The sequence below is a fragment of the Oncorhynchus nerka genome, linkage group LG13 (genome assembly GCF_034236695.1).
Source record: "Oncorhynchus nerka isolate Pitt River linkage group LG13, Oner_Uvic_2.0, whole genome shotgun sequence".
Lineage (NCBI taxonomy): Eukaryota > Metazoa > Chordata > Actinopteri > Salmoniformes > Salmonidae > Oncorhynchus > Oncorhynchus nerka.
In genome coordinates, this window is record NC_088408.1 from 52,394,434 (window position 1) to 52,449,420 (window position 54,987).

At 42.0% G+C, this 54,987-nt stretch overlaps 1 protein-coding gene across 3 annotated transcripts; it reads right to left on the reverse strand.

The window, feature by feature from the left end:
• Positions 1-8,860: 8,860 nt before the first annotated feature.
• Positions 8,861-35,846, reverse strand: LOC115139681 (lysosomal-associated transmembrane protein 4A-like). Of its 3 annotated transcripts, none has more exons than XM_029677312.2 (7): positions 35,553-35,836; positions 23,332-23,470; positions 18,941-19,017; positions 16,693-16,815; positions 15,117-15,230; positions 14,761-14,859; positions 8,861-10,516 (listed from the first exon to the last, which is right to left on the reverse strand). In XM_029677312.2, the coding sequence occupies exons 1-7, from the start codon at positions 35,679-35,681 to the stop codon at positions 10,442-10,444; spliced, it is 756 nt and encodes a 251-aa protein (XP_029533172.1). In that variant the 5' UTR covers positions 35,682-35,836; the 3' UTR covers positions 8,861-10,441. The 3 variants fall into 3 exon arrangements, with proteins under 3 accessions (XP_029533172.1, XP_029533173.1, XP_029533174.1); XM_029677313.2 differs by having other exon boundaries at positions 15,135-15,230; positions 35,553-35,829; XM_029677314.2 differs by lacking the exon at positions 16,693-16,815 and having other exon boundaries at positions 35,553-35,846.
• Positions 35,847-54,987: the final 19,141 nt, after the last annotated feature.

A 54,987-nucleotide genomic window follows, 5' to 3' on the forward strand; every position in this document is an offset into this window, starting at 1 on the left:
GTGGTTGTTACTGACAAAAAGCATATGGCTGAGCTCCTTTAATCACCACTTCATTAAATCAGGATTCCTCTTTGACTCAGCCATGCTTCCTTGCCTGTCCAACGTTTCCTCATCTCCCACCCCTTCTAATGTGACTATTCCCGATGCTCTTCCCTTTTTTTCCCCCTTCCCCACTACAAAGTTTCTCCCCACGTAGCATCTCAGACTCAGTGAATGCCCAAGAGTTCCTGAAACTTTATACCAAAAAAACATCTGGGTCAGAGAGAGAGAGAGAGAGAGAATGAACTGTTCCTTCAAGTAACTAACTTTGGCTTTCCGGATAGCCCAACTACACTTATTTATCATTTGCTTGAATGAGAGCCATTCTGCCCGAGTATGCGTGGGCCGAGCCTTTTGCCAAATGCAATTCTTGAGGTAAGATCACGGTCGAACCAGGGGCTGAACCCGTTTTTAAATATTTTCTTTATGGTGTGATTGTTAACAATACCACTGAAAATATCAAAAAAGGTACAAGCATCTTCGACAGAGGGGATCAAGCTGATTCTATACAATTTATACACTGCAAAATTACTGCAGTAAAAAGTCATTTTGGACAGTATTTGCAGAATACTGCAGTTATACTACACTCTGACTATAATCTTTTTTCAGAAGGGATGTGGTAGCTAACTAGCTTACTTGTTTACAAATTGGTGAATGTGCTAAAAAGCTACCTAGCTAAACTCAGCAAAAAGTCCCTTTTTTCAGGATCCTGTCTTTCAAAGATAATTGATAAAAATCCAAATAACTTCACAGATCTTCATTGTAAAGGGTTTTAACACTGTTTTCCATGCTTGTTCAATGAACCATAAACAATTGATGAACATGCACCTGTGGAACGGTCGTTAAGAGACTAACAGCTTACAGACGGTAGGCAATCCTCGGGCCGACTCTTTTTTCTGTATATATCAATGATGTTGCTCTTGCTGCGGGCGATTCCCTGATCCACTTCTACGCAGACGACACCATTCTATATACTTCCGGCCCGTCCTTGGACACTGTGCTATCTAACCTCCAAACGAACTTCAATGCCATACAACACTCCTTCCGTGGCCTCCAACTGCTCTTAAACGCTAGTAAAACCAAATGCATGCTTTTCAACCGTTCGCTGCCTGCACCCGCACGCCTGACCAGCATCACCACCCTGGATGGTTCCAACCTTGAATATGTGGACATCTATAAGTACCTAGGTGTCTGGCTAGACTGTAAACTCTCCTTCCAGACTCATATCAAACATCTCCAATCGAAAATCAAATCAAGAGTCGGCTTTCTATTCCGCAACAAAGCCTCATTCACTCACGCCGCCAAACTTACCCTAGTAAAACTGACTATCCTACCGATCCTCGATTTCGGCGATGTCATCTACAAAATTGCTTCCAACACTCTACTCAGCAAACTGGATGCAGTTTATCACAGTGCCATCCGTTTTGTCACTAAAGCACCTTATACCACCCACCACTGCGACTTGTACGCCCTAGTCGGCTGGCCCTCGCTACATATTCGTCGCCAGACCCACTGGCTCCAGGTCATCTACAAGTCCATGCTAGGTAAAGCTCCGCCTTATCTCAGTTCACTGGTCACGATGGCAACACCCATCCGTAGCACGCGCTCCAGCAGGTGTATCTCACTGATCATCCCTAAAGCCAACACCTCATTTGGCCGCCGTTTGTTCCAGTTGTCTGCTGCCAGTGACTGGAACGAATTGCAAAAATAGCTGAAGTTGGAGACTTTTTATCTCCCTCACCAACTTCAAACATCTGCTATCTGAGCAGCTAACCGATCGCTGCAGCTGTACATAGTCTATCGGCAAATAGTCCACCCATTTTTACCTACCTCATCCCGATACTGTTTTTATTTATTTACTTTTCTGCTCTTTTGCACACCAATATCTCTACCTGTACATGACCATCTGATCATTTATCACTCCAGTGTTAATCTGCAAAATTGTAATTATTCGCCTACCTCATGCCTTTTGCACACAATGTATATAGACTCCACTTTTTTTTCTTGCTCTTGTGTTATTGACTTGTTAATTGTTTACTCCAATGTGTAACTCTGTGTTGTCTGCTCACACTGCTATGCTTTATCTTGGCCCGGTCGCAGTTGCAAATGAGAACTTGTTCTCAACTAGCCTACCTGGTTAAATAAAGGTGAAATAAAATAAAAAATAAAAAAATTAAGGTCAAAGTTATGAAAACTTAGGACACTAAAAAGGCCTTTCTACCGACTCTGAAAAACACTAAAAGAAAGATGCCCAGGGTCCCTGCTCATCTGTGTGAATGTGCTTTAGGCATGCTGCAAGGAGGCATTATGACTGCGGCAAGGGCAAATAATTGCAATGTCCGTACTGTGAAACGCCGAAGACAGCGCTACAGGGAGACATGACGGACAGCTGATCGTCCTCGCAGTAGCAGGCCACGTGTAACACCTGCACAGGATCGGTACATCTGAACATCACACCTGAGGGACAGGTACAGAATGGCGACAACAACTTCCCGAGTTACACTAGGAAACCACAATCCCTCCATCAGTGCTCAGATTGTTCACAATAGGCTGGACTGAGGGATTGTAGGCCTGTTGTAAGGCAGGTCCTCACCAGACATCACTGGCAACAACGTTGCCTATGGGCACAGACCCACCGTAGCTGGACCAGACAGGACTGGCAAAAAGTGCTCTTCACTGACGAGTCGTGGTTTTGTCTCACCAGGGGTGATGGTCGGATTCGCATTTATCGTTGACGGAATGAGCGTTACACCAAGGCCTGCACTCTAGAGCGGGATCGATTTGGAGGTGGAGGGTCCGTCATGGTCTGGGGCGGTGTGTCACAGCATTATCTGACTGAGCTGTCATTGCAGGTGATCTCAACGCTGTGCTTTAAAGGGAAGACCTCCTCCCACATGTGGTACCCTTCCTGCAGGCTCATCCTGACATGGCCCTCCAGCATGACAACGCCACCAGTCATACCGCTCATTCTGTGTGATTTCCTGCAAGACAGGAATGTCAGTGTTCTGCCATAGCCAGTGAAGAGCTACTTCAGCAGTACTGTATCATTTGAATTATTTTAGTCAATAAGATTCCTGCTACGTAAGCTTAACTTTCTGAACATTCGAGACGTGTAGTCCATTTGTCATTCCAATCTCCTTTGCATTAGCGTAGCCTCTTCTGTAGCCTGTCAACTATGTGTCTGTCTATCCCTGTTCTCTCCTCTCTGCACAGACCATACAAACGCTCCACACCGCGTGGCCGCGGCCACTCTAATCTGGTGGTCCCAGCGCGCACGACCCACGTGGAGTTCCAGGTCTCCGGTAGCCTCTGGAACTGCCGATCTGCGGCCAACAAGGCAGAGTTCATCTCAGCCTATGCCTCCCTCGACTTCTTGGCACTGACGGAAACATGGATCACCACAGATAACACTACTACTCCTACTGCTCTCTCTTCGTCCGCCCACGTGTTCTCGCACACCCCGAGAGCTTCTGGTCAGCGGGGTGGTGGCACCGGGATCCTCATCTCTCCCAAGTGGTCATTCTCTCTTTCTCCCCTTACCCATCTGTCTATCGCCTCCTTTGAATTCCATGCTGTCACAGTTACCAGCCCTTTCAAGCTTAACATCCTTATTATTTATCGCCCTCCAGGTTCCCTCGGAGAGTTCATCAATGAGCTTGATGCCTTGATAAGCTCCTTTCCTGAGGATGGCTCACCTCTCACAGTTCTGGGCGACTTTAACCTCCCCACGTCTACCTTTGACTCATTCCTCTCTGCCTCCTTCTTTCCACTCCTCTCCTCTTTTGACCTCACCCTCTCACCTTCCCCTCTACTCACAAGGCAGGCAATACGCTCGACCTCATCTTTACTAGATGCTGTTCTTCCACTAACCTCACTGCAACTCCCCTCCAAGTCTCCGACCACTACCTTGTATCCTTTTCCCTCTTGCTCTCATCCAACACTTCCCACACTGCCCCTACTCGGATGGTATCGCGCCGTCCCAATCTTCGCTCTCTCTCCCCGCTACTCTCTCCTCTTCCATCCTATCATCTCTTCCCTCTGCTCAAACCTTCTCCAACCTATCTCCTGATTCTGCCTCCTCAACCCTCCTCTCCTCCCTTTCTGCATCCCTTGATTCTCTATGTCCCCTATCCTCCAGGCCGGCTCGGTCCTCCCCTCCTGCTCCGTGGCTCGACGACTCATTGCGAGCTCACAGAACAGGGCTCCGGGCAGCCGAGCGGAAATGGAGGAAAACTCGCCTCCCTGCGGACCTGGCATCCTTTCACTCCCTCCTCTCTACATTTTCCTCTTCTGTCTCTGCTGCTAAAGCCACTTTCTACCACTCTAAAGTCCAAGCATCTGCCTCTAACCCTAGGAAGCTCTTTGCCACCTTCTCCTCCCTCCTGAATCCTCCTCCCCCTCCCCCTCCTCCCTCTCTGCAGATGACTTCGTCAACCATTTTGAAAAGAAGGTCGACGACATCCGATCCTCGTTTGCTAAGTCAAACGACACTGCTGGTTCTGCTCACACTGCCCTACCCTGTGCTCTGACCTCTTTCTCCCCTCTCTCTCCAGATGAAATCTCGCGTCTTGTGACGGCCGGCCGCCCAACAACCTGCCCGCTTGACCCTATTCCCTCCTCTCTTCTCCAGACCATTTCCGGAGACCTTCTCCCTTACCTCACCTCGCTCATCAACTCATCCCAGACCGCTGGCTACGTCCCTTCTGTCTTCAAGAGAGCGAGAGTTGCACCCCTTCTGAAAAAACCTACACTCGATCCCTCCGATGTCAACAACTACAGACCAGTATCCCTTCTTTCTTTTCTCTCAAACTCTTGAACGTGCCGTCCTTGGCCAGCTCTCCCGCTATCTCTCTCAGAATGACCTTCTTGATCCAAACCAGTCATTCAACTGAGACTGCTCTTCTCTGTATCACGGAGGCCCTCCGCACTGCTAAAGCTAACTCTCTCTCCTCTGCTCTCATCCTTCTAGACCTATCGGCTGCCTTCGATACTGTGAACCATCAGATCCTCCTCTCCACCCTCTCCGAGTTGGGCATCTCCGGCGCGGCCCACGCTTGGATTGCGTCCTACCTGACAGGTCGCTCCTACCAGGTGGCGTGGCGAGAATCTGTCTCCTCACCACGCGCTCTCACCACTGGCGTCCCCCAGGGCTCTGTTCTAGGCCCTCTCCTATTCTCGCTATACACCAAGTCACTTGGCTCTGTCATAACCTCACATGGTCTCTCCTATCATTGCTATGCAGACGACACACAATTAATCTTCTCCTTTCCCCCTTCTGATGACCAGGTGGCGAATCGCATCTCTGCATGTCTGGCAGACATATCAGTGTGGATGACGGATCACCACCTCAAGCTGAACCTCGGCAAGACGGAGCTGCTCTTCCTCCCGGGAAGGACTGCCCGTTCCATGATCTCGCCATCACGGTTGACAACTCCATTGTGTCCTCCTCCCAGAGCGCTAAGAACCTTGGCGTGATCCTGGACAACACCCTGTCGTTCTCAACTAACATCAAGGCGGTGGCCCGTTCTTGTAGGTTCATGCTCTACAACATCCGCAGAGTACGACCCTGCCTCACACAGGAAGCAGCGCAGGTCCTAATCCAGGCACTTGTCATCTCCCGTCTGGATTACTGCAACTCGCTGTTGGCTGGGCTCCCTGCCTGTGCCATTAAACCCCTACAACTCATCCAGAACGCCGCAGCCCGTCTGGTGTTCAACCTTCCCAAGTTCTCTCACGTCACCCCGCTCCTCCGCTCTCTCCACTGGCTTCCAGTTGAAGCTCGCATCCGCTACAAGACCATGGTGCTTGCCTACGGAGCTGTGAGGGGAACGGCACCTCAGTACCTCCAGGCTCTGATCAGGCCCTACACCCAAACAAGGGCACTGCGTTCATCCACCTCTGGCCTGCTCGCCTCCCTACCACTGAGGAAGTACAGTTCCCGCGCAGCCCAGTCAAAACTGTTCGCTGCTCTGGCCCCCCAATGGTGGAACAAACTCCCTCACGACGCCAGGACAGCGGAGTCAACCACCACCTTCCGGAGACACCTGAAACCCCACCTCTTTCAGGAATACCTAGGATAGGATAAAGTAATCCTTCTCACCCCCCTTAAAAGATTTAGATGCACTATTGTAAAGTGGCTGTTCCACTGGATGTCTTAAGGTGAACGCACCAATTTGTAAGTCGCTCTGGATAAGAGCGTCTGCTAAATGACTTAAATGTAAATGTAAGAGCCCGGATCTAAATCCCATTGAGCACATCTGGGACCTGTTGGATCGGAGGGTGAGGGCTAGGGCAATTCCCCCCAAAAATGTCCGGGAACTTGCAGGTGCCTTGGTGGAAGAGTGGGGTAACATCTCACAGCAAGAACTGGCAAATCTGGTGCAGTCCATGATATGCACTGCAGTACTTAATGCAGTTGGTGGCCACACCAGATACTGACTAACTTTTACCCCCCCCCCTTTCATTCAGGGACACATTATTCAATTTCTGTTAGTCACATGTCTGTGGAACTTGTTCAGTTTGTCTCAGTTGTTGAAACTTATGTTCATACAAATATTTATACAGTTTGCTGAAAATCAACAGTTGACAGTGGGAGGACATTTATTTTTTTGCTGAGTTAGTTGACTGCTGTTGCTAGCCAAAAATGACTTGTTTTGAAAGTTGGGTCATCTTATCCTTTAAGGCTTTAAATGTGTTCTTAAACTATGATTTTGAACATTCAAAGCAACTGCGAAATGTCCATGCAAGCATTGTCACCTTACCTTGCTAAATTACTGGTTGTCACGCTCTTCGTTCTATCACAATCAGCATTCACCATTGCACCCACACCTGTCTTTACTATAACAACTAGGGTAGACATGTCAGCAAATAACTGTCTTCACACACACAAAACCGATTTGGAAAACAACTTGAGCATTACTGCCTGCAGTGTAAACAAGGCTTTAGAGCACAGCTTGCAATTCAAATTATCATTTTCATAATTTACTGACATGAAATGGCGCCAGATCTATTATTCAGGACAGAGAAGCTGCCTCCAAATATACTTTCGCAAGGCACTGTATTCGGCCCCCTTGAACTTTGCGACCTTTTGCCACATTTCAGGCTTCAACCATAAAGATATAAAACTGTGAAACTGTATTTTTTTGTGAAGAATCAACAACAAGTGGGACACAATCATGAAGTGGAACGACATTTATTGGATATTTAAAACTTTTTTAACAAATCAAAAACTGAAAAATTGGGCGTGCAAAATTATTCAGCCCCTTTACTTTCAGTGCAGATCTCTGAATGATCCAATGTTGACCTAAATGACTAATGATGATAAATACAATCCACCTGTGTGTAATCAAGTCTCCGTATAAATGCACCTGCACTGTGATAGTCTCAGAGGTCCGTTAAAAGCGCAGAGAGCATCATGGAGAACAAGGAACACACCAGGCAGGTCCGAGATACTGTTGTGAAGTTTAAAGCCGGATTTGGATACAAAAAGATTTCCCAAGCTTTAAACATCCCAAGGAGCACTGTGCAAGCGATAATATTGAAATGGAAGGAGTATAAGACCACCGCAAATCTACCAAGACCTGGCCGTCCCTCTAAACTTTCAGCTCATACAAGGAGAAGACTGATCAGAGATGCAGCCAAGAGGCCCATGATCACTCTGGATGAACTGCAGATCTACAGCTGAGGTGGGAGACTCTGTCCATAGGACAACAATCAGTCGTATATTGCACAAATCTGGCCTTTATGGAAGAGTGGCAAGAAGAAAGCCATTTCTTAAAGATATCCATAAAGTGTTGTTTAAAGTTTGCCACAAGCCACCTGGGAGACACACCAAACATGTGGAAGAAGGTGCTCTGATCAGATGAAACCAAAATTGAACTTTTTGGCAACAATGCAAAACGTTATGTTTGGCGTAAAAGCAACACAGCTCATCACCCCGAACACACCATCCCCACTGTCAAACATGGTGGTGGCAGCATCATGGTTTGGGCCTGCTTTTCTTCAGCAGGGACAGGGAAGATGCTTAAAATTGATGGGAAGATGGATGGAGCCAAATACAGGACCATTCTGGAAGAAAACCTGATGGAGTCTGCAAAAGACCTGAGACTGGGACGGAGATTTGTCATTCCAACAAGACAATGATCCAAAACATAAAGCAAAATCTACAATGGAATGGTTCAAAAATAAACATATCCAGGTGTTAGAATGGCCAAGTCAAAGTCCAGACCTGAATCCAATCGAGAACCTGTGGAAAGAACTGAAATCTGCTGTTCACAAATGCTCTCCATCCAACCTCACTGAGCTCGAGCTGTTTTGCAAGGAGGAATGGGAAAAAATGTCAGTCTCTCGATGTGCAAAACTGATAGACATACCCCAAGCGACTTACAGCTGTAATCGCAGCAAAAGGTGGCGCTACAAAGTATTAACTTAAGGGGGCTGAATAATTTTGCACGCCCAATTTTTCAGTTTTTGATTTGTTAAAAAAGTTTGACATATCCAATAAATGTCGTTCCACTTCATGATTGTGTCCCACTTGTTGTTGATTCTTCACAAAAAAATAGTTTTATATCTTTATGGTTGAAGCCTGAAATGTGGCAAAGTTCAAGGGGGCTGAATACTTTCGCAAGGCACTGTATTTTAATACTGCATGTCATTCTGTAGGCCAGACTCACTCCAGCGGCGTCCACTACTACCGTATGCTACATCCAAGAAATAGAGTATGTTTCATATCAATCCAGATTGAGTACAGAACCAAATAAATCCAAAAAGGAATGACATTTCTTTGCTCATATCAGGTAAAAAGAATAGATACACTGCTCAGTCAGGTGATGAATACAAATGTTTATTGAATGTGTTTTTCACAAGGATCAAAACACAACGTAAAGAAAAAGGCAGAAAGAGTAGCATGCATCCACCACTGTTCACAAAACTAGCCATTTATTCTCTCCACTTTCCTGATAAGGCATCTCTCTCCTTAAACAGGACAATCCATTCCAAAACCAACATTTATCAGATGTTTCCAGACCTCCAAAGTGGACCTTTGTTGAGACAAAATAAGACTCATCTTGACAACTTTTGTCTGAAATCTGAAAAACTTTGGTTTTGGAGTGTACTTTCCCTTTAACCAGCAGCATCAGGTAATTTAACTGCAACACAATTCACTAGCTTAACTAAGCTAACAACGCAGGGTCACACAGAAGGCGGCGGTGGATAATGGACATGGCACACAGGTGGCGGATTAACTGATGGACATCCAAGGCTAAATAAATGAAGGGACGAAGAGATAAAAACTGCTACAGATGTCCCCGTCAAACTCTGGACAAAAAAAACAGATTCAACGATAAGATAAGAGATCATAAGTGGATTGTCTTAAGAATGTTTATTTTTTTTAGAGTCACACAATATCAAATCTATAAGGATGGTGTTTATTCTAAAGAAGAACTAACAGGTGATAGGCATTCAAGCGATGGTACTTTCACTAATATATATTTTTTACTAAGACATCAAAAAGATGGGGGGGGTGAGATCGGAAAGCTTTCGTCGCTTTATACATTTCACGTTATCCAATGGCAGACTACTTGATCTGCCCCTCCACTCTCCTTTCACCTATCTATAATATTATGGGGTCTGGGTTTGAATGATGCAGGGCCTTTGAAAGTTCCAATGCAGCTGTTTTTATCTAAATATGAAATCATTTCTGGGTAACAATTAAGCACCTTAAAAGTGGTTGTTTGTTTTTGACCATTTTAATTGACAACAAAAACTGCTTCTTATAGCAAAGAGCAATTTCCCAAGCAAGAATTTTGCTAGGACTGTTGGAATGGTCTGAGTGGAGAACTGAATATTTACCTCTTAAGGCAAAGAAGTTTGGGACTCTTTCCTTAGTGGTCTATTAACTAATTTACTACATGGTGATGTCACCATGGAAGGCCAAAACTCCATCCCACCAAAACAGGCACGCTTTTCAAACAGCTCTTACACTAAAAGGGCCAAATATTACACCATTTAACCACTTGCCCCCAAAACACACAAATATTGGACTATAATTTGTGCCTTCCTGTACTATAATCATTCTAAAAATGTTATTCAACTGAGCCATTTATACTTTGTTAGTATTATTCTCTTTTATTGTTTCTTATTATTGTTGCATTGTCGAGAAGGAACCTGTAAGGAAGCATTCCGTGTATCACATACATACAACCAATACAACTTGAAACTAGAAGGGCCTTATCATTTTCACAGTATTATTCCAACCTCAGTGTAGAAATGTATATAAAAACAGGGAAATCACATTTTTGACTGCACTGGGCCTTTAAAGATTATCCCTCTCTAGAAATGCACTGCTGGGTTAAAAATGGCGAGCTGTGGGAGGCCACACACACACACACACACGAGGGGGTCTTCAGGCAGGCATGTAGGGGGGAGGGGGCTCTTTCACTGGCATCTTCATTGCCATCTCGTAGGTGGGCAGGATGTACTGAGGAGAGAGAGAAAGTTCATTATTCATTTCATTAAACAATAAATCAATTTAGAAATATAGCCAACTTCGCAGTGTGAAAGGACCAGAGATGGACATGAATCATATTTGATAATGCTATAATGTCTGTTAAACTATCTGGGAAGGAGACTGGGTGTACTGTATCAGTAACGCTCATATATTATGACGTTATTAAGTGTTTTCCAGATTACAGACTAATTTACAGTCGGCTACTTTGTCCACTTTTCAACTCTCTAGTCAGAAAGACTGCAGAGCCCTCTTCCACTAGAATGAACAAAATGCACTTTCTAGCGATCTATTGATATAGTACAGGCGCCTGGTCAGTCACAAAGTGAACGATGACAGAGAAACACTGCTGGTTTGGCAGTCATCTGTCCCACCTCTTAGTAACTTTGGGTGTGTGATGTGTACGCTGTGGTTCCAGTCACATTTCTTTACACGGAGGGAGATAGAATGAATTCGCGCACATCCCATATAATGTGGTGAAGGTAAGTCAACATTCACTCTGCCCATTGTTTTCAGACACATTCATTTATTTTATCATTGATGGACCACTGACCCGGAGCAAGTAAAAATGTGTGTGGGGCAAGAGGATCTCGTCAGTCACTGGCCTGACAGAGACAGTAACTTTTCGCATTCCAGTTCAACATTTACCTGCTCAGTCGCAGTCTACCATCGAAGACTACACACATGTCATGCTATTTGTATTTGAGAAATATGATTGGCCATTCATTCAAGCACCACCACGCTCCCACGAGTCACATCAAGCAGTAGCATTTGTCTTGGAAAGCCTACTGTAGCCATGTCGATTGCTCTTTTGGAAATAGTGTCCTATTTTAAAATCTCCACAAAATGACAATTTAGAAACAAAAATGAATGCAATTAATAGAATGCAGTTCTAAACAATGGAGTAATGACTTGCATTGCTAAATTATATTACACAAATGTTTAATACACAATAACCAAATGTAGCCTATTAATAGCTGAATATAGAGAGAAAGCATGCCAACCTATAGGCCCCTGCATGTCCACAATGCATTTAAGAACTACACCATGTTCGGGCCAGTAGATCACCACCCCGGGCCAGTGAGAAGTGAACGTTGCACCCTGGCTAGTTTCATATGCAGCCACGGATTGGTGGCGCATAGGCCAATTACTGTGCTTTGATTGACAAACAGCAAGCTTGGCTAGTCTTTAAAAGGTGTCGAACTGACTCAAAGTTAATCTCATACAGTACCAGTCAAAAGTTGACACCTACTCATTCAAGGGTTTCTTTTCTTTCTACTATGTTCTACATTGTAGAATAAAAGTGATGAAATAACACACATGGAATCATGCACTAACCAAACAAGTGTTTAAACAAATCGAAAAGGTGTGCCTTGGAAAGAAATTCCACAAAATTATTTTTAACGAGTTTGAGCCAACAAGGTAGGGGTGGTATACAGAAGATAGCCCTATTTGGTAAAATACCAAGTCCATATTATGGCAAGAACAGCTCAAATAAGCAAAGAGAAACAACAGTCATTACTTTAAGACGTGAAGGTATGTCAAAAACTTTTAAAGTTTCTTCAAGTGCAGTCGCAAAAACCATAAAGCGCTATGATGAAACTAGTTCTCATGAGGACTGCCACAGGAAAGGAAGACCCAGAGTTACCGCTGCTGCAGAGCATAAGTTCATTAGTTACCAGCCTCAGAAAATACAGCCCAAATAAATGCTTCAGAGTTCAAGTAACAGACACAACAACTATGAAATCAGGCCTTCATGGTCAAATTACTGCAAAGAAACCACTAAAGGACACTAATAAGAAGAAGAGGCTTGCTTGGGCAAGAAACACAAGCAATGGACATGGAAATCTGTCCTTTGGTCTGATGAGTCAAATTTGAGATTTTTGGATCCAACCGCCGTGTCTTTGTGAGACGCAGAGTAGGCACACTTAACCAGCATGGCTACCACAGCAATACGCCATCCCATCTGGTTTGCACTTAGTGGGACTATCATTTGTTTTTCAACAGGATAATGACCCAACAAACCCTTGGGCTTTAAGGGCTATTTGACCAAGAAGTAGATTGATGGAGTGCTGCATCAGATGACCTGGCCTCCACAATCACCCGACCTCAACCCAATTGAGATGGTTTGGAATGAGTTGCACCACAGTGAAGGGAAAAGCAGCCAACAAGTGCTCAGCATATGTGGGAACTCCTACAAGACTGTTGGAAAAGTATTCCAGGTGAAGCTGGTTGAGAGAATGTCAAAGCCACCAAAGAGGATGTGCAAAGCTGTCATCAAGGCAAAGTATTGCTACTTTGAAGATTTTTTTTTTTTTTTTTGTATTAACACTTTAGTTACTACACGATTCCACATGTGTTATTTCATCATTTTTATGTCTTCATTATTCTTCTACAATGTAGAAAAAGGTCAACAAAAAAAACAACTTTGACTAGTACTGTATATCCTTAATAAATCATGCAATGTAGTTATACACCGAGTCCATAAACATTAAGAAGACCTTCCTAATATTGAGTTTCACCCCTTTTGTCCTCAGAACCGCCTGAATTCGTTAGGAATTGACTTGACAAGGTGCTGAATGGCCCATGTTGACTCCAATGTTTCCCACAGCTGTGCCAAGTTGGCCAAATGTCCTTTGGGTGGTGGACCATTCTTGATACACACAGGAAACTGTTTGTTTTTTAAACAGCAGCGTTGCAGTTCTTGACATAAAAACTGGTGTGCCAGGCACCTACTAACATACCCCGTTCAAAAGGCAAATCTTCTGTCTGACCCATTCACCCTCTGAATGGCACACATACACATTCCATATCAAAATTATCTCAAGGCTTAAAAATCCTTCTTTAACCTGTCTCCTCCCCTTCATCGACACTAAGTGAAGTGGATTTAACAGGTGACATCAATAAGGGATCATAGCTTTCACCTGGAATCACCTGGTCAGTCGATGTCATGGAAAGATTGCCTAATGTTTCGTACACAGTGTACGTCCATAGTATCACATCGGGACGAGTAACGATCTTGTTTGTATTTTTGATATGAAGTCCATCAGGACTTGCCAGACCGTGACGTTAAAGTGAGTGACTCGTCAGTAGCCTACCAAATTCCATCGGTAAGATAGCTGTTCATTTGGCTCCCTAATTTGCATACTGGTAGGCCTTTTTGCGATTAATCTGCAGATTAATTATGCAAACATTTGATGAAGATTGTGAATCCTCTTCACTGCAGAAACAATAGGTAGGATCTCTCCACTAGCCTAACTCTGGTCCAAAATATGATCAAATAAAACAGATTGAATAAAAATAACGATACTGATATTGATTTTGATTTAATCAAAGTATTGACAATGGAGTAGTCAGCTGCTGCTGCTTTCTGTGTAGCAAAGCAAATGCTTGACACCTGCTTTATTCTTCAATCATACCTGTATGGCAGATGTATTTTCTCATCCGTCTTAAAAAAGGAAGCTTGAAGCTCGTGGAAGTCAGCAGACTCTTATAGGATTCTTTAAAGGTCCAGTGCAGTCAAAATTAAAATGTTTCCGGTGTTTTATATCATATTGTACACCAGCTGATAAAACTAAAATACCATATAGGATTAGAATGTACCAGAGGCCACCAAAATAGTTTGTTCTGCAAAAATGTCTTAAACCAGGGGAGCCTGGCTTGCTACTTTTTGAATTATTGGGCTAGCGGAAAACAGTTATTTTTATTCTGCAGTTTTTACTTCGGTTGATCGAGCACACATTTTTTTCCTCGAGGCAAGTCAAAGTTCGGTAGACAAAGTCCACGCCCCTTCGTCTGTGAATGGTCAACAGTACTACGCCTAGTGGAAGATGGAACTATGGACAGGATTCTTCAATGAGAGACTACTAGTTTTCATTCAAATCTTTTCACTTGAAATACTGCTCCAAACATCTTAGTTGACCTCTGAAAAATCGTCAACATTAATTACAGATTTCTTGATTTATCTTAGATTAATTCAGACCATTTTGATGAAGTATTTCAGGCGGTTGTTGCTCAAGAGGGATAAACAGTAATATTGGCATACTATTTTGAAAATTTTCAAGTGAAGGTCTTTAGGGAGCAGACGTTTGCGTCGCCTAGTCAAGTTCTGCTAGGAGCAAACCAAACCTGTTTGCAGACTGCTTAAAGATGTGAAAGGTATGCTTCAGATGTAATTACCGGTAATCCGAGTAGGGGCTTTTCAGGCACAAACATACCTGGGGAGGCGCCGTAAAGGCAGGGTAGACGGCGATCTCCGGCACGTTCCTGTTGTTGATGTACTTGTAGCAATTCCACACGCAGTTGATCAGGTAAGCCTGAGGGGAAAGTGGTCAAAATGTTTAGTCCTTCTACCTGATCCAGTGATGCTCAATCCTGGTCCTAGAGAGCCACAATGTGTGCAATGTGTTCAGCATCTGAAGGCATATAACCCATCTACTAAAGACCTGTCTATCAGTCTACTAAATTACTTTCATGGATTGGTCATTCAGACCAAATCTCACATGAACACTAACAAGTGCAGCAAATCAAATAAATTGCATATTCTTGGGAATGGAGTAGAGCATTCAATCACAGCTATTTCCCCAAAGACCTTCATGATGATGAGAAAGGTGAAGAAGACGAGGACGAAGAGCAGCAGGCAGCTGGAGTCCATGGAGAGCAGGTTGTCCTTGTAGGGGAAGTCTGGCTGAGAGGCGAGGAGAGGAGAGAGACATTCAGCACATACAGAAGCTAAACAAAACCCCATAACAGACAGGCCAGGTGACAACGATAGTGAGAACACATTTAAACCCTCTAGGGGGGTATATTACAGAGCGAGGTCAATGAGTTAGCCAGCTAACATTCCCAAGTACTCAGAAATTACTTTAGTTCTCTCTGAATATAAACTCTAACTTTGAATCAGCAACCCATATTAATGTTTTTCTTTAATTAACTGCTTTCATAGAGTGGTGAGGAGCAGTCTACCATACCCGGAAGCTAACTCAACATTAATTTTCTGTATATTTAGAGTTCACGCAAACAGTTTAAGCTTTGTTTTACTACCGACAGTTAAAGCTCATATCGGGATTGTATATAGATTCTGTCCTTAAATATAAGTAATCTGATTTATTAGTTTGTCTTAATTGTTAAAACATTTTTTTTACCCTTAACCTTTTTTCAACTGACCATCGTATTTGTTAATTAAATCGGGCTTTAATAATATAACGAGTAATCCAGGAATGTCACAAGTTAATTGACACGAGAAAACTGGAGAAAATAGCAACGCTAGAGATCGCAATGACTACAATGCATGGCTAAATTATTTCTGGACACTAACAGCCCTGCTACACTAGAGCGTCCGGAGTTGCCGTCAGACATCAGCCATTAAGGGATGCTTCCTTTGAAATCAATAAAAGCTGCTATACTGCTCGCGTTGAGTCACATCCAACGGCAGCGTTCAAGCTCCAGAATCTCAGAGGTTCCATTTTTGACTGATATCGCACACTTTCATTACATCTTGTGAATTGAAATAAAGTTGATTTTGGTTGCATAATGGCCCCCACTAGACACCACTGGCTATTTTACTAAGATTTATGAAGTTAAGAAGCTACTAGTTAACAGAAACTCTAGCTAGCTACATTGACTATGTTCACAATGTAAACAAAAGCAACGTGTAATTAGAGGATATTCAGTACAACCACTATAAACAATGAGTACTTGCGGAAAAACTGGACCAAAGCCATGGTACTTACGCATAATAGATCAATATGTAACAGTACAGATTTTTTTAAATAAAGATGCTCTTCCACTCTGCTCCTTCGCTCTCAAAACAACGTGCTCTGTGTAAGCATGTAGAACGCCACATTGACACAACGCTGAAAGTAACGCAACTCTTATAGTGGAGCTGAAGTGTAAGGGTCCGCGGAGCACCTCACCACTTGATTGTGCTTTGACCAGAAAACAAAGAGCATTAACTGGATGTTTTATAGCAGATTTGTATTTTTCTGTATCATAACAATGGTGGTTATCATAAAATTGTTCCTGTTAATTGTTAGAATAAAACAATTATTTAAATTATTTTTAAACATTCACAAGACTTCTAGTTCGCTTCAAAATTGTGATTTGTGAGACTAGCTGACAGGCAGTGGTGAAGGATTAGACTGACTCACCAGCTCCTTCATGTAGTCCTTTATCCTGGGCAGGTAGGTGAGGGAGCTGATGGCCACCAGGCAACTCAGAGCAAAGTCAAAGAGCTGGTAGCAAAAGAACGGGATAAGCCAGCCGTCACGATGCTACGGGTGGGGGGGGGAACCACACACATTACTAAACAAAAGTGTGAAAGGATGGCCATTTCACTAGAGTTCATCATGAGGTTTGTCAAGCAAGGGCCATATGTAGCCATAGCAAAAGCTTAATCTAAATGTTGAGGATCTCACAAAATCAAGAGTTTCTATGTACAGTGCCTTCAAAAACTATTCATACCTCTTGACTTATTCCACGTGTTACAGTCTGAATTCAAAATGGGTTAAATATACTTTTTTGTATTGTTATAAGTTTTGGTTTTTCCATTTATGTTTTGAGGTTGGTCTTTTAGCACATAGGGTGCACCGATTGGTGTCACCTCGTTAGACGGAAGGTGCTCCAGTTGTCTTGAGAGATGTGGAGGGCCAACACCTTTAGTTGACTCTCCCTGTTTGATCAAAATAAAAATTCCTTTGTCTGATCTTACCTGTTTTCATTTTGCTCCACTTTTTGGTTTGCTTCCTGTGTAAGTTTGGTAGTGGGTGCTCATGGTGGATATTTGTTAGGTCCCAGTTGTTGCTATGCAACCTTCAGTGGACACCCTCCTAAAATCCACCCGTTTCATTTTGGTTGTTGTCAGTGACTCTTTGTTCGTTCCCCCTTCTGTTTGAACAACATTTTTGGTTTTCTTGTTGGGGAACATAACAGTATATAGGCTTTCTTATTTTCACCATGTCACTTAGGTTAGTAATGTGGAGTAACTACAAGGTTATTGATCCATCCGAAATGTAATAACTTCACCACGCTCAAGGGATATACAAATTATTTTCCCATCTACCAATAGGTGTTTCTTTACGAGGCATTGGAAAACATCCCTGATCGGTGGTTGAATCGGTTTGAAATTAACTGCTTGAGCTAGGGACCTTATAGATGAGTATGAGTGGGCTACAGAGATGAGGTAGTCATTTAAAAATCGTGTTAAACACTACTATTGCACACAGTGCGAGTCCATGTGACTTGTTTATAAAGTCATAAAAACATAATACCACCTTAACATTATGGGGTATTGTGGGTAGGCCAGTGATACACAATCTCAATTTAATCCATTTAAAAAATTCAGTCTGTAGCACAAACAAAGGTTGTTTTTTTAAGTCAAGGGGTGTGAATGATTTCTGAAGGCACTGTACACGTCTTTGCTTAGGTCATCATGACTGGTAATTAGCAGGGGAGGCTACAGCCAGCAATGGACCTACTGTGTGAACACTGAATACAGGGCATCAACATGGGTAACCTAAGAGCCTGCAGTCACAGCTAAGGCATAACGCTCTATGCTTACGCAGAACCTCTACGAGACGCAAGCGTTAGCTGTGCGTCGCCATTTAAACTAGCAGATCTAGTCGGGTCCACGTCACATAGCCGACAAACCTGTCAGTATGGATACCCATCAGGCAGGCCTGGTGAGGTAAACATGATAATCATTAGAGCAACGTTGTGTAGCAAACATTCTGCTTGCCCTGGTGGGGCAAGTAGAATGCACAAGTAAGGAGTTTGCATGCAGTGAGTCATGTAGAATGCACAAGTAAGGAGTTTGCATGCAGTGAGTCAATGTCCATTGCTGGAAAAGCATTAAATACGTTAGAAATGGTCCTTTTAGACACCAGGATGTGACAAAGGGCTGCCACCTGAGTTGTATTCATTAGGGCACATATCGTTTTAAAACATTTTGCAATGCAAAACTCAAAATGAGTGTTTATTATTTGACAACTCCAGGTAGTCCCTCCCTGTTTCAGTCCGCTTTCTTTCGTAATGGTTGAGGTTCAATAACATAATTTCAACCTCCTATTTTACACACTCCTCCAGGGGTATTTGTCGTAGGCCCGCTATACATGTTAATTTAATTTGTATTCAGGGTTTAGAATAGCCGCGACCAAAAGGTGTATTAGAAAGTAGGAAAACGAGGCTTTCATGAGTGTGTATTTAGGAGCAGACATTTGCATAACAAACCAAGAGAGTAGTCAGGATGAAAGATTATGCAGGGGGTTATTTTCCCACCCCTGAGCAAAAATGTTGAGAAGTTGACTCGAGAATTTGTAATTGTCATGAATTTCATTATGGACATGATGTGGATGAAAACACGCTCACATAGACACACAAATCAGAAAGGAAATAACTTACAGTAATGGCTCCATAGACCATCATGGCGCTGATAGTGAGCATCAGCAGAGAGATGGCAAATCCCACACAGGCATTCTCTATAAACACAGAGAGACATTTATTAGGGTAAAATACTTTATTGAAGGACAAATAGGGTTGCAAAGGGTGGGAAACTTCCCGCTAAATTTCCTGAATTTTTCTGGAAATTTTCCATGGGAAGTTAAGCCCTGGAATTTGGGGCATGTTGCTTAAATTCATTTTTAAAAAGTTAACTTATAACAGTGAACCTTTTTGTGGGATACACATAAGGCAATTCTAGGTCCTGTGGCATATTTTGGTTAAACTATCCCCAATTCTATGGAATTGCAACAATGCAATTGCAATGTGCAGATGATTCTCAAGATCTTGCAATGAGAAGCTATTGAGCCCACACTACTACACGGTCTGAGCTAAGGACTACATGCTTTCTGGTAAGTTTTGATTACAATACTGGGTGGGGTGAATATATTTTTTGACATACATGATTTTTTGTTAACTAGTAAATAGTAGCCTACAGCAAAGTGTGTTTAAATCATTTCAAACTTGTTAACAATTTCTGCTAGTTAGTTTTTGCTATCATGTGGGTTTTAGCTTGCTTGAGCCTGCTAACAGTGTTAATTCACCTGTTTCCATGCATGTTTCATTTTAAAACCTTTATCTCACAGAGGAGTTGTTTAATTTAACTGCTTATCTATTTATTTGTACATGGAATTGTATTTGTTGTTTTTTTACTTTTTTTCTAATCATTACAGGAAAATGCCACGGGCACTATCTGATGTGTGGAGACATTTCACTGCAGCTAATGTGGAAGGAAAAGCTGTGTACATGTGCAAATACTGCGCCAAATCATATGTGAAGAATGCAACAAAGATGCAGAATCATCTGGCCAAGTGCATAAAGTTCCCTCATCACTCACAACAAGCAACCTCTGACAAAAGTCCCTCTACTTCCATTCGAGGTGAAAATGATGAATGAGACACCTTATCGATAGCAACAGCTCATTGTCCTCCTGGAAATCAGAAGTTTTTTTTTTACTCAATGGAGGAACGTAGTCAGAGAAATGCTGATGAATGTCATGCTCGAGCTGTGTATGTAACTGGTTCACCTCTGATGCTCACAGGCAATGTGTATTGGAAGAGATTTCTGAATGTTCTTCACCCAGCATACACCCCTCCAACCAGACATGCTTTATGTACCTCCTGCTAAGCTCGGGAATGATTAAGTCATTGAGGAGAGGCATGTGTGGTTCAGTCACAAGGCTCTCAAGGTCTATTATTCACACAGTCACTCTTAAACTGTGCAGGAAGCCATCGATTTCTCGGGTATTTGAAGAGGGCCCTCTTCTTCCACACCTTGTACTTTGATATCACTAACAGACTATAGGTTACAGCGGTTTAGTCCCTCATCTTTTGTCTGTAAACAATTTACTTTTATTTTGTGGACTTTATTTAGACAGTAGGTGGGGGACATAGAAAGGGATGGACAGCATTGAAAAAGTCTCGGACCAGTGATTTTGAACCATTCCTGCAGGGTGAAATCGGATGTGTAGATGCCAAACTCTGGCTCACGATCTCCTTCTTTAACATAGTAACTAAGTGGGAAGAGACCGATTAGAAATGGCACTGATGAAGCCACAGCAGTGCCAGGCTTTGATAATAGCCCAATCAATTCACTGAATGCTGACATTGTATCAAAGCCAGGATTTATGTAGCGCACCCCCCACCCTGTAAACAGCAAGTCAACCACAGAGTGCATAGAAACTCGGCCCAGTTTCATGATAGCGATAGAATTTAGGCTTAAGTGTGTTTTAACAATGTATCTTTTCTACAACGGCCAAAGACTCGTTTCCCAAAACATCATGCAGCGAGAACGTTCGACAAGTGCGTCAGAGGCATAGGGACCTTACAGATAAGATCGAAAGTAAGGGAGCACTGCTCTCGGATCAGCTTTGTCCATTAAAAGTTTACCTTAAAATTATAATTATTTCACAATACTTACAACGGATTGACTCCTATTACCACCTATGGCTGCAAATATGAGGCGCCTTATTCTAATGGTTACCCAATACAAATGCAATGCATGGCTAAAATACTTTCGGACACTAACAGCCCTGCTACAATACGGGCGTCCGGAGTTTCCGCCAGACATTAACCATTAAGGGAATGCTCCCTATGAAATCATTAAAAGCTGCTATACTGCTCGCGTTGAGTCACATCCAACGGCAGCGTTCAAGCTTCAGAATCTCAGAGGTTCCATTTTTGACTGATAACGCACACGTTCATTCCATCTTGTGAATTGAAATGAGAAATATAGTTGATTTTGGTTGCACAATGTCCACCACTAGACACCACTGGCTATTTTACTAATATTCATATAAGTCAAGAAACTACTAGTTAGTCAATGTAGCTAGTTCGAGTTTCTGCTATGTTCACAACGTAAACAAAAGCAACGTGAAATTAGAAGATATTTAGTACAACCACTAAAAACAACTTACGAGTACTTGTGAAAATGAACACTAAGAATTATTTCACAATACTGACAACGGATCAGCTCCTATTACCACCTACAGCCGAAAATATTGAGTCACATCATTGTGCACGTGTTACACATCATGAAATATATTGAGACAAATTACAAACAGAAGCCTGAAGGTATCAAAATAGAACTTCATTGATTAGTATTAAATGTATTTCAATGATTGAAATAGGCCTATAGCCTCCTGTTTATAATGCCATCATTTTATGTTTTCATTGAAATCATCTACAGTGGCTTGCGAAAGTAAGCCAATTTTGAAGCCTTTACAACCTGGAATTAAAATACATTTTTGGGGGGTTTGTATATCATTTGATTTCCACAAAATGCCTACCACTTTGAAGATACAAAATATTTTTTGCGAAACAAACAAGAAATAAGATAAACACTGAAAACTTCAGCATGCATAACTATTCACCCCCCCAAAATCAATACTTTGTAGAGCTACCTTTTGCTGCAAGTCTCTTGGGGTATGTCTCGATAAGCTTCTAGCCACTGGGATTTTTGCCCATTCTTCAAGGCAAAACTGCTCCAGCTCCTTCAAGTTGGATGGGTTCCCCTGGTGTGCATTAATCTTTAAGTCAGTCTCAATTGGATTGAGGTCTGGGCTTTGACTAGGCCATTCCAATACATTTAAATGTTGCCCCTTAAACCACTCAAGTGTTGCTTTAGCAGTATGCTTAGAGTCATTGTCCTGCTGGAAGGAGAACCCCCATCCCAGTCTCAAATCTCTGGAAGACAAACAGGTTACCCTCAAGAATTTCCCTATATTTAGCGCCATCCATCATTCTGACCAGTTTCCAGTCCTTGCCGATGAAAAACAACCCCACAGCATGATGCTGCCACCACCATGCTTCAACCGTGGGGATGGTGTTCTCGGGTTGATGAGAGGTTTTGGGTTCGCGCCAGACATAGCGTTTTCCTTCATGGCCAAAAAAAGCTAAATTGTAGTCCGCTGTGGAACTTTGCAGCTCCTTCAGGGTTAACTTTGGTCTCTTTGTTGCCCCTCTGATTAATGCCCTCCTTGCCTGGTCCGTGAGTTTTGGTGGGCGGCCCTCTCTTGGCAGGTTTGTTGTTGGTGCCATATTCTTTCCATTTTTTAATAATGGAAATAATGGTGCTCTGTGGGATGTTCAAAGTTCCTGACATTTTTTTATAACCCAACCCTGATCCTTACTTCTCCACAACTTTATCCCAGACCTATTTGGAGAGCTCCTTGGTCTGCATGGTGCCGCTTGCTTGGTGGTGCCCCTTGCTTTGTGGTGTTGCAGACTCTGGGGCCTTGACAAATCTGGGGCCTTGTTGCAGACTCTGACAAATCTTGTGACACTTAAAGTCCACCTGTGTGCAATCTAACTAATTATGTGACTTCTGAAGGTAATTCGTTGCACCAGATCTTATTTAGGGGCTTCATAGCAAAGGGGGTGAATACATATGCACGCACCACTTATCTTTTTTTTTCATTTCACTTCACCAATTTGGACTATTTTGTGCATTACATTACATTATATGTCCATTACATGAGTCCGTATTGGGCTAAAAAGGTTAAAGAAGCAGGCATTTGGTGATAGTTATCCATGGCGATGTTATCAAGGGGATTTGGCTGTGTCTCTGTGTGTGTCTCTCGGTGTGTGTGCGGGACAGCCATGAGGTACCAGTATATAAAAAGGTAGTGCAGCTTTGCTAACTACGTGGAAATGTTAACAAATATTGTATAAATTGGGGGACGATGCTAAATCATGCTAGCTACTGCCTGCAGCAATTGTGGACGATGTCACTAATGGTGAACATAGACAACTCAAGTTGAACATGAGCCACACATGAAGATTAGATAAACTAACCCTTAAGGACATTCCCCTCTCCTTGGAATGTGTGGCTAAAATAGTGCTCGATGACCTCATACTGCAAGTCGACGGTGGGCACATTCTCTGGGTGGGTCACGGCCACAGTCAGCAGGATGCCCATCAACAGGTTCACCACCTGGCAAGAGAGAGAAAGGTATTGTTAGACTATGTTCTTGAATACATAGCATGCTCCTACGTCCGTTTGTGTTGGTTTGCCAACGCCTATAATTTGGCGTGAGTGACAATAACCATAGGAGTTGTCAAGACATTACAAATAGATCTGACTGGGCACCAGGCTAGGTTACAGTCTGTTGTAGATTAGAACATCTATATTTTATTACACCAGTTTCTGTTTCAACTTACGTTTCCTTTCCGCAGACATGAATGATAGACTAAGGAATGTCAGTAAAAGTGGTTAAAAAAAAGGAGTAGAAAGGGCAGAGAGATGTAGCCAAGATGGATATAAAGAAGGGAATGGAGGGAGATGTAGAGCCACATTCCATGAAACATTTAGTCTGGATAGTGTTCTCAAAAAAACCTTGTTAGTTTCTGTGAAGGTCAACTTCCCATCCGCCACCACTACACATGGTGGGCCTAAGCCTAACCAATTTATTTCATGAGGCCGATAGTCCCTTGTGTTTTAGGAACAACATTATTATTCATTTCCACTGAAATAACGACTGTACAATGTTGGACCTGGGACCGTCATCACGAAGGAAGATAGGCTTCTGAGTGTTTTAAAGATGCATCTTTCCTACAACGGCCAAAGATGTAACATGGGCTTCCCAAAACACAACACAGAGAGAAATTGCTAAGGCATCGTTGGAGCAGGTGTCGAGTAGTAAGACAAAACGAGTATCATAACAGATACGGGCATTTTTTATTATTTTTTAGATACGATTATGATCATAGTATTTTGTAATTTTCTGTGATTGGGGAAAAAAAGTACTTTTCGGATGCCAGCACGTATCTTTCTCATGTCAGTCAGTCAGTCATGTGCAAGGTTCAACGTGGTCTAAATAACTAAACTGGCTAGTTTGGCTGTCTGTAAAGCGGGCAGGCTGTACGTTGATCCTGCTGTTCTGTTTGGATAGAGTGAAGCTGTATTTCTCCATCCACTCTCTACATAATTTCTCCCGATCAGTTTCTCGCCCACTGCAAATTGGAGGACATACACACCCCTCCGCACACGGCTCATAATCTGCATCTTTTTTTTGCATTGAGAATGTGTAGGGAGATATTTTGCCAACATATATTTAGGCATATTAAAACACTTCCGTTTTTTCCAATCACGAATATCATTCGATCTGATTATCAACTGTCATTTTACAGATCTGATTGAGAGTATGGTCATGTTGGCACACCTCTAGTGTCAATACTGATAATATCGAAGGGAGCACTGCTCTCGGATTAGCTTTCTCCATTAGAATCTTAGTTTAAAATGATCTCACAATACTGACGACGGATCAGCTCCTATTACCACCTACCACTGCAACTTGAGGCATACTCAATACAAATTCACAAAAATCACAGATTTGGCACATAATCATGAAATATATTGAGAAATTACAGACATTAGCCTACAAGGAGCTAAAAAGAACTCAATATGGTTGAAATACTGTTTATATTTTATATTATTATATATAAGTCATTTCGGTTTTCATTTGAAGCATATTGAAGACATTGGCAACTTTGTATTTGTAGTCAACTTTGTCCTGAAGTTATCAGGGGTCAGAGAGATGGATAAACTATGTGATTCTTTGTTTAGCTGAGATCTTGTGTAAGGGCAAAGGGGGAAAAAAAATATCTAAGGACACAGCTGTTCTACGAGTGGTCTGATGCAGGCGTTAAGATTACGAACATTTTCAAGTACAAATAACGATGGTTTTAGCAAACAGCTCAGATATTTAACGATGCTCCTAAGAAGGTTCTAATGATGAACTTAGCCTTAATATGATTTTTGGGAAACCGGGCCCAGGACACTTGTGTGTTGTAGAAGGTTGAAAATAGTGACGTCTCTTGATGTTCACACGAAGAAAGCAAACAGTGGAGTTCAAAATTATTGACACCCTTGATAAAGATGCGCAAAAACTACTGTATAAAATAATTATAATACTGAGCTATATTGTATACTAAAAAATATATATATATTCATACTAATATTTGTCTCAGATAAAGATTGTTTAGCAAGTAATACTTTTTTTTCATCAAAAAAGGTAGGTGTCAAAATTATTGACACTCCTGAATTCAATACCTCACCTTGCAAGGTTAACAGCACTGAGCTTTATTCTAAAATGTTTTATGAGTTGGAGAACACATTAGGAGGGATCTTAGATCATAGTTCTAATCTAAGTGCAGTGTTTACCACTAGTGCAGGCTGTGGCTATACAGCCAGTTACACACTCATTTTGAGCAGGTTACTTTTTCTAATTAAAATAACTGCATTATATATATATATATATATTTTTTTTTACAATTCAGAGGTTTGTAAAAAACCTTTTCTGCAGTTATAGTGCAGCATAAATGCAGTATGCTGAAAACAAAATACTTTTCTCCCCCTGCAGTAATTTTGCAGTGTAACTGCAGTTGGAGTGCAGTATAGCTGCAGTACACAAGTTATTCTGCATTTACTGCATCCAAAATACTACTGTCAACTGCAGTTACTGCACTTTTACTGCAGTTTTAAATCTGCAATCTTTTTTTGTACGTGGAACGATATTAAATCAATGAACTGGGCTACTTTTTTTTACAGTAAGTTAGGGGGGGAAAGTATTCAGAGCCATTTCCCGCTAGAATGAACAATATGCATCTTCTAGCAATCTATTGACAGGAAAGGCGACTGTCAGTCACAAAGTGAGCGATAACTGGGAAACATTCCACTGTCTGCCATCTGTCCTGCCTCCTGGTACCTGGGTGTGTGTGTTGTGTACGCCGTGGTTGCAGTTATATTTTTTTTACATGGAGGAACATGATGCTCCTAAATCGTCCAAGCGAGTCAATTTGCACGCCCTATATAATATGGTAACGATGAGTAGAAATTCACTTAGCCTTTTGTTTTCAGGCACATTCATTTATTTGATGTCGCGCCTCTCATATGCAGGCACGAAGTGCTGGGGCATAGGCTTACTGTGATTTTATTAACGAAAAGCAAGCTTGACTAGTTTAGAGGAAGGAAGGAAGGAAGGAAGGAAAAAGAGGACGGCTCCACACTACTCACCTGTGTACAGTGCATTCGGAAAGTATTGAGACCCCATTACTTTTTCCACTTTGTTACGTTACAGCATGAGGCTAAAAAAGGTTTAAATAAAATATTTTCTTAAATCTACACACAATACCCCATGACGACAAAGCGAACACAGGTTTAGAAATGTGTGCAAATTAATAAAAAAAGATCAATTTACATAAGTATTCAGACCCTTTGCTACGAGACTCGAAATTGAGCTCAGGTGCATCCTGTTTCCATTGATCATCCTTGAGATGTTTCTACAACTGAGTCCACCTGTGGTAAATTAAATTGATTGGACATAATTTGGAAAGGCACAGACCTGTATAGATAAGGTCCCAGTTGACAGTGCACTGTACATCATGAATCGCCCTTAAGTTTGTAAAAAATTCGATTCAAGTTTTAGGGCATATCAACCAGTCCTAATTACTTGTAAAAAAAAATATTTAAATTTTAAAAAAGGAGCACTGGAAACTGCACACGCACCAAAAACCCTGTTGTTTTTTTGACAAGTGCCAATAAATCACTCTTCGAGATATACACTGTGGAAATTACCATAACTCAAAAACCACATGGAAACAGTAGATATTTTTACATTACAGGTCAGAGGACAACCTGCAGTACAGTCTGCTACATTTCGGTATGTTGCATTTTGATACAGGGGTCACCAAAACAGAGAGACAAATGCAACACTTTTGTCTTACACTCATACCGATTATCACATCGAAATCAATTGATTTTAGCGTCCTGTTAAAACGAACACAGCTCAAAAACCACACATAATCTGGGAATAACGTGTACATCCCTGGTTAGAGGACAATTTGTAGGAGTAAGCTAGTTAAAATTGTTTCATTTTGATTCAAGTGGATCGCCAACGCAGAAGTTTAACACAACACTTTTTTGGTTAATCACTTCAATCGATATCACACTGAAATTTGATTGGTCACATACACATGGGTAGGAGATGTTATTGCAAGTGTAAGCGAATTGCTTGTACTTACAGTTCTGACTGTGCAGTAATATCTAACAATTACACAACTACCTAATACACACAATTATAAGTAAAAGGGATGGAATAAGAATATGTACTAGGAGGTCGACCGATTAATCGGAATGGACGACTAATTAGGGCTGATTTCAAATCATAACAATCGGTAATCGGCATTTTTGGACACCGATTATGGCCGAATACATTGCACTCCACAAGGAGTGGCAGGCCGACTACCTGTTACATGAGTCCAGCAAGGAGCCAAGGTAAGTTGCTAGCTAACATTAAACTTCTTATAAAAATAACAAAAAATCTTAACATAATCACTAGTTAAAACATGGTTGATGATATTACTAGTTTATCTAGCTTGTCCTGTGTTGCATATAATCGATGCAGTGCCTATTAATTTATCATCGAATCACAGTCTTCTTCGCCAAACAAGTGATGATTTAACAAGTGCATTCATGACAAAAAAGCACTGTCGTTGCACTAATGTACCTAACCATAAACATCAATGCCCTTCAATACACAAGTATATATTTTTAAACTTGCAAATTTAGTTAATATTGCCTGCTAACATGAATTTATTTTAACTAGGGAAATTGTGTCACTACTCTATGTGCAAGCAGAGTCAGGGTATATGCAGCAGTTTGGACTGCCTGGCTCGTTGCGAACTGTGTGAAGACCATTTCTTCCTAACAAAGACCGTAATTAATTTGCCAGAATTGTACATAATTATGACATAACATTGAAGGTTGTGCAATGTAATAGCAGTATTTAGACTTAGGGATGCCACCCGTTAGATAAAATACGGAACGGTTCCGTATTTCAATGAAAGAATATACGTTTTGTTTTCGAAATGATAGTTTCCGGATTTGACCATATTAATAACCAAAGGCTCGTATTTGATAGAGCGTTTGCCAGCAGCTCTTCACTGTGCTTCAAGCATTACGCTGTTTATGACTTCAAGCCTATAAACTCCCGAGATTAGGCTGGTAATACTATAGTGCCTATAAGCACATCCAATAGTCAAAGGTATATGAAATACAAATGGTAGAGAGAGAAATAGTCCTATAATACCCATAACTATAACCTAAAACTTCTTACCTGGGAATATTGAAGACTCATGTTGAAAGGAACCACCAGCTTTCATATGTTCTCATGTTCTGAGCAAGGAACGTAAACGTTAGCTTTCTTACATGGCAAATATGTACTTTTACTTTCTTCTCCAACACTGTGTTTTGGCATTATTTAAACCAAATGTAACATGTTTCATTATATATTTGAGGCTAAATTGATTTATTGATGTATTATATTAAGTTCAAATAAGTGTCCATTCAGTATTGTTGTAATTGTCATTATTACAAATGATATAATACTTTAATAAATAAATAATAATATTTAAGTTAAAATACGTGTTCATTCAGTATTGTTGTAATTGTCATTATTACAAATAAATATTATTATTTATTTATTAAAGTATTATATTACGTTAAAATACGTGTTAATTCAGTATTGTTGTAATTATCATTATTACAAATAAATATTATTATTTATTTATTAAATGGGCCGACTAATCGGCATCGGCTTCTTTTGGTCCTCCAATAATCGGTATCGGCGTTAAAAAAAATCATAATCGGTCGACCTCTAATCCTGAGGCTGCATTTACTGTAGCTGGGGACTTTAGCAAAGCTAATTTGAGAACAAGGCTACCTAAATTCTATCAGCATATCGATTGCAGTACACAAGTGAGTAACACACTCGACCATTGCTACTCTAACTTCCGCAATGCATACAAGGTCCTCTCCCGCCCTCCTTTTGTGTAAATCTGACCATGACTCCATCTTGATGCTCCCTCCCATAGGCAGGAATGAAAACAAGAAGTGTCCAATCGGATTCCACACTTGAAGATTGAAGCAATCACGTGGACTGGGATATATTCCGGGTAGCCTCCGAGAACAACATTGACGTATACACTGACTCAGTGAGCGAGTTTATGAAGGACGTGTATAGGAGACGTTGTACCCACTGACTATTAAAACCTTCCCTAACCAGAAACCATGGATTGATGGCAGCATTCAAGCGAAACTGAAAGCACGTCCCACCGCATTTAATCATGGCAAGGCAACTGGGAATATGGCTGAATATAAACAATGTAGTTATTCCCTCCACAAGACAATCAAAGAAGCAAAGTGTCAGTATAGAGACAAACTGGAGTCGCAATTCCATGGCTCCAACACGAGACGTTTGTGGCAGGGTCTACAGACAATCACAGTTTACAAAAAGAAAACCAGCGCCGTCGCGAACATCGACGTCTTACTACCAGACAAATTGAACAACTTCTTTGCTCGCTTTGAGGACAATACAGTGCCATTAACGCGACCCGCTCTCCTCCTCCATGGCTGACGTGAGTAAAACATTTAAACGTGTTAATCATCGCAAGGCTGCCTGCCCAGACGGCATCCCTTGCTGAGTCCTCAGAGCATGCGCAGACCAGCTGGCTGGTGTGTTTACGGACATATTCAATCAATACCTATCCCAGTCTGCTGTCCACACATTCTTCAAGAAGGCCACCATTTCTCCTGTTCCCAAGAAAGCCAAGGTATCTCAACTAAAAACTATCGCCCCATAGCACTCACTTCTGTCATCATGAAGTGCTTTGAGAGACTAATCAAGGATCATATCACCGCCACACTACCGGTCACCCTAGACCCACTTCAATTTGCTTACCACCCCAATAGATCCACACTGCCCTAACCCATCTGGACAAGAGGAATACCTTTGTAAGAATGCTGTTCATTGACTACAGCTCAGCATTCAACACCATAGTACCCTCCAAACTCATCATTAAGCTTGAGTCCCTGGGTCTTGACTAGAGGTCGACCGATTATGATTTTTCAACGCCGATTATTAGAGGACCAAAAAAAAAAAACGTATTTTAACTTAATATAATTTAAATAATGCAAAGACAAAGTGTTGGAGAGTGCAATATGTAAAAGTGCAATATGTGCTATGTAAGAACGCTAACGTTTCAGTTCCTTGCTCAGAACATGAGAACATATGAAAGCTGGTGGTTCCTTTTTAACATGAGTCTTCAATATTCCAAGGTAAGAAGTTTTAGGCTGTAGTTATTAGAGGACTATTTCCCTCTATACCATTTGTATTTCATTAACCTTTGACTATTGGATGTTCTTATAGGCACTTTAGTATTGCCAGTGTAACAGTATAGCTTCCGTCCCTCTCCTTGCTCCTCCCTGGGCTCGAACCAGCAACACAACGACAACAGCCACCACATCGAAGCGTTACCCATGCAGAGCAAGGGAAACAACCACCCCAAGGCTCAGAGCGAGTGAAGTTTGAAACGCTATTAGCGCGCGCTAACTAGCCAGCCATTTCACTTCGGTCACACCAGCCTCGTCTCGGGAGTTGATAGGTTTGAAGTCATAAACAGCGCAATGCTTGATGCACAACGAAGAACTGCTGGCAAAACGCACAAAAGTGCTGTTTGAATGAATGTTTACAAGCCTGCTTCTACCTACCACCACTCAGTCAGATACTTGTATGCTCAGTCAGATGATATGCAACACAGGACACGCTAGATAATATCTAGTAATATCATCAACCATGTGTAGTTAACTAGTGATTATGATTGATAGTTTTTTTATAAGATAAGTTTAATGCTAGCTGGCAACTTACCTTGGCTTACTGCATTTGCGTAACAGGCAGTCTCCTTGTGGAGTGCAACGAGAGAGAGGCAGGTCGTTATTGCGTTGGACTAGTTAACTGTAAGGTTGCAAGATTGGATCCCCCGAGCTGACAAGGTGAAAATCTGTCTTTCTGCCCCTGAACAAGGCAGTTAACCCACCGTTCCTAGGCCGTCATTGTAAATAAGAATGTGTTCTTAACTGACTTGCCTAGTTGAATAAAGATTAAATAAAGGTGTTATATATATATAAAAATAATAATCGGCGCCCAAAAATACCGATTTCCGATTGTTATGAAAACTTGAAATCGGCCATTCCGATTAATCGGTCGACCTCTAGTCTTGACCACGCACTGTGCAACTGGGTCCGGGACTTCCTGACAGTCCACTCCCAGGTGGTGAAGGTAGGAAACAATCTCCACTTCGATGACCCTCAACACTGAGGCCCCACAAGGGTGTGTGCTCAGCCCTCTCCTGTACTCCCTGTTCACCCACGACTGCGTGGCCATGCACGCCTCCAACTCAATCATCAAGTTTGCAGACGACACAACAATGGTAGGCTTGATTACCAACAACAATGAGACAGCCTACAAGGGAGGAGGTGAGGGCCCTTGGAGTGTGGTGTCAGGAAAATAACCTCTCACTCAATGTCAGCAAAACAAGAGATTATCATGGACTTCAGGAAACAGCAAAGGGAGCACCCCCCTATCCACATTGACGGGACAGCAGTGGAGAAGGTGGAAGGTTTTAACTTCCTCGGTGTACATAGCACATACGGTGTGGTGAAGAAGGTGCAACAGAGCCTCTTCAACCTCAGAAGGCTGAAAGAATGTGGCTTGTCACCAAAAACCCTTAACTTTTACAGGTACACAATCGAGAGCATCCTGTCAAGTTGTATCAACGCCTGGTACGGCAACTGCACCGCCCACAACCGCAGGGCTCTCCAGAGGGTGGTGCAGTCTGCACAAAGCATCACCGGGGGCTAACTACCTGCCCTCCAGGACACCTACAACACCCAAAGTCACAGGAAGGCAAAAAATATCATCAAGGACAAGCCACTGCCTGTTCACCCCTCTACCATCCAGGAGGTGAGGTCAGTACAGGTGCATCAAAACTGGGACAGAGGGATAGAAGCTGTTTTTCAATCTCAAGGCCATCAGACTGTTAAACAGCCATCCCTAGTGTAACAGGGTTATATTGGTGATTCCCCTTGCCACTTTATTTTTAAGCCAATGGGTTTTTGGTTTGAGTTTGTCTTGCCTTCACCTACTCAACATGGCATCTTATTGGCTGGTTTGCGTAGCTTGCTTACGAGGGGGGAATGTTCCAGTTAGAATCATCCCAGTGAACAAGCACCAACCCAGCGGTAAGTTGTTGGTTGCCAAGCACTGTACATAAAAAGTGATTTTTATACTCTCAAGTGATGATTTAAATGTACAATTTATATCAAATTGTTTGTAAATGTTATTCGAACATCACACATAAGATGCAGCGGTTTTTGGAGAATATTTGTTGTGCATTTTGTTGTAAAGAATTCCCCGCCAGTACTAGCTAGCAACTTACTGTGTCTGGTGGGGGGGTTCATATATTTTGTGAGTGCAGAGATGGATTTTTTATTTTTATTTTACCTTTATTTAACCAGGTAGGCTAGTTGAGAACAAGTTCTCATTTGCAACTGCGACCTGGCCAAGATAAAGCATAGCAGTGTGAACAGACAACACAGAGTTACACATGGAGTAAACAATTAACAAGTCAATAACACAGTAGAAAAAAAGGGGGAGTCTATATACAATGTGTGCAAAAGGCATGAGGAGGTAGGCAAATAATTACAATTTTGCAGATTAACACTGGAGTGATAAATGATCAGATGGTCATGTACAGGTAGAGATATTGGTGTGCAAAAGAGCAGAAAAGTAAATAAATAAAAACAGTATGGGGATGAGGTAGGTGAAAATGGGTGGGCTATTTACCAATAGACTATGTACAGCTGCAGCGATCGGTTAGCTGCTCAGATAGCTGATGTTTGAAGTTGGTGAGGGAGATAAGTCTCCAGCTTCAGCGATTTTTGCAGTTCGTTCCAGTCACAGGCAGCAGAGTACTGGAACGAAAGGCGGCCAAATGAGGTGTTGGCTTTAGGGATGATCAGTGAGATACACCTGCTGGAGCGCGTGCTACGGATGGGTGTTGCCATCGTGACCAGTGAACTGAGATAAGGCGGAGCTTTACCTAGCATGGACTTGTAGATGACCTGGAGCCAGTGGGTCTGGCGACGAATATGTAGCGAGGGCCAGCCGACTAGAGCATACAAGTCGCAGTGGTGGGTGGTATAAGGTGCTTTAGTGACAAAATGGATGGCACTGATAGACTGCATCCAGTTTGCTGAGTAGAGTGTTGGAAGCCATTTTGTAGATGACATCGCCGAAGTCGAGGATCGGTAGGATAGTCAGTTTTACTAGGGTAAGCTTGGCGGCTACTGAGTCTGCCGATAAGAATATGGTGATTGACAGAGTCGAAAGCCTTGGCAAGGTCGATGAAGACGGCTGCACAGTACTGTCTTTTATCGATGGCGGTTATGATATCGTTTAGTACCTTGAGCGTGGCTGAGGTGCACAGCGGAGAAGGTACGGTGGGATTCGAGATGGTCAGTGACCTGTTTGTTGACTTGGCTTTCGAAGACCTTAGATAGGCAGGGCAGGATGGATATAGGTCTGTAACAGTTTGGGTCCAGGGTGTCTCCCCCTTTGAAGAGGGGGATGACTGCGGCAGCTTGCCAATCCTTGGGGATCTCAGACGATATGAAAGAGAGGTTGAACAGGCTGGTAATAGGGGTTGCGACAATGGCGGCGGATAGTTTCAGAAATAGAGGGTCCAGATTGTCAAGCCCAGCTGATTTGTACGGGTCCAGGTTTTGCAGCTCTTTCAGAACATCTGCTATCTGGATTTGGGTAAAGGAGAACCTGGAGAGGCTTGGGCGAGGAGCTGCGGGGGGGGTGGAGCTGTTGGCCGAGGTTGGAGTAGCCAGGCGGAAGGCATGGCCAGCCATTGAGAAATGCTTATTGAAGTTTTCGATAAGTTTTCGATGGTGAGACGTGCATTGCATGACGTGCAATTTTGTGCCGTTCCTAACAGGTACATTGTTAAAGATATTATATTGTATATTGTAATTGTATTATTTTGGTAACTAGCCCAGTGAACAAGCACCAAACCAGCGTGCGTGAGTGCAAAGTTGGATGGTGAGACGTGCATTGCATGACGTGCAATTTTGTGCCGTTCCTAACAGAATAAATCTACATGACTGGTGCTACATATTGAAGTTCCGTGTCGATGACTGATTGTACACAACGCAAGAAGAGTACTGTTACACTAGCACAGAGGCAGCCGTCTACCTACAGACTTGATATCATTGGCCACTATAAAAAGGAACACTTGTCACTTTAATAATGCCACTTTAAGAATGTTTACATATCTCGCATTACTTATCTCATATCTCATCTTATCTCATACTGTATAGTGTATCCTATTATATACTATCTATTGCATCTTAGCTGCTCGGTCACTCCTCATCCATATATTTTATATATTCTTATCCCATTTCTTTACTAGATTGTGTATTAGGTGTTGTGGAATTTGTTAGGTATTAGGTTGTTATGGAATTGTTAGATACTAACTTGTTAGATACTGCTGACCTGTCGGATCTAGAGGCATAAGCACTTCGCTACACTTGCAATAACATCTGCTAACCAATCAAATGTGATTTTATGTCTATCAAGTCTATGAGACCGGTCTGGTGCAGAAGCATGAATGTTTCACTTCCCTACCTGTAACTCCTGAATGGTCCGAATTGTCCAATTCTGACCACTTCTTCCATGTGTAAACATGTATGGAAAGGGATGCGGTCAAAGTGATTGAATTCAAGTGGATTTACCCTAACATTACTGTTTACCTGACACGCTGGTAACAGTTAGCCTACGTTAGAACAACCTCCGATGTGCACCTGGGGGAGTTGAAAGTCCATACGGGTAACGTTAACCGCTAGTTAGTTAGCTAGCTATCCGATAACATTAGCGCCAATATAACAAATTCCATATAGATACAATGTTACAAAAGTATGGCACGCATCAGATATCAAACTAACTTTCTTGACAAAGATGGTATTCGATTTAGCTTTTTGGTAGTTAGCACAATGGCCTACTCTCAATAGTAGGCCATACAGTGGCAACATAACCGCAAATAAGCTAACACTAGCTAGTTAACGTTAGCTAGCACAATCTAAAAAGCCAGGCGACATTGACATTTGTACGTACCATGTACCAAGTGCCGAGAATGATGGTTCCCGTCCTGACATGGCAACACCCACAGCATCGCGTTGTGTAGAACCTGTGTCGATTCGGTTTAAAATGGTGCATGTCTTCCTCAAGAGTAGGGATAAACATCGCTGAAAAAGCTGGGCGACTAAGAAAGCCTCCACCATCAACAACCGACACTGATATGAAACGCCCACTTATGTGACAGGCGTGTTGAAAGAAAACACAAACGATTAGCTGTCTTGATTGACAACATTATTTGGCCATTGTGGAGCTAGGATGATGAACGTCAACCAAATCAGCTGCCTCACCACACTGACATATCCGCAAAACTGTCCCTATGGCGCAATCAGGGGTTGATGATGGGGAAATTCCTTTCCTTTCCTACATCTCTATCGTTAGTTTCGCTTCTCTTACATCAGTTTCCCTTCTCTAAAAGCATGCTCTCCAAAAAAAAAAAAAAATGTTATTCAGAACTTTCTTTTAATTGTTCTACCCTTATACTAAATATGGGCCTGCATCTTTCACTTCTGCTTTATGGGGCTTATGCAGTGCTTGATCTGGGCAGGAGTTCACCGGAGCTGAGTATGGGCAACTCAAATGTTTTACTGCTTGAGCTCCTGTTTCTCTTATAGCATATTAGCTCAAATGTATTGTGGAGCTCCTGCACCCAAATGTAAACAGTACCGGCACCCAAAATGAGTACCGGCACTTATTTCAATCCAAGTAAAGCACTGGGTTTACGAGTTACAAATAAAGATAATCTGTTATCTCAAGTGAATGCATACTGTATTCAGGTCAATGCCTCAGCAATGCAGAAGTCTTTTGGAGTGTTTTTTGTTGTTGTTTTAATACCCCGGCTAATGTTGGAATGATGGATACAAAACAGCAAATAACTATGTGTAGACCAAAGACCATGTATGGAATTAGGGTATTATTACGTGTGACAAATTCAACTGAGATTCAGTCAAAGTACTCATCCTTTGAGCTCTAGATGGCAGGAGAGTACTAGTGATATAGTAGGTTTGACTTACTCTGAAGTTAGACGTGGCAATGTGTTATGCAGGTTGATGTTTATAGGGTTAGCAGTGTGGTTAAAGTTATTATTATATATATATATATTAAATGTAACCTTTATTTAACTAGGCATGTCATTTAAGAACACATTCTTATTTACAATGACGGCCTACCCCGGCCAAACCCTGACGACGCTGGGCCAATTGTGTGCCGCCCTATGGGATTCCCAAATACGTCTGGATGTGATACAGCCTGGATACGAACCAGGAACTACAGTGACGCCTCTTGCACTGACATGCAGTGCCTTAGACCGCTGCTCCACTTAGGAGCCCTAAAGTTAGGGTTAAGGTTTGGTTTACAATTAGATGTTATGACTTTGTGTCTTTGCCTGCTAGCGACCATTCTGCAGAGCTGCCTCCAGAACAAGATTCATGACGATAAACGCTAACCTGCATGTGTTATCCAAACTATTCAAATCTAGATATACTAATTTAACACTTGTGTGTGAGTGCATGAAGTTAAGCTAAACAACGGTTACGATTCACATGCCAATATACCCACTCACATACAGAGCATTCGAAAAGTATTCAGACCCCTTGACTTTTCCACATTTTTCGCAACAAAGCATCCTTCACTCATGCTGCCAAACATACCCAGGTAAAACTGACCATCCTACCAATCCTCGACTTCGGCGATGTCATTTACAAAATAGCCTCCAATACCCTACTCAATAAATTGGATGCAGTCTATCACAGTGCCATCCGTTTTGTCACCAAAGCCCCATATACTACCCACCACTGCGACCTGTACGCTCTCGTTGGCTGGCCCTCGCTTCGTACTTGTCGCCAAACCCACTGGCTCCAGGTCATCTACAAGACCCTGTTAGTCCCCCCTTATCTCAGCTCGCTGGTCACCATAGCAGCACCCACCTGTAGCACGCGCTTCAGCAGGTATATCTCTCTGATCACCCCCAAAGCCAATTCCCCCTTTGGCCACCTCTCCTTCCAGTTCTCTGCTGCCAATGACTGGAACGAACTACAAAAATCTCTGAAACTCCCTCACTAGCTTTAAGAACAAGCTGTCTGAGCAGCTCACAGATTACTCCACCCGTACATAGCCCATCTATAATTTAGCCCATCCAACTACCTCTTCCCCTACTGTATTCATTTATTTTGCTCCTTTGCACCCCATTATTTATATTTCTACTTTGCACATTCTTCTACTGCAAATCTACCATTCCAGTGTTTTACTTGCTATATTGTATTTACTTCGCCACCATGGCCTTTTTTTTGCCTTTACCTCCCTTATCTCACCTCATTTGCACACATTGTATATATACTTATTTTTCTACTGTATTATTGACTGTATGTTTGTTTTACTCCATGTGTAACTCTGTGTCGTTGTATGTGTCAAACTGCTTTGCTTTATCTTGGCCAGGTCGCAATTGTAAATGAGAACTTGTTCTCAACTTGCCTACCTGGTTAAATAAAGGTGAAATAAATAAAAATACAAATTTGTAAAATAAAATAATAGTTTAATTTCTCATTTGTTATGATATTCTTTCACTAATTCAAAGACATAGAATTAGGCCATAATATTATTGTGTCATGGTATCATGGTGATACTGAGAAGAAATAATATATTTTACTCTTCATGCCCTGTGAAATTAATAGGTCTGTGAAATTAATCCCTTCACAATAATGGTGAGTGATATGCACTTAGTTGTGTCCATGACACTGTCATTATCACACATGAACACTATCATCACACAAGAGTGCACATCTTTTTAAGATGCAACTGTAATCCTGCATATTGAGAAGAAAAATGACACTGATATGTACTTTTCAGAGCGGAATCTTATCTTGTAATTTTTCACCAAAAATGTGAATGTGATTGAGCAGAGATAAGATTGTGGGCTCTATTTTAACAAGCTTAATTAACGCAACAGGAAATCTTAGCGCTGGTGGTAGATTTCACAACTGGGTGCAGTAACTGGCGATGGAGCGAAAGGGCTGGGTTTAGATGAATAAACAAGTTGTGGGTGTGTCGAGGCTTGACACTTCACTGGCCAATCAGAAATTGGTCCATGGCTAAATATTGGGTTGCTTCAAGTTGTGTATTTGCGGTCTTTTATGCATTTTGTTGTCATCAACTCCAATTCAAATGTTAGTCCGTTATAGCCTAGTTCATTAAATAGCCTGCCCCATATTTGCTAAATATGTTGAACATGTTTGTGGTCTACACTGTCTTAATTGCATTGCTTCAATATGGTAATACATTATTAAACATAGGCTGTAGCATTCACACTGATATAGGGTCTATGCCAAATGTAGTCAATAAGTAGTCAATAAGCAAGATTAAATTCACTAGGCCAATAACAAGGCCTAAAAAGATAGAGCATAATTCTAATCAAATTCTAACTTCAACATGGAAATATTAGTCTTCCCACATTCTGTTCGCATTTCGAAAAAAAACACACATTGTATTCGCATGGCAAAAATGAAAACCCGAAGCAGAGCAAATACTTTGGTCCTTTAAAAACCTGCTGTATGTAAAAATATTACGTGCTTTCACTTGAAAATAAATAAATATGACTGTGGATGACAACATAATATTGTTTGTTTCAAACATTAAGTTTGTTTTCCTAAAGAAGTAAATCCACTTCGTATTTTGTTTCCTTCCTAAAATACTGGTAGCGTCCCAGCCCTACAAGCGTGTTCCTCCACTGGCAAAATCAATGCCATAACCACAATTGCATTACCGCTAAGACCAGCTTTACATGTGTCTTTAATATCACTAGTAGCGTTGCTTGACATTGGCACATTGATGCACATTTTTAAGGAAATATTTCCACCCTTCCCACCTCAGAGCAAGTGAGCTGATATAGAACAGGTAAATTACCAACAGCAGAGCACTGGCTTTTACAATTCGAAATTGCTAAAGAGCATGCGTTTGACACTAGCACTGCGTTAATTAACGCCAGCCGAAAATAGAGCCCTGCGTATATATAAGGGTCAGATCAGCTTTAATATTGCGGATAGATTGTTGCTTCCATCAATGTAATTGCATCATTTCCAATCCCCATATATTTTGGGGGTATATATATATATCCATATACATACATAAATACCCATATATATATATATATGTATACATAAGCATTCGTACATATACACATATACATAAACATACATATACATACATAAACATACATATATATATACATATACAAACTTTAAAAAATATATACCTTTATTATTCGCCGCAAACCCTACCACCCCTCCCCCAAATGGTGTAAACTAATAAACAATAACACTTAGGCTTCTACCTTCAGTTTATACATATTATACACATTTTACAGACAATCTATTTTATAATAGTTATATTTTGTTTGTTTTTAGTCCTTCTTCTGAACCTATATACTTTTTACAAACCCTGTATGTTTTACATTGGTTATCTTGTTGTTATTAAGTCCCACCTTTCAGCTCCATTCAACCCCTCCCATCTATCTCTCAACACCATCTATTTTGGATTTCTATTTGCCATATATTTTTCAATTGTGCTGTGATGCTTCACAAAAGTACTGAACCTTTCTATTCTCATAGCTTCCACAGATTGTAAATTAAAGATAAACATTTTTGTTAAATTATTATTATGTTATTGATTGATTGACTATGACTTTTCAAATCAACAAGTATTGCTATATGCAGCGTTAGTTCTAGGTAAATGTTCCAATTCTTCAGCCATTCCTGGACCTGTGACCAAAAATGAGCTACTTATGGACAGTACCAAAATAAATGATCTAATGACTCTACCTCCTCGCAGCAGAATCTGCAGAGCTGGGAAGATTGTATCCCCCATATATATAACATTCTATTGGTGCAAGAATTTTGTATAATTTACATTGAAAAATTTGAAGTTTTGACTCCGGCGTTGTTTTCCGTATCAATTCATAAACCATGTGCCATGGAATCGGTACATCGAAAATCTCTTCCCAACTATTTTGCCATTTAAATGGCACAGCTGTCAATTTTTATTTTATTTGAGTTTAACCACAATATTTGTTGTAGTATTTGTTTTGTCTTTTCAGGTGGATTAAACTGAAATTGCAACCAACTTTCTAAGTCTTGTTTTAAAAAATAACGATATTTTGGAGATGATTTAATTTTCTAATAACCGAAAGTGAGTAGTTGTAATCTGAATAAAGGGAAAAAGGCCATTCTTGAACATGGGGTGACACTTCCTTACTAATTTACTAGAGAACCATTTTGGATATAAGTATAATTTGTGTATGACTGATGCCTTTAGTGAGAGGTCTAATGTTTTAATATGTAGTAATGTCTGCCCTCTGAATTCATATTCATTATATAAATAGGCCCTTTCAATTTGGTCTGTCTTGCCATTCCAAATACAATTGAATATTTTTTGTTCATATCATTTAAAAAGCAGGTGTAGGCAAAACCATAAGCAAATAGGTAAACTGTGATATGACTAAAAAGTTAATCAGGGTGATTTTTCCACAAATAGACAGGTATTTTCCTTTCCATTGTAGCAAGATCTTATCTATTTTTGCAAACTTTCTATAAAAATGTATTGGAGTGAGATAATTTCTTTCTTTCGGGATTTGTATACTGAGTATGTACACATCCCCGTCAGACCATTTTATTGGTAAACTACACGGTAATGTTAAAGTTGAATTTTTTTGTGATTCAATATGTAATATACTTATCATAAATTGGTTTTAATCCAGAGAGGTTAGCAAAAGTATTTAGAACCTCTATGTATCACACTCTGACCATTATTTGCGTTGTTTGTTTCTATGTTTTGTTTGGTCAGGGTGTGATACGAGTGGGCATTCTATGTTGCATGTCTAGTTAGTCTGTTTCTATGTGTTTTGGCCTGATCTGGTTCTCAATCAGTGGCAGGTGTTTGTCGTTGTCTCTGATTGGGAACCATATTTAGGTAGCCTGTTTTGTATTGTGGTTCGTGGGTTATTGTCTATGTTACATTGCATGTTAGCACAGTGGTTTGATAGCAGTCACAGTCATTCATGTAAAAAACCTGTCTGATTAAGAATATCTGACAATACCTTTTTAATTCTATGTGCCAAGCATTTAGCTTGAATGTTTCCATCACAACACTGAAGTGTAAGAGGTCTCCAATTTTTTTAAATGGACTGAAACTTTATATATACCACTTGGATCCTGTTTCAGTAATAATGAAATCAGACATTGCGTGTCCGATAATCTACCATTTACAATATATAGGAGTGGTTAAAACACGCTAATACTGGTCCTCTGAGTATATCAAAAAAGGTTGGTATACTTCCACTGGTATGCCTTTGTCAAGACTTCCGCCGAAGTTGGTCCATCTCCTTGTTCGGGCGGCGTTCGGCGGTCTACGTCACCGACCTTCTAGCCATCGCAGATCCACTTTTCATTTTCCATTGGTTTTGTCTTTTCTTCCATCACACCTGGTTCTAATTCCATCAATTACATGTTGGGTATTTAACCCTCTGTTTCCCCCCCATGTCCTTGTCCATAATTGTTTGTTGTAGTGCTTGTGCACGATATGCTGGTATTTACCGGATTTTGTTTGACCCATTTATTGTATTATTATGTTGACGGTGGTTTATGGTTATTAAACACAACCGTTGTAAATCAGTTTCCGCTCTCCTGCGCCTGACTTCTCTGCCGCCAGTAGCATCGTATTACAGCCATCCAGCCCTGGAGTTTTCCCAGCCTTAAAGGCTTTAATTGCATCAAGAAGTCCCTCTGTAATTTGGCCTTCACATGAGTCTTTCTGTACAGATGTTAATTTGACATTATTAATAGGAAAAAAATCCATGCAATTAGCTTCGGTTAGTGGAGATGGAGGAGACTGAAACAAAAACATATTCATAACCCATTTAATCCCACATTTTTCCCAGACATGAAAATATCCAAATCAAGTGTCATTAGTAACCCTTTGAAGTAATCAATCATTATTTTTTTACATTTTAATGGAAAAGTAGGTGAAAAAGTGTGTTTTATGGTCGGTCACAGGATAATGTTACGTATACTAAATTAACATATTTCTCTTATGCAGTTATCAAAGTTCTTATATCTCAACCCAGTTATTAACACATTTAAAACTCTGTCACTGGCAGTCCCCAGCATTGCCTCTAGAATGCCCAGTCACATTCTAGTGTGACTATTTTACACATTAAAAACCCTTATACAACACGATATGAATACTGAGAGCAAAGACAAAAAACAACCATCAACGTATTTCAACATTGTTACTTTATTGTAACATACATTGTAACATTGTTACTTTAGTGCAACATATATTGAAACATTAATATTGTAACTTTATTGTAACATTGGAACTTGTACTTTAGTGCAATATTCATTGTAACATTGTCATTGTGACATTTTAGTGCAACATTCACTAACAACTGTATAGCAGTCGTGTTATTCATTCCCACTGAACATTAAGGTAACATTTAGGATAGAGGTAGCCTGTAGAATATGCATTCAAGTAGAGGCCTACACTGAACAAAATACAATTATATATATAAAAAGCGCCACTGCACAATGAGGGCTTATATATAACTCATAGAGTTAGGCTTCAGAACCAAGTGCAAGATGAGTTTGTGCATCACTATTTTAAACTGTGATCAGTCAGACCTCCTGTCATACAGTATGTCTTGAATCAATTGACCTTCTTTTCCAAAACCATTTCAGTCATTTTGATTGTCTTTTTCGTCTACTTTTTTTTCTTCCATTGTACTGCGTCTCCTCACCCTTTATCGACTTTTCTATTTTTCTTTTATTGTCTTTTTCATCCCTTTTTCATTCGCTCTGATCTCCTTTTCTACTGTCCATGGTATATCTTGAAGCACTCAATGTGCAGTGGCACTTTGCATTTCTCACATGCATAGGTAGTACGTTTGTCACAATGACGACTTCTCTGGAACCGGTGCATCGTGTTGATTGGCCAGTGTGAAGCTTTATCATTTCTTGCCTGATCTTCAACAGTAGCAGCCAGTAAAGATCTCCTTCCGTGGCTCAGTGGTTTTGTGCCAAACTTTTGCATATTTGGGATGTATACTACGTGTTTTGGAATCACATCACTGGCAGGCCTCTTTGATCGTTTGAACACTCCATCTTTATTTTTGACCACCTGCAGCTTTTCCCTTGGCTCTTCTGGCTAACCTCTATGGCTTGTAGAGGCCCTTGGCTCCCCTGACTGGACCCTCTGGCGGGTAGAAGCCCTTGGCCCTTCATTATCAACAATGGAGGTGGGTGGGGAAGGTTGTGGATGGGGAGGGGGGTAGGTAGGTCATCATCACTGATAACGTTGTTCCTGTCATGATCTGTTTGCATAGGTTTAGCATATGCATTCGACAGCCTGGCTGGCAAACGGCCTGTCCATAGTCCATATCTGACCCATCGCTATCACAATCACTCAGGACAGCATCTTTCTCATTTTGAGGGATAACTGCAATGTTGCATGCCTTGTCTGGGCTGTCACCTAGATCCAACATATCCAGAACTTGACTCAAAGTGAAACTAAAAGAAAGAACAGAGTAGAAAGTTAGGTAGAACAAGACCTATGTATGTGTATCAGTATGTGTATACCTAGATGCACTGTGTTATCCCGCCGGTCACTATTGTTGCCGTCAACATGTTTACACATTCTATGACCAAATTGAAAAAGGTTGAGTAATTGTAAATGCATATATCAAAACTAGACACCTTAAAGATGATGTGTACCAAAAATCTTTGTCCTATCTTTATGTTACAATACATTACTAACCTTTTGTTTGGGAGCTTTGATGCAGCCATCCTCTTCTCATGGTGCAACCAGGAAGTAAACAGCTCTGGTCATGTGACAATTTACACTAAACATGTGACACTGCACATATTTCATTGAGACCCTTGATTTTTTTCAATATTTGCTGGAAATGCATTGATACATCATTCAGTAACATATATAGAGCCTTAAAACTGGAAACGTTTTTTTATAGTCACTATTGTGACCGGTGGGATTAAATAGGTTAAAGTACTTTACTTCCTCTTTCAAAATATAATTCGGTGAATCATGTGTGACTCCATCATTTGTAACAAGTTTCAATAAAATACATTTGGTAGTATTTCTATGTTGAAGATTTAAAAATAATATGGTGCATTTTTCCCTATATTCCAACCAGTTCGCTTGACTTTTATAATATATTACACTGGATCTTTCTTGAATAAGTTCCTCCATTTCGTTTTGTTTTCCTCTAACTTATTCTGTGCCTCTATGGTACAGTTTTATTGTTATCTAACTGTACTGTTAGTCTTTCAATTTCCTTTGTTCATTTGGTGTCAGATGCCTCCTAAGAAGAGGTAGTTGCAGGAGTCAGGAGCAGGAGCAAGGAATTCCAGTTGGCACAGTCGTTTATTCAAGTCCCAACCCACCAACAACAGGTGGGGAAAAATCACGAACACACGGAGGAGAAACCTCTACTCCTAAACACAGTGCCAACGGTACAAAGACTCTGAGAACAAACAAAAATCCTATGGCGCAAACACGCACCCCTATCAGAGCTAAACAGCAAAATAATCCCGCACAAAGACTAGCAGGCAGCAGAGGTTAATAAAACCACCAAAATGAACTAATTATAGACACAGGTGATAACAAAAACAGACAGAACCAAACGAAAAGGAAAAATAGATCGATGGCAGCTAGTAGGCCGGCGACGACGACTGCCGAGCACCGCTCGAACAGGCAGAGGAGCAACCTTCGGTGGAAGTTGTGACAGTAGCCCCCCCTGACCTACCCACATCCTGGTTTACTCTCACCACCTGCCCATTACTCTCGGGGTGAAAACCAGAGGTCAGGCTGACCGAGACCCCCAGACACTCCATGAACGCCCTCCAAACCCGGGACTGGGGACCCCGATCCGAAACTATGTCCTCAGGCACCCCATAGTGCCGGAAGACGTGAGTAAACAGGGCCTCCGCAGTCTGTAGGGCCGTAGGGAGACCGGGCAAAGGGAGGAGACGACAGGACTTAGATAACCGATCCACAACGACCAGGATTGTGGTGTTGCCCTGAGACGGAGGAAGATCAGTCAGGAAGTCTACCGACAAGTGTGAGCAAGGACGCTGTGGAACGGGGAGGGGTTGTAAACTTCCCTCTGGGCAGGTGCCTAGGAGCCTTGCACTGAGCGCACACCGAACAGGAAGAGACATAAACCCTCACGTCCTTAGCTAAAGTGGCCTACCAGTACTTCCCCCTAAGGCATTGCACCGTCCTATCGATACATCAGCCTGTTGCGAACACCAAGCGGAACGTACTTCCGTCCAGCTGGACACTGAGGTGGAGTAGACTCTGACCGAGATGCCTGCTCGATGTCCGCGTCCACCTCCCATACCACCGGTGCCACCAGACAAGAGGCCGGAAGTATGGGGGTGGGATCGATTGACTGCTCCTCTGTATCATAAAGACGGGACAGTGCGTCTGCCTTAGCATTCTGGGACCCTGGTCTATACGATATCGTAAATCTGAATCGGGTGAAAAACATGGCCCACCTTGCCTGGCGAGGGTTCAGCCTCCTCGCCGCCCAGATGTACTCCAGATTACGGTGGTCAGTCCAGAAGAGCCCCCTCAAGCCAATGTCTCCACACCTTCAGAGCTTATACGACAACCAGCAGCTCCCGCTCCGCTGGGCTGAGCTTCCTCGAAAAGAAACGCAGGGGCGGAGCTTCAGTAGCGCCGGGGCGCTGTGAGAGCACGGCTCCAATCCCAGCCTCGGATGCGTCCACCTCCACCATGAATGCCAAAGAGGGATGAGCCAACAGGGGAGCCTCGGTAAACAGAGTCCGCAGACCCACCGGTCCCCCCTTCAGCAGTGAGGTAATGGGAGCAGCCACCTGCCCAAAACTCCGGATAAACCACCGGTAGTAATTGGGAAACCCTAAAAACCGCTGCACCTCATTTACCGTGATGGGAGTCGGCCAATTACGCACGGCTGAAATGCGGTCACACTCCATCACCAACCCTGATGTGGAAATGCGATTCCCCAGAAAGGAGACGGCCTGTTTGGAGAACATGCATTTCTCAGCCTTGACATATAGGTCATGCTCCAACAGTCGCCCGAGTACTCTGCGCACCAGAGACACAGAAATATAATATATCAGAATGCAGAATATATCAGAATGCGGAATATATCAGAATATATCAGAATATATCAGAATGCAATCTATATAAGCCACCACACCCTGCCCGTGCAGGTCCCTGAGAATCTCGTCTACAAAGGATTGGAAGACGGCTGGGACATTCTTCAACCCATACGGCATGACGAGGTACTCATAATGGCCGGATGAGGTACTAAACGCTGTCTTCCACTCATCTCCCTCCCGGATACGCACCAAGTTCCTGAGATCCAGTTTTGTGAAGAAGCGTACTCCATGAAATGACTCAGTCGCCGTAGCAATGAGAGGTAGAGGGTAACTGTACTCCACCGTAATAGAATTTAGACCTCTATAGTCAATGCACGGACCTTCTTTTTCACAAAAAATAAACTTGAGGAGGCGGGTGACGTGGAGGGCCGAATGTACCCGTCTCAGAGATTCAGAGACATATGTTTCCATAGCCACCGTCTCCTCCTGTGACAGGGGATACACGTGACTCCTGGGAAGTGCTGCGTTTACCTGGAGCTTTTTCACACAATCCCCTCGTCAATGAGGTGGTAATTGGGTCACCCTCTTTTTACAGAAGGCGATAGCCAAATCGGCATATTCGGGGGGAATAAGCACGGCGGAGATTTGGTCTGGACTCTCCACCTTCGTTGCACAGATGGAAACTCCCACACTCCTACCTGAGCACTCATCTGACCACCCCTTTAGAGTCCTCTGTTGCCACGAAATAATGGTGTTGTGAAAGGCTAACCAGGGAATCACCAGCACCACCGGAAACGCAGGGGAATCAATGAGGATGAGACTAATTCTCTCCTCATGACCCTCCTGCGTAACCATGTCCAGTGGAGCTGTGGACTGACTCCCTGACCACCCCTGACCCTAATGGTCGACTATCTAGGGAGTGCAAGGGGAAAGGTTTGTCAATCTGAACCAGGGGAATCCCTAGCCTATGCGCGAAACCGCAGGCCACAAAATTCCTCGCTGCCGCCTGAATCTACTAGCGCCTTATACTGGGAATGAGGGGAAAACTCAGGGAAAGAAATCAACACATACATGTGACCAACAGGGGGCTCTGGGTGAGCCTGGTGCTGACTCACCTGGGGTGTCCGAACAGTGCTCGACCTGCCGTCTTGACTCCCAGACGAGTCCCTCCAGCACCGGTCGGCAGTGTGCCCTCTCCGACCACACCTAGTGCAGGAAGAGGCTCGTCCTCCGATCGCCCTCGCTACAGCACCCCCTAACTCCATGGCGGTTGGCGCAGAGGAGCTGGGGATGGAACCAACAGGACCCAATCCGGACACCCGTGTGTAGCCAGCAAGTTGTCCAACCTTATGGACATGTCCACTAGCTGGTCCAGGGTGAGGGTGGCGTCTCTGCATGCTAGCTCCCTGCGGACGTCCTCCCGTAAACTGCACCGATAGTGGTCAATCAGGGCCCTATCGTTCCACCCTGGGCCGGCGGCCAAGGTCCTGAACTCCAGAGTGAAGTCTTGTGCGCTCTTCGTCTCCTGCCGCAAATGGAACAGACGTTCACCCGCCACTCGACCCTCAGGTGGATGGTCGAACACGGCCCGGAAGCGACGGGTGAACTCTTGGTAGTGGTCCCTCGCCGAGTCTGGCCCATCCCAAACCGCGTTGGCCCACTCCAGCACTTTGCCTGACAGGCAGGAGACGAGGGCGTTCACGCTCTCACTCCCCGAAGGAGCCGGGTGAACGGTTCCAGGTAAAGCTCCAGTTGGAGCAGGAACCCCTTGCACCCGGCAGCCGTTCCATCGTACTCCCTCTGGAGCACGAGCCGAATACCGCTGGGGCCGGACGACGTCAGAGGTGGTGGTGGTGCTGGTTGGAGTGTGGCTGGTGGAGGGGTAAGGAAGGCCACCCCTCTCCCATCTCTCCATCACTTGATCCATGGCGAATAAGATTTTCAACATTTTGATGCCATATTTATAATTCTATAAAAATATGCAACAAATGTTCCACCAACAGGGTTCTGTGCCAATGCACCACACAACCAATTAACAAAGCATACCGACTTTGTGCATACATATACACACACAGATTTTTTCAAGTGACCGGGATTGCACAATAAAGTCAGGAAATTACAGTGGCTTGCAAAAGTATTGACCCCCCTTGTCATTTTTCCTATTTAGTCGTATTACAACCTGGAATTAAAATATATATTTTTGGGGGTGGGTTGTATCATTTGATTTACACAACATGCTTACCACTTTGAAGGTACAAAATATTTTTTATTGTGAAACAAACAAAAAATAAGACAAAAAAAATGAAAACTTGAGGGTGCATAACTATTCACTCAGCAATCTTTAAGTCATACCACAGAGTCTCAATTGGATTGAGGTCTGGGCTTTGACTAGGCCATTCCAAGACATTTAAATGTTTCCTCCTAAATCACTCAAGTGTTGCTTTAGCAGTATGCTTAGTGCCATTGTCCTGCTGGAAGGTGAACCTCCATCCCAGTCTCAAATCTCTGGAAGACTCAAACAGGTTTCCCTCAAGAATTTCCCTGTATTTAGCGACATCCATTTCTTCAATTCTGACCAGTTTCCCAGTCCCTGCTGATGAAAAACATCCCCACAGGTGTTCTTGGGGTGATGAGACGTGTTGGGTTTGCGCCAGACATAGCTTTTTCCATGATGGCCAAAAAGCTAAATTTTATTGTCATCTGACCAGAGTACCTTCTTCCATTCGTTTGGGGAGTCTCCCAGTTGCCTTTTGGCGAACACCAAACGGGTTTGCAAATTTTTTTTTTTAAGCAATGGCTTTTTTCTTGCCACTTCCGTAAAGCCCATCTCTGTGGAGTGTATGGCTTAATGTGGTCCTATGAACAGATACTCCATTCTCCACTGTGGAGTTTTGCAGCTCCTTCGTGGTTATCTTAGGTCTCTTTGTTGCCTCTCTGATTAATCCCCTCCTTGCCTGGTCCGTGAGTTTTGGTGGGCGGCGCTCTCTTGGCAGGTTTGTTGTGGTGCCATATTCTTTCCATTTTTTAATAATGGATTTAATGGTGCTCTGTGGGATGTTCATAGTTCCTGATATTTTTTTAGAACCCAACCCTGATCTGTACTTCTCACAACTTTGTCCCTAACCTATTTGGAGAGCTCCTTGGTCTTCATAGTGCTGCTTGCTTGGTAGTGCCCCTTGCTTAGTGGTGTTGCAGACTCTGGGGCCTTTCAGAACCGGTGTATACAGTTGAAGTCGGAAGTTTACATACACCTTAGCCAAATACATTTAAACTCAGTTGTTCACAATTCCTGACATTTAATCGTAGTAAAAATTCCCTGTCTTAGGTCAGGTAGGATCACCACTTTATTTGAAGAATGTGAAATGTCAGAATAACAGTAGAGAGAATGATATATTTCAGCTTATATTTCTTTCATCACATTCCCAGTGGGTAAGAAGTTTACATACACTCAATTAGTACTCGATAGCATTGTTTTTAAATTGTTTAACTTGGGTCAAACATTTTGGGTAGCCTTCCACAAGCTTGGGTGAATTTTGGCCCATTCCTCCTGACAGAGCTGGTGTAACCGAGTCAGGTTTGTAGGCCTCCTTGCTCGCACACACTTTTTCAGTTCTGCCCACAAATGTTCTATGGGATTGAGGTCAGGGCTTTGTGATGGCCACTCCAATACCTTGACTTTGTTGTCCTTAAGCCATTTTGCCACAACTTTGGAAGTTTGCTTGGGGTCATTGTTTATTCGGAAGACCCATTTGCCACCAAGCTTTAACTTCCTGACTGATGTCTTGAGATGTTGCTTCAATATATCCACATACATTTTCCTTTCTCATGAAGTCATCCATTTTGTGAAGTGCACCATTCCCTCCTGCAGCAAACCACCACCACAACATGATGCTGCCACCCCTGTGGTTCACGGTTGGGATGCTGTTCTTCGGCTTGCAAGCCTCCCCCTTTTTCCTCCAAACATAACAATGGTCATTATGGCCAAACAGTTCTATTTTCGTTTCATGACAACCCTCTCCTATTTTGGACCACCCCTTCACCACCAGTAAATTTTGACCCCCCCCAATCCATACACACATACAAACACAAAAAAAGGTGAGATATGTGTTTAAGTGCACACTATCTCTGCCCTGCCTGCAGTTATTAGGATGTGTGTTTAATTACCTTTGAGGCCTTGGTAGGCTACTTTGAATACACCATTTTTTGGTATTTGGTAATGTGAGCGGACCAAGTAATCGGGCGTCACTCTAAAGCGGGAAGGTGGAATAAACGAGTCAGGAGTAGGTTTTCTTGAACACAGTTTTCTATTGAGGGCATTTGGTCAACACAAACACTCCAACATAATCAATGAAAATCTTCCAAGGAAAAACATACATCTTCTCCAGATGAAACAAGAACAGATAGGATTATCTTTAAACTACAACAAAAGTCACGGGATTGTCACTGTTTTAGTGGTTCTTCCTGTATAGCTCCTCTCTCTCAGTGGCCATCTTCCAGAGATAGTTTTCCCCTCCTCTCTCTGCTGGTTCCATTCTCTCTCTTATAGGGGAAGGAGAGTATGTCATTAGTACCGTCAGCTGTGCTTAATTGCCTCTGGTTACCTGGTCTCCCATGCCTTGTTGGGCTACTATCCGTGAGCCCAGCCTGCCCTCTGGTGGTCCTTCCACAGTAATCTATTAGGATCCCCATTAGCGCTTGCAACAGCAGTAGCTACTCTTCCTTGGGTCCACACAAAAGATGACATAATACAGAACATTCATAGACAAGAACAGCTCAAGGACAGAACTACACACACACACATATATACATATATATATGTGTGTTTCTACAAAAGGCACATGTAGCCTAAATATTAATACATACAGACAAACTATATTGGTCAAATAGGGGAACGGCGCTGTGCCATGACACTTGAGCAATATGAGATGGAACAGAGGTCCATGCAATTATGGCTCTATATAATAATGTATGCTTTCTTGAATTTGTTCTGAAGTTGGGGACTGTGAAAAGACCCCTCATGGCAAGGCTGGTGGGGTTAGTGTGTGTGTCAGAGCTGTGTGTAAACTGACTATGCAAACAATTTGGGATTTTCAACATATTAATGCATCTTAAATAGGTCTTTCCTTGCAGCACTCGACCACACAACTGGACAATAATCAAGAACAGACAAAACTAGAGCCTGCAGGATTTCCATTTATTAAAGTGGCCAGTGATTGGGTCTCAATGTAGGCAGTAGCCTCTCTGAGTTATTGATTGCTGTTTCGCAGTCTGATGGCCTTACACTTTCAAAACAACAAACTTTCCAAACAGCTGTGTTGTGCAATACCATAGCTTGCTACTTTTTTCAACAACATATTTTTTTATGTTCTGAAAGCCTGTCTGAGAGCTGATCCTCCATATACTATCTCATAGGCCTAATGATACATATAATTTCAAAGGCCTACTGTGAATTCTTACAAAAGATTAACAAGCAATCAATCACAAGGTATTTGATATTTCACACTGCATTAATTTATGCTGAAGCCTATGTTCATTCAATGCAACGTCATAGCAGAGGTGACAGAGAAATGTCCACAGCTCAAATGTACATTCATAACATGTAAATCACTTTGGCTGTTTTTTTTTTCAATTTTATTTTTTTGTTGACCAATCAGATCAGCTCTTTCGCCAATAATTGGGTACAAGATCAGAATTGGGCTGCCTGTGTAAACGCAACCACTGGACATTGATGAGAAAAGTATACCAGGCTACTCACCAATGTAGTTATTGCAGGTAAACATGCGGCTATGTTATACAGTGGGGTAAAACATGAAATCATGATTATATCTCGTCTGCAGTGGTTTTATTACAACTGTAGTCCTTAAAGCATATTTTCCATCTCATAGTAGTACAGGTGTGAGTTAAACCTACCTGTGGCGGGATTCTTGAAGACCCGCCCTCTGTTTACAGAAGCACAGGCATACAGGTAACTGCCAAAATAATGGAAACACTTGGAGTAAATGAGGGAGTGGTGTGGTTAATTACGGCAGTTAAGATCAAATCATGCTTCAGTTCATGCATAAAAATGTTGGGCAGGCCATTATTTTGGCTACCATGGCTATGCCCCAATGACTGTACATATTGTATGAATGGACTATGCCATCGACTAAGTGACAGCATTCATTCATATGTGAACACTCAATAGAGTACCATAGTATGAGTCATAATACCCATAAAACCTAGCAGTCAAGCAGGGAAATGGTTCCAATCTTTATACACCATCTGTTTTTCCCATAGGTAATTTTTGAAACACTTAAAGGGGTGGGTTTTGTGTAGGCTTACCCCGGCGTGCCGTTTTGATAACCGTGTAAATCGCTCTAGGACAAGGTGACTTTTATCAATATATTTTCCTGTATTTACCCACCAAAAAGGAAATGCTAATTAACTGCTAATGTGTGTATCATAAAAAACGATAAAATGCCATGATCTGGACGAAACTGCCGAATCGAAGCACAGGTAAGAATCTCTGGATGAACAATCTAATATTAACTAGATGTAATAATGAATAAATTGGTTACATTTCTTTAACTGGACAATTCTGTGAACTGTCTTGTGCAAGTTTTTAATTGACACAAAACATGTTAGCAAAGGTGTCAGCTAGAGATAACGTGCAGGAGCTGGCAGAGATTTGTAGTTTTGCATGTTTACTTGATGCTAGTTAGCATTTTCGAATCTGAGAGTAAATATAGCCGAATATATTGACAAAAATCACCTTGTCCAAGAGAGATTTACATGGTTATCAAAATGTCACAGCAGGGCTAGCCTACACGAAACACTGCCCCCTTCTAAAATCATCAATGGGAAAAATTAATGGTGGAAAAACAATTGGAACCATGTACGTTTTTGACTAGATTTTATGGGTATTATGACACCTCCACTGTGGGTCTATGGAGCATTGAAAGGGGGTTAAGATTGCATCTCATGGAGACATAATATGCAGTTTGAGCTACTCCAGGAAGTGACGTTTGCAGGCTAGCTCAGTGACGCTCCCCCCCATTGAGTAACTCAAGTTGAAGGTCGACCGGGATACTGCAGGCTGCCATTAGCAACTACATTTTCCTTATAATTACTTCCGTGTGTGATTTTTAAATAACCTGTTCAAGGACATAGACCTGGTGTATTAGAAGCAATTATTGGTACAATGATTGTCTTCAAATGTTTTATTTATTTACACAGAGATTGACATTTTTCCATTCACTATAATGGGGGATGTTTTCTGGAAACAACACCTGCAGTACTGCGGTCAGCATTGAACTTCTGTGGCTTCAATGAGAGGGGGCAGTCTTCCCCCTGCTATGCACCGATAGATGACAACGCCCACATCCACAGGGCACCAGTGGTCATTGAATGGTTTGATGAGCATGAAAACAATGTAAACCATATGCCATGGCCGTCTCAACCCAATTGAACACTTAAAGATTCTGAACAGTTGCTGTGTTTGAGCGGAACACTTTTGTCAAATCGGTGACCATCGTTGGGCACACCACCTTTCAAATAGTGATGGGGGAAAAAAAAAAAAGTTCCATAAATCGGGATATTATTTTTGACTATCGTTTTAATATCACAATATTATTTGTGCATTAGTTGGCTGTACCTGCACCAAAATGACAATTTTTCCTTCATAGCTTGTTTCCCATCTTTTTAAAATAGGGAGACAATGTGTACAGCACTTTTATTTCCATGACTGATCAAAATTAATGTCCTCATGCTCTCTTGTCCCTTTATAGAAGACATATGGTTAGCAATATGTTTGGGATAATGAATCGCAATAAAATCACAGTATACATATAGAAGTATTGTGATATTTTATCGTGAGGTCCTTAGCAATTCCCAGTCCTACTTTCAAAGTGTGTTGCATTATGGGAATAAAAATGGTCTGACCTTCACCTACATGTCAACTGCATGAACTTGACAAAAATCATGTGATCCAAGGTCATAAAGTATTGACTGCAAGTTTCTGCAGAAGCTCTTCAACTTCATCCTGCAGCCATCGCCTGCATTGTGGGCAGCTCTATTGTCAACCAATCATTAGGGTGTTCGTTTGACCCACACGAGCGTGACCAAAGACGTGACTGAAACAGGAACCAACTTTGCCGCAATTAGTGTATCGAGTATATTTATTTATTTAGAATCTATGCCAAGGAGCATTGAATCTGTGGTGGCCCAAAGCCCTATTAAAGCCCCCCATTTTGGGGCAGCAGGTAGCCTAGTGGTTAGAGCGTTGG

Coding starts and splice junctions, on each gene's coding strand:
- LOC115139681 (XM_029677312.2), bottom strand. CDS start 35,681: ATGTTTATCCCTACTCTTGAGGAAGACATGCACCATTTTAAACCGAAT. Junction 23,471..35,552: donor TTCTCGGCACTTGGTACATG/GTACGTACAAAT, acceptor CTCTCTTGCCAG/GTGGTGAACCTGTTGATGGG. Junction 14,860..15,116: donor AGGTCTTTGGGGAAATAGCT/GTGATTGAATGC, acceptor CTTTCCCCTCAG/GCTTACCTGATCAACTGCGT.